Source organism: Perognathus longimembris, chromosome 6 (assembly GCF_023159225.1).
Source record: "Perognathus longimembris pacificus isolate PPM17 chromosome 6, ASM2315922v1, whole genome shotgun sequence".
NCBI lineage: Eukaryota > Metazoa > Chordata > Mammalia > Rodentia > Heteromyidae > Perognathus > Perognathus longimembris.
In genome coordinates this window covers 15,327,642-15,399,730 of record NC_063166.1, presented here as the reverse complement: position 1 = coordinate 15,399,730, position 72,089 = coordinate 15,327,642, and the positions used below count along the sequence as shown (strand labels likewise).

The 72,089-nt window shown below is 37.7% G+C and overlaps 3 protein-coding genes and 1 pseudogene across 3 annotated transcripts; all 4 read left to right on the top strand.

Annotated features, from left to right (window-relative positions):
- The first annotated feature begins 24,484 nt into the window (after positions 1–24,484).
- Positions 24,485–33,910, top strand: LOC125353564 (olfactory receptor 14J1-like). Its single transcript, XM_048349256.1, has 2 exons — positions 24,485–25,398; positions 33,781–33,910. Exons 1-2 carry the CDS (start codon positions 24,485–24,487, stop codon positions 33,908–33,910), a joined length of 1,044 nt encoding a protein of 347 aa, XP_048205213.1.
- A 14,233-nt stretch (positions 33,911–48,143) lies between these two features.
- Positions 48,144–49,100, top strand: LOC125353563 (annotated as a pseudogene).
- Positions 49,101–55,561: 6,461 nt separating this feature from the next.
- On the top strand, positions 55,562–56,521 carry LOC125353562 (olfactory receptor 14J1-like). The gene has a single exon (XM_048349255.1). The coding sequence runs from the start codon at positions 55,562–55,564 to the stop codon at positions 56,519–56,521; it is 960 nt and encodes a 319-aa protein (XP_048205212.1).
- Positions 56,522–64,427: 7,906 nt separating this feature from the next.
- LOC125353561 (olfactory receptor 14J1-like) lies at positions 64,428–65,363 on the top strand. The gene has a single exon (XM_048349254.1). It carries the CDS (start codon positions 64,428–64,430, stop codon positions 65,361–65,363), a length of 936 nt encoding a protein of 311 aa, XP_048205211.1.
- The last annotated feature ends 6,726 nt before the right edge of the window (positions 65,364–72,089 follow it).

The following is a 72,089-nucleotide window of genomic DNA, read 5'->3' as shown; positions in this document are numbered from 1 at the left end:
TAGTGACACCGCCTAGGCCTTCAGTTCATCCCCAGAAGGCACACACAAACCCAAAACTATAAAGTAATTATTGTACTAGTAGTAGTAGCACTAACATAATATATACTAAATTTCAAAAATGAGAGATTATCAGGAACTGTAGAACTAAACAGTGATTACCAAATAGGTGCTTACTTAAAATTCTTTGACTGGATTTCACATATGATTAAATATTCCAGTTGCTAAAACAATTTGTATGTTTGAAAGGGTTCTGACCAATGGAACCAAAGTAAGTGGATTCCTCCTCATGGGGTTTTCTGAGAATCCTGATCTGCAGCTCTTACAAGCTTTCTTGTTCTTGGAGATATATCTTTTGGCCTTGACAAGCAACTTCATCATTATCACCATCACAACACTAGATGAGCAGCTCCAGTCTCCCATGTATTACTTTCTGAAGCAACTTTTCCTTCTGGATGCCTCCTTCATCTCTGTCACTGTCCCCCAGTCCATTGACAATTCTCTCATGGGCAATGGCTATATTTAAAGCACAGTGCATGTTCCAGGTTTTCTTCTTCACGTCTTTGGCCTGGGCTTAGTTGGCCATTCTCACCAGATGTCTTATGACCAGATTTAGCCATTTGCTACCCACTGCACTATGAGTTCATTATGGACCCCAGAAAGTATAAGAGAGCTGTGACAGCTGTATGGGTAAGTGGAGGCATCACAAGAACTTTGTATATGGCTGTCACATTGTCTCTCACATTCTGTAAAGCCAAAGTAATTCACCAGTTCTTCTGTGATGTCCCTCAAATTGTGAAGCTCTCCTGCTCCAATGATTACCTTGCTGTTGAGAGAGTAGATATTGTCGTCATTGGGGCAGCCTTAGCTTGTTTCATCTCCATTGCCTTCTCCTACATCCACATATTCTCCACAGTTCTAAGAATCCCCTCTACTGAAGGCCGATCTAAATTCTTCTCCACCTGCTTGACTGTCGCATCCGCCTCGACCAGCAAGGAAGACACAACGCCGGATTCTTCTCTAAGCAGTTTATTCCAGAACCTTGAAGCAGTCTTCTCTCTCCCCGGGGGCTTCCCGCTTGGCCTTAAGTGCAAACTGGGTAGCCAATCACAGTAAGCTACGTGGGGATTACCGATAGGTCCAGGTACGCGGAAGCAAGCCAGAGTCCAAGCTTTAAGCATATTAGGAGTTGTTTATCACAGAGAGCACTCGCCGTCGGGAGGGCGGAGGGCGGAAGCCGGCGCCATTTCAGGGCGCAGCTGCTCGCAGCTCTCTACACTTGACACACCTTTTCGTTGTCTCATTTTTCCTCTCCATAGGCATTTGTGCATATGTCAAACCAACATCAGACTACTCAACTGCTTTAGATATTTTACTACCTATCTTTTTTTTTTTTTTTTTTTGGCCAGTCCTGGGCCTTGGACTCAGGGCCTGAGCACTGTCCCTGGCTTCTTCCTGCTCAAGGCTAGCACTCTGCCACTTGAGCCACAGCGCCGCTTCTGGACGTTTTCTGTATATGTGGTGCTGGGGAATCGAACCTAGGGCCTCGTGTATCTGAGGCAGGCACTCTTGCCACTAGGCTATATCCCCAGCCCCAATACTACCTATCTTTTACACAGTAATTTCTCCAACACTCAACCCTGTTATCTACAGTCTGAGGAATGAGACCATGAAGAGAGCTATACAGAAGTTAATGTTGGATCGAGAGTTCACTGAGAAAAACATGGTTTTTCAATGCCATTGATCAATCTCCAATATTACGTATCTGGAAATTTTTATTAGCAGAAATTCTTTGATAGGTTGTGTCAATAAAAAGTAACAAAAATGCATTGTGTTGGTAAACTCCTTTGTTGAATGGAAAATCCTATGTACAATTACTTAGAAATAATATAATTATATTTTACAAAAACAACATTTTTAGTATAATCTATCATGCCCTAATGCAGTTGTGTTCATCTCTTGTGTTAGAGGTAATTTTCTTTAGTAATGAATATGTTTTAAAATTTGTGGCAAGAAACATTGTCCAGCCTAATAAACCAGAAATAAGCACAAATGGCTATTTATCATATCTTTTATCCACTCAGTTATTTACTATTTAACCCATCTATAGTAACACACATATGTATGTTTCTTTTCCGAATAGTGTACCAGTGATAGCTTTCTATACAATTTGTTTTGTGCCAATTCTGGGGCTTGAACTCAAAGCCTGGACACTGTCCCTGAGCTCCTTCACTGAATGCTAGTGCTCTATCACTTTTGAGTCTCAGCACCACCTCTGGTTTTCTGGTGGTTAATTCGAAATAAGCGTTTCATGGACTTCTTTACCTTTGCTGCCTTTGAACTGCATTCCTTACATCTCAGGCTGCTGAGCAGCTAAGATCTCAGTATTAAGTCACTGGCACTAGCTCCACTCAATTTCTGAACTACTGATTTCATTGATCTATTGTTTCATTGAGCCAACCAAATTAGATAATAAATATATTAAGTCCAATGCAGGTTTATTTAGTTTTTAATGTGTGTTGTATATTTTGTGTATGGTGTGTGTGTGTGGTACTGAAGTTTAACCTCAGAGATCCACTCTTTCTAGAAATGCTCTCCAGCATGAACTGTGCCCCCAGATGGATTTTCTTTTGTTAAATTTACAATAGGGTCTTCCATTGTGAGTCAACCTCAGACTATGATCCCCCTACTGTACCTCATATATAATTAGGATGTCAATAGCACACTGTCACATCCATGTTGAAATGGAAATGTTGCCACTAGCTTTTACAAGGCTATCCTTAAACCATGATAAATTGTTCTTTACCTCCCAAGAAACTACAATTGCCAGGTTACACATCCATGACTAGATCTATTTGTAATTTTTCTTATTAAATAATCGTTGATGTTGATTCTCGCATGATTTAAGTAGAAGGCCAATCTCTGGTCCATAAAGTAATTTTATTGTCTTCTGATAATCTAAATGCAACTTGAATGTCCTCACTCATTTTAGTAAATATCAGATGATTCCTTGAGATCAATAATCACTCAAAATGTGTATGTAAGTGGAAAGCTCAAAGGGATTAGTTAAAGGAATTTCTGGATAAGAAAAGCAGCTGAAGAAACAGAAAGGACTAAGCACATACTAGGTGGGTGCCTCCTGAGAATGTGTAACCCATAATACAGAGCCAATGTGTATTCTATTTATATTAGAAACTTACTGGATTATATCAATTAGTATTTATAAACATTTGCCACCTGGCACTGGTGGCTCATGCCTATAGTCCTAGCTACTCAGGAGGCTGAAAAGGACGCATTAGCCAACAAGGGTAGTAGAATTGTTAGCGAGGCTCTTATTGCAAATTAATCAGGAGGTAACAAGTTGAACAAGAAATGTACTCACTGCCTTACATATGAAACTGTAACCCCTCTATACTTCACTTTGACAATGAAGGAAAAAATATGAGGAAAAAAAGCTGGAAGTGGAGGTATGACTAAAGTGGTATCAGGAAAATATTAAATCTGGCCATACTTTCACAGTTTATTTTGTTCACACTTAGCTGTGCTTTTGATTCACTTGCATTGAAAATGTTGTATATTTACACAATTATGCACTGACAGCGTTAATTCTTTCTTTTGCTTGAAATGATTTTTTATTTGGCAGTTGTAGGCCTTGAACTCTGGGGCCTGAGCATTATCCTTGGCTTCTTTTTGCTCAAGGCTAGCACTCTACCTCTTGAGTCACAGCACAACTCCGTCTTTTCTGTTTATGTAGTGCTGAAGAATCAAACCCAGGTCTTCAAGTATGCTAGCCAAGCACTCTCCTGCTAAGCCACATTCCCAGCCCACTGAAATGATATTTTTATAGTACAATGGACATTTAAAACTTTTATCCTGTGAGGAACATTTTAAATCCCCTCTATGGTTCTTATTTTTTGCTAACAATACCTTCTGCTCTTATCATATCTCAATACTTCATTCACATATTTAGAAGTTTTTTATTTTGTTTCCCTATTTTAAATTACCAATATGGCGTGTCACTACCTAAATCAAGTATTTCTTGTGCAATTATTTAACAGTATTTGTCATCATCAAAGTACCAAATAGGTCCGGCTCATACTTTGATTTTTAAAATATACACATTTGTGGTTAAATTCCCTATTTTCATGACAATCTCTATGCATTTAAAATATCCCCAGATTTAGTTACTATTCCTTACTTTAAGTTATTTCTAGTTTTTTTTAACATTTTATAAGGTGGTCTAATGAAATTCAATGAAACCTATTGAATAATAGTAGGGCAAGTAACAGGTAGTGGAAACTAGAGAGTAGTATTATTAAAGTACAAGGTGGGAGTATGTGAGATACTATGGTAACAGCACTCTGAAAACTTAACATGTAATAATAAAGAATATCTTACAAATGAATGATACAAACAGAAGACAGTTCTTTCTTAAGCTGAGAAATATTGGGAAGGAAATGTGATGGAGGTGGAATAAAGAAGGAAGGTGAATATGGTGCTAGTACTTTGTGTACATATCTAGAAGAGTGAAATCTGTTGTAACTGCTTTGTGAAGGAGGAAAAGGGGAGGAGAAAACTTATCAAGAACATAGTAAGCATGTATAGAAATGTCACAGTAAAAACCCTCTATACTAGTAATATGTGCTAATAAAATATTTAAGGAACCGTTTTAAAATGTTTAGTGAAAATCAATATTTACCTTAGAAAAAAATTTTCTTTGTTTGATATTGGGAGTACTGAGGTTTAAACTCTTAAATTTGTGCTTTTCAGGCAGACAATATACTCCTAGAGGGGCTGGGGATATAGCCTAGTGGCAAGAGTGCCTGCCTCGGATACACGAGGCCCTAGGTTCGATTCCCCAGCACCACATATACAGAAAATGGCCAGAAGCGGCGCTGTGGCTCAAGTGGCAGAGTGCTAGCCTTGAGCGGGAAGAAGCCAGGGACAGTGCTCAGGCCCTGAGTTCAAGGCCCAGGACTGGCCAAAAAAAAAATATATATATATATATATATATACTCCTAGAGACAGACCCTAACCATATTTTGCCTTTGTTATTTTTGAGATAGGTCTCAATGAGTTTTTTGTTCTTCAGTTTCTACTGCAGCTTAAACTTGGGGTCTCATGTTTGAGCTTGCTAAGCTTTATTTTTTTTACATTTTTATTTATTTTTTATTTGTTTATTCTCAAAGTGATATACAGGGCAGTTACAGTTTCATACATAAGGGAGTGGGTACATTTTTTATCAAAATTGTTACCTCCTCCTTTTTTTCCCCTCTATCCTGCCCATGAGTTGTATAGTTGGATTACAGAATACTGTTTTGTAAGTATCCCTGTTGCATTGGTTCACAGTTTACACTTTGTCTCTCTATTTTGATGTTCCTCTTACCTTCCCTAGTTCCAATTAACATATGTACAATACCCAGGATACCGAAATTAGTAAACAGCAACATCAGGGGTAAGACCCTGGGGAAAGAAACCACACAAGAAAGTGGCATAATTTCCGATGGCACACTGAAAATGACAAAGACAATGGAAAACCACTTATTTCTATAACTTGGAGTTCATTTCATTTAGAATCATCCTATGTGTTCATATGTACATAGTTATTAACTATTGTGATCTTCTGTTAAGACTATCATAGACATGTACTAACTATTACAAATTAGGAAAACCATAGAGTCTATGTTTCTTTGGGTCTGGCTCAGTTCACTTAGTATAATTTTATCTGCCAAGAAGGTTGAGATATGAGCTCACAGTTAGAAGCCAGCCTAGAGGGACAAATTGGTGATTCAAATCTCAGTTCACCTGAAGAAATCAGGCACTGAATCAGGGCATGCCAAGGCTGGCTTACAAATGTCATGTCATATCTCAACCTTCTGGGTAGATAAAATTATAGTCATGAGCGATCAGTGGCTAACTCAATGGATTTTTGCTCCCCAGATCAGTGGTTTTATAGTTCAAAAATATTAAAACTGGGCTGGGGATATAGCCTAGTGGCAAGAGTGCCTGCCTCGGATACACGAGGCCCTAGGTTCGATTCCCCAGCACCACATATACAGAAAACGGCCAGAAGCGGCGCTGTGGCTCAAGTGGCAGAGTGCTAGCCTTGAGCAAAAGGAAGCCAGGGACAGTGCTCAGGCCCTGAGTCCAAGGCCCAGGACTGGCCAAAAAAAAAAAAAAAAAAAAAATATTAAAACTGTATTCAAAGAATATATTCAAAATGTACTCAAAAGTATTTAAAATTCAACAAATATATTGAATCATAAAGATGTCAACTTTAATAAAAAATTTTTTTCATGGGGCTGGGGATATGGCCTAGTGGCAAGAGTGCTTGCCTTGTACACATGAGGCCCTGGGTTCGATTCCCCAGCACCACATATACAGAAAACGGCCAGAAGTGGCGCTGTGGCTCAAGTGGCAGAGTGCTAGCCTTGAGCAAGAAGAAGCCAGGGACAGTGCTCAGGCCCTGAGTCCAAGGCCCAGCACTGGCCAAAAACAAAAACAAAAACAAAAAAAAAAACTTTTCTTCATTGATCTTCACCTCTCTGTAATGTATTATTACATTAATAAACAAATCAGTCTTTCTTTATTCCATAGTAATGTACGTGTTCCCCTACATGTTTGCAGGAACGTTTATTATTGAGCATTTCACACTTACCTCTGAATACACCTGGAATCATTTGAATGAATAGAAGTGGGAAGAGTATAAGATCCATATCTAAGAACTCTTCAGTAGTTCCACAACATTTCACTGAAAGACCATGAGGAGAGCACCCCACCATTGCAGTGCCTCATTTATCCTAAATCACATGCCTATGCACACATGTATGTTAGTCTAGATAATCCATACTATGCCAATATCCTACTTAATATCATAGACATTGGTGATGAATATAGGCTCTAGCTTTCTTCTTCAGTTTGTGACTTGTGGTCATATATATTTTTGTATTATTATTCAACCATTTTATCAGTTCCGCAACACCAACACCTGCTTGAACTTTAATATTCATCAGACTCAGTTTACAGATGAATATGAGGAAAACTGGTGTCTCAAAAATATTGAAACTTCCATTCTATTCTATGGTTCATGCAGTGAATTCACAACTATGATCCTAGCCAATTGGGATGTGGAAAAGAAGAGAATGTAATTTTAATGACAGCCCAGGCAAAACATTCACAAATCTGAATTATTATCAATAAAAACCTGAACAAGGTGGAGTGTCCTTATCATTCAGTTTGGAAAAAATTAAATAGGAAGATTATGGTTAGGAGTGGCATAACCATAGACAATGTCTCAAAAAAAACCCATTAAAGTAAAAGTGTTGTAATTGTCTGGAAAGCATAATACCCTTAGTTCAAACCATAGCAGAACCAAAAGTACATGAGCAATTCCAACATACAAAAAGGTTATTTAAGTGTATTGTTCATTTTACCAGCAAATTATGTTGTAGATATCAACACAGAGATTCTGAAAATATATTATTACAGTTTCTGAGGTATTTGGGCTATTTACAGATGATAAAAGTGTTATGAGGTAATAAGTTTGAGAAGAAATGTACTCACTTGAGAAAATAGATTTAAAATACAACTCTTTAAAGGGAGAAATTTCCACGATCAGAGCTGATCTGACAACCATAAATCGCTCTCTGACATCCATAAACTACGCAACTGAAACCATAACACAAAGAGTTGACCATATGGAATCCAGAATCTCTCTCCTGGACGATGAAGCAGCCGATAACAACCAGAAAATGACCACACTCCAAGAAACGATGAAGCTTCAGGGCAGACTAATCCAGGAACTAATGGACAAAGACAAGAGAAATAATCTGTGCATAATTGGAATAGAAGAAGGAGCCAAATACCAGAGCAGAGGGCTTAAACATCTTCTCAATAAAGTTATTGCAGAAAACTTCCCCAATCTCACAGGGGACCCCATCCAGGTAACCGAAGCCTATAGGACACCTGGCAGGGCAGACCCCAGAAAAGCCACCCCAAGGCACATAATATTCAAGACTTCAGACCTCAAGATTAAAGAGCAAATTCTGAATTCAGCCAAAGCGAAGAAAGAAATTTTCTACAATGGGAAGAGAATTTGAATAACAGCTGAACTATCCACACAAACTTACCAAGCACGAAGTGAGTGGAAGAACACCATCCAAGTACTTCAGGCTAACAATATGCAACCTCGGATCAAATATCCAGTGAAATTGGAGTTCACATTCGAAGGGAGAACCAGATCTTTCCACACCAAAGAGGAGCTAAAGGAGTATGTGAATAAAAAACCAGCCCTACAGCGAATTCTAAGAGGGGAGCCCCACCCAACAGAGATCGTACAAGACACACAGACAGAATCAGAAAGAAACTACAATAGCCAAAGTCCAACAGAAAGAACAGCTCACTAAAGACAAGAAAAAAAAAAGGGGGAGAAAAACAGCCCAACAAGAAAATGGAAGGAGAAAAAACACCCTTATCCTTTATCTCTTTAAATATAAATGGTTTAAACTCTCCAATAAAGAGGAGCAGAGTGGCAGGATGGATCCGCAAACAAAAAGTTGACATCTGCTGTCTACAAGAGACTCACCTTACAGCAATAGACAAAAACAGGCTCCGAATGAAAGGATGGAGCAAGATCTACCAAGCAAATGCACCCACCAAAATGGCAGGTGTAGCCATTCTGATCTCAGACAAGCTGGACTTCTCTTTAAAGTCCACTCAAAAAGACAAAGAAGGACACTACATTTTAATACAAGGAAAAATCCAGAATCAAGACATCACGGTGATAAAAGCATACTCACCGAACAAAAGAGGCCCTACATATGTCAAGCACATTCTCACAGAATTACAGAACAAGATAGACGCAAACACAATCATAGTGGGTGACCTTAATACCCCACTCTCTCTAAGAGACAGATCCAACACCCAAAGGATTAGCAAGGGAGCTGAGGACCTAAGTAACACCATATCCCAAATGGATCTGACAGACCTATACAGAATCTTCCACCCTACAGAGACCCAATACACCTTCTTTTCAGCAGCCCATGGATCATATTCCAAAATAGACCACGTCATAGCCCACACAAAGAACATCAGCAAATACAAAAGTATTGACGTCATCCCAAGTATTATATCTGATCACAGTGGATTAAAGGTAACCCTCAACAACAAAGGATTCCACAGAGGCGATACACACTCTTGGAGGCTAAATCCCACAATGCTATCCAACACTTGGGCCACAGACCAAATTAAAGATGAAATCAAAGAATTCATAAGCCACAATGACAATGAAAACATATCACAAAGAAACCTATGGGACACAGCTAAGGCAGTACTGAGGGGCAAGATCATTGCCCTCAGCACTCACATTAAATAATGGAAGCAGAGCAGGTGAATAACTTCACGATGAAACTAAAACAGCTGGAGAAACAAGAAATGACAGAATCTAAAACGACTAGGAGGGGAGAGATCACAAAGATTAAAGAAGAGATAAATCTGATTGAAAATAGAAAGACCATTCAACACATAAATAAGACTAAAAGCTGGTTCTTTGAGAAAATAAATAAAATTGACAGACCCCTTGCAAGACTTACAAAAAAAAGAAGAGAAGACTCATATACGTAAAATGAAAGATTCCACCGGAAAAATTACAACAAGTACACACGATATCCAAACAATCATAAGGAGCTATTTCCAAAACCTCTACTCAGTCAAAAACAATAATTTTACAGGAATGGATCAATTCTTAGAGAAGTACAAACTGCCCAAACTGAACCAAGAAGAAATAAATCAACTAAATAAACCAATAACTTACAGTGAGATACGGGAGGTAATCAAGAAACTCCCAACATAGAAAAGCCCAGGCCCAGATGGATTCACCAACGAATTCTACAAAACCTTTAGTGAGGAGCTAATACCAATACTCCTCAAACTCTTCCGCGAAATAGAAACAGAGGGAGAAATCCCAAACTCATTCTACGAAGCTAATATCATACTCATTCCCAAACCAGGCAAAGACCCAACAAAAAAAGAGAACTACAGACCAATATCACTAATGAACACAGACACAAAGCTCCTCAATAAAATTTTAGCTAACAGGATCCAGAAACTGATCAAGAAAATCATACATCATGACCAAGGCTTCATCCCACAATCACAAGGATGGTTCAACATCCGTAAATCAATCAATGTAATTCACCACATAAACAGATCTAAAATTAAGAATTACATTGTTATATCAGTCGATGCCCAAAAAGCCTTTGACAAAATACAACATCCATACCTATTAAAAGCTTTGGAGAGAGCAGGAATAGATGGAACATTCCTCAAAACAATAAAAAGCCATATACAACAGACCAACTGCTAATATCATATTAAATGGAGAGAAACTTAAATCATTCCCCCTAAACTCAGGAACAAGGCAAGGATGCCCACTCTCCCCACTTCTTTTCAACATAGTGCTGGAATCCCTAGCCATAGCAATAAGGCAAGAGGAGGACATCAAAGGGATCCACATCGGCAAGGAAGTAAACAAGTTATCCCTATTCGCAGATGACATGATCTTATATCTGAAGGACCAAAAAACTCAGTACCCAAACTCCTACACCTAATAAATGAATTTGGCAAAATAGCAGGATACAAAATCAATCCACAAAAGTCAGCAGCTTTTCTGTACACCAGCAGTATACAAACAGAAAAGGAAATTATGGAAACAATTCCATTTACAGTAGTCAAAAAAAGAATAAAGTACCTAGGGATCAACTTAACCAAGGACATGATGGACCTATTTAATGAAAACTATAAAAATCTAATAAGGGAAATCAAAGAAGACACAAGGAGATGGAAAGACCTCCCATGCTCATGGGTAGGCAGAATCAATATAGTGAAAATGGCCATATTCCCAAATTGTTATACAAATTCAATGCAATACCTATCAAAATCCCAGCCACATTCTTCACTGAAATAGAGAAATCAATCCTTAAATTCATATGGAACAGCAAAAAACCGAGAATAGCCAAAGCAATTCTAGGCAAAGAAAGCAGTGCAGGAGGTATCAGAATACCAGACTTCAAGCTCTACTACAAGGCCATCATAACAAAAACAGCATGGTTTTGGTATAAAAACAGATGGGAAGACAAATGGGTTAGAATTGAAGACCCAGAAATAAAACCGCACTCTTACAGCCAACTGATATTCAACAAAGGAGCTAAAGACATACAATGGAATAAACATAGCCTCTTCAACTACTGGTGCTGGGAGAACTGGGCAGCCATATGCAGAAAACTCAAAGTAGACCCAAGCCTATCACCATGCACCAAGATCAACTCAAAATGGATCAAGGACCTCAATATCAGACCTGAATCCTTGAAACTACTGAAGGACAGAGTAGGAAAGACACTAGAACTTAAAGGCACAGGAAGGAACTTCCTGAATAGAGTCCCAGGGGCACAAAAAATAGGGGAAAGACTCTACAAATGAGACTACTACAAATTAAAAAGTTTCTGCACAGCTAAGGTCATAGCCACCAAAATAGAAAGACAGCCAACGATTTGGGAAAGGATATTTACCACCACAGCAACAGACAAAGGCCTGATATCTGTCATCTACAGAGAACTCAAAAAACTAAGCCCCTCCAAGCCCAATAAACCACTTAGGAAATGGGCAAAGGAGCTAAAGAGAGACTTCACAAGAGAAGATATAAAAATGGCAAAGAAACACATGAGGAAATGCTCAACATCCCTGCTAGTAAAGGAAATGCAAATAAAAACAACCCTGAGATACCACCTCACCCCAGTTAGAATGGCCTGTACTCTGAACTCAGGCAACAACAAATGCTGGAGGGGGTGCGGGGAAAGAGGAACCCTTCTCCATTGTTGGTGGGAGTGCAAATTAGTACAACCACTTTGGAGAACAGTATGGAGGTTTCTCAAAAAGCTCAATATAGACCTACCCTATGACCCAGCCATACCACTCCTAGGCATCTATCCTAAACAGCAAAACCCAAGATATCAAAAAGACATTTGTACCTCCATGTTTATCGCAACACAATTCACAATAGCCAAAATATGGAAACAACCCAGATGCCCCTCCACAGACAAATGCATCCAAAAAATATGGTACTTATACACAATGGAATACTACATAGCGATTAGGAATGGTGAAATATTGTTATTCGCAGGGAAATGGTCAGAACATGAACAAATAATGTTGAGCGAGACAAGCCTAGAACACAGAAAACAAAGGGGCATGATCTCCCTGATATATGACTGTTAACAAAGGGAAACAGAGAGACAGTAGAGACTAAGTCTGTGAAACCAAAAACTGCTTGTCAAATAGTATTCCCCACAGGATTGGGGCAGTGACCCAACACTATGTAACTAAAACCAAACAATTACTCAATGTATAAAGGTCAAAAATTGACCACTCAGGGGAATACAATAGCTCAAAAGCTATGTATGTACGTTCATATAAGACTACTGTCGACATATGGTCTAATATCGACATTACATTTAAAGCCCTAGGCGAACTTTCTTGGGCGTGGCCAAGTGGCTACTGTATATGTTCTTGATACATTGTATATTGTATATATGTCTACCTGACCTAGAGAAGAGATAGAAAAACTGGGCATAAGATATCACAAGAAATGTATACACTGCCCTACTATGTAACTGTACCCTTTTTGCACACCTTGTCAAAAAATTGTGTTCAAGTAATAAATAAATTAAATAAAAAAAGAAATGTACTCACTGCTTAATGTATGAAACTGTAACCTCTCTGTACATATTTTCACAATAAATAAATAATTTTTTAAAATCTAGATAGAAAAAAGTATTATGAATTTATAATTTTCCTATGTAATTTGCTTTAGGTATTAGACAACTCATACTGAACTAGTGTTTCCTTATTATACTTTTTACTCCAAAACTAGTTATGACTTGCGTTGTCTTTTGCATTTGCTAGAAAATGTTGTGTGCTATTATTTTAAATGAAACATTAATGCTCACAACTTATCACTAAGTATCCACATTTTTCAGTTTTCTGTAAATCTACTTACCAGAAATACTCAATTTTTCAGATATATCAAAGATACATAAGGATGATATAAGTGTTAAAATCTCTTTGAAATTGGAATACACATTGCTCACCCATGTAATCCTAGCTACTCAGGAGGCTGAGATCTGAGGATCACAGTTCAAAGCCAGCTCAACCAGGAAAGTCAGTGAAACGCTTATCACCAATTAACCACTAAAAAGCTAAGAGTGTGGCAATGTCTGGCCTTCAGCATAAAAGCACAAAGACAGTAGTTCAGAGACAGAAACTAGGCGCTGAGTCCAAGCCCAACGGATGGTACTCTCTGTCTCTCTGTCTCTCTCTGTCTCTGTCTCTCTGTCTCTGTCTGTCTCTCTGCCTGTCTCTGTCTCTGTCTCTGTCTGTCTCTCTGTCTGTCTCTGTCTCTCTTTTGCTCTCTCTCTGTCTCTCTATCTAACTCTATCTTTATCTCTATCTCTCTCCCAAAAAGAGCAAAGAAAAACATGGCATTGGTGGTGCATACTTCTCAGTCAAAGTACTGGGGAGGTTGAGGCAGGAAGCTTGAGAGTTCAGTCCAGTCCACAAAAAGATTTGCAAGTCTGTAAATGAACAATTAAAATATCAATAGACAGGAAATGATAGACAGGGACAAGGAGGTGGGAGAAAAATGAGGGAGGGGGTAACAATTTTGACATGAAATCTAATCACTACCTTATGTATGTAACTATAACCCTGACAAAATTAAATAATGAAAGATAAAAGGAAAAAGAAATGATATGGTTCAGGCACAGCTTTGTTGAGGCTACTGAAATGTCTAACATATTTTTTACAAGATAACTTTTAACTACGGCTATGCCTCAAATATTTTGTAGTCAAGGAAAAAACATTTTGCCAAAGAATTAAGATAAAGTGCAGAGCCAGAATTCAAACTTAGGCCACCTGATTTTCATGCCTACAGGATTACCACAAAAGTCCATGTGCTTTCCGTAATAGAGCACAAAATGATAGTTAGAAATTCCTTCTGTATAACACTTTAACAAATAATATTAAGACCAATAAAAATTACACAATAATTTCAAAAACATATGTGTGAATACTAGAAATAAATGATATTTTTCCCTACAAAGCCTATCTCCCCTGATTGGAGTTTAAGGAAAAACATGAAGTATAGAAAATACAAAATTCATAAGTGTGGTTACACAAATATACTTATATGTTTAATAACCAGGATCACCTTGTGAGTTTTTCAAGGAGTACAATTAGATGATTTCTGGGAACTCTCAGAAAACATTTATTACCTTCACTGTCATAATGAAAGACTGAAATAGCTGAAATCTGAGATTCGGTACCCAGGCCTCAAGGTTAAACATAAAGATGATCACAGACATCTAAGTTTCTAGGAGGCTCCACCTAGACACACAGTTAATTGAAACTCATTCAAGTTTTCCTGTTAGACTTTCCAAAGTGCACGACTCAGCTGGCAAGGTGCTGCTTCTCATGTGGAGCTCAGACCCGCAGCCCAGGCTGCACCTGAGAGCCTGGCAGGCGCTCGGCTTCCTCCCCAGCTCCACCCCCTGAGACCTTCTGCATGGGAACTTGTGAGTGTGTGCATGCGCCCTGAATCTTCACAATTCTCTAGACAGTTCATAGGTCCTTTAAATTTTCACAACCTTGAGCTACAGGCAACAGAATCGCATGTTTACCAATCCACTCTGTCTTCATATGGAAATTTCAATGATTGCAATTTCAGCTGCTACAGGGAGAGAAAAAATGATTTCTTTTTCCCTTTCAGCATGTATGTGTTTTGAAAGACATCACTCTTTACCTCTCCCAAAAAGCCTCAAATGACTATGTTCTCGGGAAAAACAAGGTTTTTAAGATCTTTGTGATTCTACAAGAGATGTCAGATGTTGTTACTACCTTCCATACCTAAATGTACACGGAGAAGAAAAGCAGTGAGTTTTCAAATTTTGAATGAGGAATAGGGAAAGAGCGTGAGAATTATGACATTAACAATCTGAGGGTTGGTTTGGTGATTCAATATTGTTAATTTTAATATGAAAAGAAACATAGATCACTAAAAATGTGCACATCTTAAAACTCATTATTTAATTTATATACGTTTATTACATTGATGGCCAAAGAATTGAAAGCCTTTAAATTAAGATATATTGTTACTGATGAGTTAATCTACTGAAGAATCATCCAAGATCTTCAAAGATTCTCTGACACATGTAGGTAACAGAGAAAAGTCTCTTCTGAACAATATTGAATTTAGTTATATTTTTGTCAAAAGTCCCTTTGTGTCTTTGTAAATACATATTCAAGCCAGGAAGCTGTTGCTCAACACTGGAATCCTAGCTACTCAGGAGCCCGAGAGATGAGGATCATGATTCTAATCAAGCTCAGGCAGAAAAATCCATGAGACTCATCTCCAATGAACCACCATAAACTTGGAACTAGGACTGTGGCTCAAGTGGTAAAACACTAGTCTTGACCACATGAGTTTAGTCAGAGTGCCCAGGCATTGAGTTCTAGTCCAGAATGGCTCCCACAAATAATAAATTAATAATAAAAGTACAAGTATTAGTAGTGTGTTTTAGTTTTTTTTAATTGACAGGCTAACTATTAGGAACTGCAGCAATAAACAGTCATTAACAAATGGATAGCTTATTTAAGCTTCTTTGACTGGATTGCACATATGATTAAATTTTCCAGGTGCTAATACAATTTGTTTGTTTCAAATGGTCTGACAAATGGAACCAGAATAAGTGGATTCCTCCTCATGGGGTTTTCTGAGAATCCTCATCTGCAGCTCTTACAAGCTTTCCTGTTCTTGGTCATGTACCTTTTCACCTTGACAAGCAACTTCATCATCATCACCATCACAACACTGGATGAGCAGCTCCAGTCTCTCATGTATTACTTCCTGAAGCAACTTTCCCTTCTGGATGCCTCCTTCATCTCTGTCACCGTCCCCTAGTCCATTGACAATTCCCTCACGGGCAACGGCTATATTTCCTATGCTCAATGCATGCTCCAGGTTTTCCTCTTCACCTCTTTGGCTTGGCTGAGCTGGCCATTCTCACGGTGATGTCTTATGACCACTAGGTAGCCATTTGCTTCCCACTGCACTATGAGCTCCTCATGGATCCCAGAAAGTGTAAGAGAGCTGTGACAGCTGTATGGGTAAGTGGAGGCATCACAGGAACTTGGTATATGGCTGTCACATTGTCTCTCACATTCTGTAAAGCCAAAGTAATTCACCAATTCTTCTGTGATGTCCCTCAAATTGTGAAGCTCTCCTGCTCCAATGATTACCTTGCTGTCGATAGAGTAGATATTGTCGTCATTGGGGCAGCCTTAGCCTGTTTCATCTCCATTGCCTTCTCCTACACCCACATATTCTCCAGAGTTCTAAGAATCCCCTCTGCTGAAGGCCCATCTAAGGTCTTCTCCACCTGCCTGCCACACCTCTTTGTTGTCTCATTTTTCCTCTCCTCAGGCATGTGTGCAAATCTCAAACCAACTTCAGACTCCTCAACTACCTTGGATCTTTTTCTCTCTATCTTTTACACAGTAATTTCTCCTACACTCAACCCTGTTATCTACAGTCTAAGGAATGAGACCATGAAGAGAGCTATCCAGAAGTTAATATTGGATAGAGAAATTCACTGAGAGAAAAATGGTTTTTCAATGCCATTGAGAGATCTGCAATATTATGTATCTGGAAATTTTTATTAGCAGAAATCCTTTGATACCTTGTTTCAATACAACGCAACCAAGATGCATGGTGTTGGTAAACTCATTTGTTGAATGACAGCTCCTTTGCACAATTACTTTGAGATCATAAAATTATGGTTTTGAAAACCATTATTATTGTAGATGATACAATCTCTTCATGTGTATGTGTTCATCTATTGTGTTAGAGGTATCTTTACTTAATTAAGAATGAATATGAGTCATAGCAGTTGTGACAAGAAACATTAACCAGGTTAATACATCATACGTAGGCACAAATGACCATCATATCTTTATCCTCTAGCTACTAACTATTTAAGCCATCTACAGTAACCTATAAATATATGATTCATATTTGAATTGTGTGACAATGATAGCTTTCTACACAATATTTGTTGTACTAGTGTGGGACTTGAACTCAGAGCCAGGGCACTGTTCTTGAGCTTCTTTGCTCAAGACTAGTGCTCTACCACTTTGAGCGACAGCACTATTTCCATTTTTCTGGTGGTTCACTGGAGATAAGAGTCTCATCGACTTCTTGACCTTCATTGTGTTTGATCAGCAGCCCTCAGATCTCAGGCTGCTGAGCAGCTAAGATCTCAGAATAAGGTATTGACACCCAGCTCTACCTAATTTTTGAAATATTGCATTCATTGATCTGTATTTTTCATTGAGCCTAGTGAATTAGATAACAAGAATATCAATTCCTATTTTTATTTAGGTGTTAATGTTTTTGTGGTAGTGAGGTTTTAATTCATGGATTCACACTGGTTAAAAAAGAGAAAAGAAACTCTCTACAACATGAACAGTACCCTCAGTGGTCTTCCTTTAGTTAAATTTACAATAGGGTTGCCACTGTAAATGAGTCAACCTCAGACTGCCATCCTACTACCAATACCTCCTATAAAATGAGGATTATAGTAGCATGCTGTCACATCCACGTTGAAATGGGGAATGTCTCACTTGCTTTTACCAGGCTGTCTTTGAACCATTATAACCATGTTCTTCACTTCCCAGGTAACGAGTATCACCAGATTACACCTCCACAATTATTAGATCCATTTGGGTACTTGTTTTCTAATTAAATAATATGATGTTGATTCTTGTATGACTTAAGCAGAAGGCTAGTCTTTGGTCTGTAAAGTCATTTTCTTATCTTCTATCTTTCAATTGCATAGATGTAATGGAAAAGTACTCACTCATTTTAGTAGATAGCAAATCATTCCTTGACATTAATAATCACGCCAAATATTCGTGTAAGTGAAAAGCTCAAAGAGATTAGCAGAAGCAGAAGAAGCAGAAAGGACTAAGTCCATACATATGTGAGAGCCTCCTGAGAATGTGTAACCCATAATACATCGCCACTTGTTCTCTATCTGTTCTGGAAACTTACTGGGTTTTATCAATTAAGTTTTTTCAACATTCTGGCATTGGGCACATATGGCTCATGTCTATAGTCCTAGCTACTCAGGAGACTAGGAGGAGATCATCCAGGCTAGAGTCAACAAAGGTAGAAAAGTAAGTTAGTGAGGTTCGTATTGCTATCAGCTGAAAAGCTGGAAATGGAGATGTGGCTGAAATGGTACCACAAAAAAAGAAATAAAGCTGGCCAAACTTTCACAGTTTATTTTGTTCAAGCTTACTGTACCTTTAGTCTGTTCACATTCAAATGTTATGGATTTACACAATTATGCATTGGCAGCTTTAATTCTCTCTTTTGCTTGAAATGATTACTCTATACTATAATTAGCATTTAAATTTTTATCCTATGAGGAACATTATAAATTCCTTCAATTCTTAATTTTCACGTTCAATAACTTCTTCCCTTATCAAATCTCAAAATTTTTTCATTTATTTAGAAATTTCCTGTTTTATTTCTGAATTTTAAGTTACTGGTATAGCTGAGTTCCTTAAATTTTGTGTTTCTTATGCAATTATTTAACATCATTAGATTACCAAATAGATCCTGCTCATACTTTTAAGCATGCACTTGTGATTAAATTGCCTATATTTCATGTCAATCTCTATGCATTTAAAATATCCCCACAACTGGTAAATATTTCTTAGTTGAAGTCACTCCTAGTTTTATGAGTTGTCCTAATGAAACTCATTGAAATCTATTGAATAATAGTAGGGTAAGTATGGAGTAGTAGAAACTAGCAAGTAATAACCTTGGTTAATCTTCTTAAAGCACAAGAGGTCAGTATGTGCAATACTCTGACAAAAGCCCTTTGAGAACTTAACATGAAATAATGAATACCTAATAAATTAATTATTTGAATGGAAGATAAGTCTTCCTTAGGGTGAGAGATATTGGGAAGGAAAAGTAATGGAGGTAGTAAAGAGAGACAAAGTGAATATGGCACTATAGGTTATATACATGTACAGAAGAGTGAAATCTGCTGCAATTGCTTTGTGAAAAGGAAATAGGGATGAAAAACAGTGATGGAGAGAAGTCTGATCAAGCATATTGTAAGCATGTATGGAAATGTCACAATGAAAACACTCTCTACTAGTAACATGACCTAACAAAATATTTTAAGGAAACTTTTTTAAATATTTAATGAAAATCAATATTTACTTTAGAAAAGTTTTTCTTTGTTTTTGGCAGACTGAGGTTTAAACTCATGACTTTGTGCTTTTTTTATACTACTGGTGGCAGACCCTCAGCATATCTTTATCTGGTTATTTTTGAGATAGGTTTAAATGAGTTGTTTGTTTTTGGGTTTCTACTATGGCTTGAACTCAGGACCTCATGCTCTTGCTCAGCTTTTTTAAGAGCTGGCTGTCAACCACTTGAGCCCTCATTCAGTGCCTGCTTTCTTCAGGTTGACTGAAGATTTGAGTAACAGATTTGTCTGTCTAAGCTGGCTTCTAACTGTAATCTTATACCTCAGCTTTCTGGGTAGATAAAATTATAGTCATGAGCAATCAATGGCTAATTAATTGTTTCCCCCCCCAGACTCGCATGTCAGTAGTTTTATAATTCAAAAGTATTCAAACTATACTCAAAGAATATACTCTAAATGTATTCAAAGGTATTTCATATTCAACAAATATTTTGAATCATAAAGAGGTCAACTTTAATAAAAAAATTGTTCATTGATCTTCGCCTCTCTGTAACATATTATTTCGCTAAACAAACCGATCTTCGTTTATTCCATAGTAATGTACATGTTCTCCTACATGTTTGATGAAACGTTTATTATTGAGCATTTCACACTTAGCTCTGAATACACCTGGAATCATTTGAATGAATAGTAGGAGAGAGAGTACAAGATCCATACCGAAGAACTCTTCAGTAGTTCCAAACTTTTCACTGAAAAACCATGAGGAGAGCACCCCACCATTGCAGTGCCTCATTTATCCTAAATCACATGCCTATGCACACATGTATCTTAGTCTAGCTAATCCGTACTATGCCAATATCCTACTTAATATCATAGACAATGGTGATGAATATATGCTCTAGCTTTCTTCTTCAGGTTGTGACTTGTGGTCATATATATTTTTGTATTATTATTCAATCATTTTATCAGTTCCACAACACCAACACCTGCTTGAACTTTAATAGATATCAGACTCAGTTTTCAGATCATTGTAAAGAAAATTGGTGTCTTAAAAATATTGTAATTTCCATTCCATTCTATGGCTCATGCAGTGAGTTCACATCTGTGATACTAACCCATTGGGATGTGGAAAATAAAAGAATGTAAGGTCAATGCCAGCCCAGGAAAAATTCACAAATCTGCATTTCCATCAATAAAAGCCTGAACAGAGGAGCAGGGAAAATGGTCTAGTGCTAGAATGCTTGCCTTGTATACATGAAGCCCTGGGTTCAATTCCTCAGCCTCACATATATAAAAATGCTAGAAATGGAGCTGTGAATCAAGTGGTAGAGTGCTAGCCTTGAGCAAAGAACCCAGATACAGTGCTTGGGCCTTGAGTCCAAGCCCCAGGACTGGCCAAAATAAAAAAATTTTTTAAAGGCACTCTTTTATTTCTGTTTTAATAACAAGAGACTTACCTGTAGAATAAAATAGAACGGGATTTCATTCCCATTTTCATCTGAAAATTTTACTGTCTCCTCTTCTCCTCTCTTGTCCTTCTCTCCTCTCCTTTTCTCTCCTCTCCCCTCCCCTCCTATTCTCCTTCCCTTCTCTTTTTCATCTCTTCTCTTTTCTCCGGATAATTTATGCTTTCAGTACATGTTAGTATTCATGATTCCAAACCCGTGTGGTTTAGAATGTGTGTAAGGCCACTCTGATGGCCTTCCATAGTTTGGGGGGTTGCTTGATCAGAGTCCTTGCCCTAACATGCTTGATTGTGTGCTCCCACTGCGCCTAACTTTGGGTGACTATGGAGACTTGAATAAATGGTCAGCTGTGCTTTCAAAAAATTAAAAGCCAGAACTGTAGCTGTGGATCAAGTGGTAGAGTGCTAGCCTTGAGCAAAGAGAAGCCAGGGACAGTGCTCAGGCCCTGAGTTCAAGGCCCAGGACTGGCAAAAATAATAATAAGAAGAAGATGAAAAACCTGAACAGAGTGGAGTGTACTTATAATTCACCTTTGGAAAAATATACACAGGAAGATCATGGTACAGATTAGACCCACCATGAACATAAATAATACCTGAAAACATGAAGTAAAAGGGTTATGGATAAGTAACTATCTGGAAAGTGTAAGACCCTGATTTCAAACTGCAGTAAAACCAAAAATAAATTAACACTTCCAATTTATGAAAATGATAATATTCCCAAGTTATTTAAGTTCATTTTACCAGAAAATTATGTTGTCGATGTCAACACAGAGATACTGAAAATATTTTATTACAGGGTCAAAGTATCATGAGATTTTTTCAGATGATAAAAATGTTATAAATTCATACTTTTCCTATTTAATTTGCCTTAGGCAGTGGGCAATTCAAGTTGTGCAACTGTTCCCTTAAGATACTTTTCGGTACAAAACAAGTTACGAAATACATTGTCTTTTACATTGAATAGAAAAGGTTGTATGCTAGTATTTTAAATGAAACATCAATGATCACAACTTATTACTAAATATCTACATTTTTCAGTTTTTCTATAACTCCATGTACCTGAAATATTCGCTTTTTCAGATAAATAAAAGATACTTAAGAATGATATGTGTTAAAAATCTTATTGAAATCGGAATACATATTGCTCACCCCTCTAATCCTAGCTAATTAGGAGGCTGAGATCTGAGGATCACAGTTCAAAGCCAGCTCAACCAGGAAAGTCAGTGAAAGTCTTATCTCCAATTACGCACTAAAAAGCTAGGAGTGGGGCTGTGTCTGGCTTTCATTACAAAAAATCAAAGACAGAAGCTCAGAGACAGATTCCAGGCCCTGACTTCAAGCCCCAGGACTGGCCAGCGTGCAAACACACACACACACACACACACACACACACACACACACACACACACACACACACACTGTCTCTTCCAAAAAGAAGAAAGAAAAATATGGCATTGGTGGCGCATAGCTCTCAGTCAAAGTACTTGGGAGGTTGAGGAAGAGGATAGAGTGTTCAGTCCAGTCCAGAAAAAGATTTGCAAGTCTGTAAAGGAATCTTTAAAAAAAAAAATAGAAAGGGTTGGTTGAGGGGCAGAGGGAAGGCAGGAGAAAATGAGGAAGAGGTAACAATTTTGACAAGAAATGTACTCACTACCTTACATACGTAACTCTAACCCCTCTGTACATCACCTTGAAAATAAAATTAAATAATAAAATAAAAAAGAAAGAGTATAATTAAAGCACAGCTTTGTTGATCTATTAAAATATCTAAAATAGTTTTTAAAGATGACTTTGTTGAGCTATGCCTCAAACATTTTCTAGGCAGGAAAAACTATTTTGCCAAAAAATTAAAAATGAATTGTAGAAGTAGAATTCAAACTTAGGCCACCTGAGTTTAATGCCTACAGGATTACCAGAAAAGTCCATGTGCTTTCCCTAATAAAGTACAAGATGATAGTAAGTTACAAAATTCTTACCTGTATAACACTTTAACAAATAACATTAAGACCAATAAAAATTTCACAATAATTTTTAAAAGATATGTGTGAATACTAGAAATCAATAACATTTTCCACTACTAAACCTATCTCTCCTGGATGGAATTTAAGGAAAAATGTCAAAACTAGAAAATGCAAAATTTATGAGCATGGTTAGAGAAATATCATTATATGTTTTAATCTCCAGGATCACCTTGTGAGTTTTTCAAGGAGTACAATTAGATGATTTCTGGGAACTCTCAGAAAACATATTTATTACCTTCACTATCATAATGAAAGACTGAAATAGCTGAAATCTGAGATTCAATACCCTAGCCTCAAGGTTAAACATAAAGATGACCACAGACATCTAAGTTTCTAGGAGGTTCCACCTAGACACAGTTACTTGAAACTCATTCAAGTTTTCCTGTTGGACTTTCCAAAGTGCACCACTCAGCTGGCAAAGTGCTGCTTCTCATGTGGAGCTCAGACCCGCAGCCCAGGCTGCACCTGAGAGGCTGGCAGGCGCTCAGCTTCCTCTCCAGCTCCACCTGAGACCTTCTGCATGGGAACTTGTGAGTGTGCGCATGCGCCCTGAATCTTCACAATTCTCTAGACAGTTCATAGGTCCTTTAAGTTTCACAACCTTGAGCTACAGGCAACAGAATCGCATGTTTGCCAATCCACTCTGTCTTCATAAGGAAATTTCAATGATCACAATTTCACCTGCCACAGAGAGAGAGAAAATGATTTCTTTCTCTCATTTGGCATGTATGTGTTTGGAAAAATGTCACCCTTTACCTCCCCCTAAAAGCCTCACTGACCCTGTTCTCCAAGAAAATAAGGAGTTTAAGGTTTGTGTGATTCTAGAAGAAATGTCAGAGGATGTTATGACCTTCCATACCTAACTGTACACCTAGAAGACAAGCGGTGAGTTTTCAAATCTTGAACAAGGAAAAATGAAAGACTGTGAGTATTATGACAAGATTAACAGTCTTTAAAATAGTTTGGGGATTCAATATTGTTAATTTTAACATGAGAAGAAGCATAGATCACTGAAAATGAGCACATTCTACAACTCACTATTTAATTTATATGTTTTACTATACTAGTGAGGAATGAGTTAGAAATCCTTAAACTAAAAAATACTGGTATTTATGAGTTTATTTAAGTAAATAATTGTCAAAGCTCTTCAAACAATCTTTGACACATGTAGGTAATAGAGAAAAAACTTTACTGAATATTACTTAAATTATTTATGGTAAAAAACAAGTCTTAAAAAAAAAATATTCAAAGGCAGGAACTGATCCTAGCTACTCTGGAGCCTGACATCTGAGGATCATGATTCCAACCAAGCTCAGACAGAAAAGTCCTTGAGACTCTTATCTCCATTTAAATATCACAAAGTTGGAAGCAGAACAGTAGCTCAAGTGGTAAAACACTACTATTGAATACAATAGTTTAGTGACAGCACTCAGGCCTTCAGTTCACCCCCAGAAGGGACACACAAACCCAAAACTATAAATTAATTATAGTACTACTAGTAGTAGCAGCAACATAATAAATACTACATTTCAAAAAGGAGAGATTACTTATCAGGAACTATAGAACTAAACAGTGATTACAAAATAGGTGCTTATTTAAGCTTCTTTGAATTTCACAGATGATTAAATTTTCCAGGCCCTAATACAATTTGTATTTTCCAAATGGTTCTGACAAACAGAACCAAAGTAAGTGGATTTCTCCTCATGGGGTTTTCTGAGAATCCTGATCTGCAGCTCTTACAAGCTTTCCTGTTCTTGGTGATGTACCTTTTGGCCTTAACAAGCAACTTCATCATTATCACCATCACAACACTAGATGAACAGCTCCAGTCTCCCATGTATTACTTCTTGAAACAACTTTCACTTCTGGATGCCTGCTTCATCTCTGTCACCGTCCCCCAGTCCATTAACAATCCCCTCACGGGCAATGGCTGTATTTCCTATGCTCAGTGCATGCTCCAGGTTTTCTTCTTCACGTCTTTGGCCTGGGGTGAGGTGGCCATTCTCACGGTGATGTCTTATGACCGCTATGTAGCCATTTGCTACCCACTGCACTATGAGCTCATTATGGACCTCAGAAAGTGTAAGAGAGCTGTGACAGCTGTGTGGGTAAGTGGAGGCATCACAGGAATCATGTACACAACTGCCACATTTTCTATTACATTTTGTAATGCCAAAGTAATCCACCAGTTCTTCTGTGATGTCCCTCAAATCATGAAGCTCTCTTGCTCCAATGATTACCTAGCAGTCATTGGAGCAAATATTCTAATGACTGTGGCAGCCTTAGCCTGTTTTATCTCCATCGCCTTCTCCTACATCCACATATTCTCCACAGTTCTAAGAATCCCCTCTGCAGAAGGCCGATCTAAGGTCTTCTCCACCTGCCTGCCACACCTCTTCGTTGTCTCATTTTTCCTCTCCACAGGCATCTGTGCATATCTCAAACCAACTTCAGACTACTCAACTGCTTTAGATCTTTTACTATCTATCTTTTACACAGTAATTCCTCCAACACTCAACCCTGTTATCTACAGTCTGAGGAATGAGATCATGAAAAGAGCTATACAGAAGCTAATGTTGAATAGAAAAACCACTGACAAATAAATGTACTTTTCATGCAATTAATAGATATCTATTATTACACTTTAGAAAATTTTATTAGTGGAATTTCTTCAACATGTGGTATCAATATAAAGCAACCAAGATGCATTGCATTCATAAGCTCCTTTGTTGAATGGGAAAAATGTGTACAATTACTTAGAGATTATAAAAAGATATTTTTAAAATGATACTTTAGTAGTATATACTATCTCTTCCTAATGTTCATCTTTTGTATTAGAACATTTTCTTTAAGTATGAGTATGACCTTTAACAATCATGGCAATAAATGGTATATTATACTAAATGTAAGTACAAATAATTGTATATCATACCTTTTATTCACTCAGTTATTAACTTTTTTTACTTTTTTAAAATTTACTTATTTTTTTATTTTTATTATTTATTGTCAAAGTGATGTACAGAGAGGTTACAGTTTCATAAGTTAGGCCTTGGGTACAATTGTTGTACTGTTTGTTACCTCTTCCCTCACTTCCCCATCTTCTGTCTCTCCCTCCTTCCCCATGAGTTGTTCAGTTGGTTTACATCAAATGGTTTTGCAAGTATTGCTTTTGGCGTTGTTTGTCATTTTATCCTTTGTCTCTCAATTTTGATACGCCCTTTCACTTCCCTAGTTCTAATACCAGTATATACAGTTTCCAGTGTACTCAGATAAGATACAGTGATACTGCGGGTACAACCAGAAGAAGGGGATACAAGAGCATCATCAACAATAGAGGCTACGGTTCTATTATTAACTTTTTAATCAATGTACAATAACATTTAAATATGTCTCCTTTTGGATTTGTATACTAATTATAGCTTTCTATACAATATTTATTGCCCCAGTCCTGGGGCTTGAACTTACTGCCTGGGTGCTGTCCCTGAGCTTTTTCAACCAAGGCTATCACACTGTGACTTTGAGTCACAGCACCACTTCCATTTTTCTGGTGGTTAATTGGAGATAAGAGCCTCAGGGACTTTCTTGCCTGGGCTGGCTCTGAAACATAATCCCCAAATCTCAGCCTCCTGAGCAGCTAAGACTAAGATCAGGATTATGCAACTGGCACCCAGCTCTACACAATTTTTGAAATATTGCCTTCATTGACCTGTTGTGCTTTTAGCCTACTGAATTAGATCACAAGTATATTAACACCTACACCTGGTCTTATTTTGAATACTTTTATTGAGGTATTAATTTTTTGGTGTTACTGAGGTTTTAACTAAGGGATTTAGATTTGCTAGAAAAGCTCTCTACAACTTGAATGGTGCCCCATTGGTTTTGATTTAGTTAAATTTACAACAGGGTCTGGCATTTTAAGTGTGTCAACCTCAGACTGTGATCCTCCTACCTAAGCCTCCTAAATAATTAGGATTAACAGTAGCATGCTGTCACATCCATGTTGAAATGGGGAATGTCTCACTAGCTCTTACCAGGATGTCCTTGAACCATGATAAACATGGTTTTTTCCCACCTGCCAAGTAACTAGCATTGCCAGGTTACATCTCCATGATTAGGTCTATTTGGATTTTCTCTCTTTAAATAATATGATGTTGTTGATTCTTGCATGGTTTAAGTAGGCAGCCAATCTTTGGTCCATAAAGTAAATTTCTTATCTTGTGTTACTCTCAAGGATTCCATTTGAAAGCCCTCATTCATTTTAGCAAATATCAGATCTTTCCTTGAGATCATTAATCATTCAAAATGTGTAAGTAAGTGGGAAGCTCAGAAGGATTAGCTAAGGGGTTTTCTGAGTGAGAAAAGGAGCTGAGAAAGCAGAAAGGATTGTGTCCGTACACCGGTGGGAGCCTCCTAAGAATGTATAACCCATAATACAGAGCCAGTGCTTTCTCTATCTCTGAAAACTTAGCCATGTTTCAATGCCTGCTTTCTTCTGGTCACAGATTTCTCCCTCTAGGCTAGCTTCAAACTTTGATCTTCAGATCTCAACTTTCTCTGTAGAAAAAAATTGTAGTCATGAGCCATCAGTGCCCGTTCAATAGTTTTCCCCCAGCTCATTAGTTTTAGAATACAAAAGACATTCAAAGCACACTCAAAAAATTCAAAAATATCTCAAATTCAACAAGTATTTTGAATTATAATGATGTCAACTTTAATAAAACATTACACAGTGATCTTCACCTTTTTGGTAATGTATTTTTGTGCTAAATAAATCAGTGCTTGTTATTCCATTGTGATGTATGTGTTTTCCAATAAATTTTCAGGAAGTTTTATTGAGCATCTCACACTTCACTCTAAGTACACTTGGAATCATTTTCATGAGTAGCAGGAGAGAACAAGATCCAAACCAAGGAACTATTTAATGGTCCAGAACATTTCATTGAAAGACTGTGGAGAGAGGGCCACATCCCCATAGTGGCTCAGTTATCCTAAATCCTATAGCAGTGTGCATATATGTCCTGGTCTAGGTAATTTATTCTATGCTAATATACTAATTAATCATCCTAGCTATTGGTGATGGGTACATTCTCTAGCTTTAGTCTTTAGGTTGTGACTTATGGTTATATGTGCTTTTTATTATTATACAATCATTTTTATCAACTCTGCAACACCAAGACCTGTTGAACTTTAATAGCCATCAGACTGAATTTACAGACCAATTTGAGGAGAATTGATACCTTTAAAACTTTGACCTTCCTGGCACTGTGACTCAAGTGGTAGAGCACTAGTCTTGAGCTGAATAGGTCAAGGACAATGTCCAAACCCAGATTTCAAGCCCCATGACTGATTAAAAAAAAAAAAAAACAGAAGGCATTGGTCCTTTAGTTTGATCATTAGCTCCATTCTCCTCCAGCAAAACCTTAAGGGATCCTTAATAAAATACCTTTATAAATTAAAAAATACTTTAAATTTCCATTCTATGGCTTATGCCTCCATGATCTAAGCCAATTGAGAAGTGCAGAAGAGGAAAATGGAAGTTCAAGGCCAGTCTATGCAAAACGTCCTCAAAACCACATCTCCATCAATAAAAACCTGAACATAATAGGGTATACTTATCACTCAGCTCTGGGAAAATATAAACAGGAGGATCATGGTACAGGTGAAGCCAGGCATAAACATAGACAATATCTCAAAAGAAACAAAAGGGTTGTGGCTAAGTACCTGTCTAGAAAATACAAGACCATGAGTTCAAACCTCAGTTCAACCAAAAATACACTAACTCTTCCCATTTATGCAAATATGAAAACTCCCAAATTGTTTAAATATGCTTTAGTTTTACCAGAAAAATATATTATGGATGTCAACACAGACATATAGAAAATATCTTATTATGTTGACTGAAGTTCTGGTAGCTTTTCTCAGATACTAAAAATGTTATCAATTCATACTGTTCCTATTTAATTTGCTTTAGGTAGTAGGCAATTCAAACTGTGCAACTCGTTCCTTACTATATCTTTAAGTGCATATGTTGTTGCAAATTAATTTGTCTTTTTCATTTGCAAGAAAACTTTGTGTGGTAGTATTTTAAATAAAACATCAAAGATCATAACTTATTAATAAGGTCCTAAGTTTTTAGTTATCCTGTAAAGCCATTTACATTAATATTTTAATTTTTCAAACGAATCTGAGATACATAAAGGTGAGGTAACATATGTATTCCTAGCTCCTTAGGAGGCTGAGACTTGACGATATAGTTCAAAGCCAACTCAAATAGAAAAATCAGTGAGATTCTTATCTCCAATTCACCACCAAAGAGCCACAGGTGGGCTGTGGTTCAAGTGGTAGAGCACTAGCCTCGAGCAAAAAAATCTCAAGGACAGAAGCTCAGAGAAAGAAAGCAGGCCCTGAGTTAAAGCCACAGGACTGGCACACACACGTAAAATGTCTCATCCAAAAAGACTAAAGAAAAGCATGGCATTGCTAGTGCATACTTCCAACCCAAGCTACTTGTGAGGTTGAAGCAGTTCAATCCAGTCCAGAAAAAGGTTTTGCAAGTTTCTATCTCAAAATTGAAAAAAAAAAATAAAAACACAACACGAAAGAGCTAGTTGAGGCACAGCATTGTTGTGGCTATTGATGTAAGATCTTAAAACCTTTTTAAATACCTTTTATGAACTATGCCTCAACCATTTTCTAGGCAAGCATCAAAGTTTTGGCCAAAAAGTTAAAAGTAAATTTAGAACCAGGATTCAAACATGGTCAACCTGAGTTTAATGCCTTCATAATTAACACAGAAGTCCATGTACCTCCTGTAATTTGGTACGTAATGATGACAAGTGATACATTTATATACGCATAAACAAATAATGAATAATATTAAGAAGAATAAAGAACTCATGTAAGTTTTCCTTTCAGAAGTGCACGACTCAGCTGGCAAGGTGCTGCTTCTCATGTGGAGCTCAGACCCGCAGCCCAGGCTGCACCTGAGACCCTGGCAGGCGCTCGGCTTCCTCCCCAGCTCCACCTGAGACCTTCTGCATGGGAACTTGTGAGTGTGCGCATGCGCCCTGAATCTTCAAAATTCTCTAGACAGTTCATAGGTCCTTTAAATTTTCACAACCTTGAGCGGACAGGCAACAGAATCGCATGTTTACCAATCCACTCTGTCTTCATATGGAAATTTCAACGATCCCAGTTTCAGCTGTCAGATGAAATGAGAAAATGATTTCTTTTTTTTCATTTAGCCTGTATGTGTTTGGAAAGACGCCACCTTATACCTTCCCTGAATAGCCTTACGTGGCCCTGTTCTCTGGGAAAACAATGTTGTTAAAGTCTGTGTGATTCTAGAAGAGATGTCAGATGTTATGACAACCTTCCATAGTTACTTACACACCTAGAAGACAAGCGGTGAGTTTTCAAATCTTGAATGAGGAAGGAGGAAAGACTATGGGAATTACGACAAGACTTACAGTCTTCAAATTGCATTAGAGAACCAAGACTTCTAATTTTAACATGAGAAGGAGTATAAATCACTGAAAATGAGCAAGTTTTACAAACCCTATTATTTGATTTATGTACATTTATTACACACATGGGACATGAATTGAAAACCTATTAATTAAGAAATGTGGGTATTTGTATATTTATGTAATTAAAGAACCTTCCAAGCTCTTGAAAAAATAACTGACATCTTTAGGTATGTGTTTATTGGTCAGGCAGTGATGAAAATCTGCTCTGCTGAGAGTCGCTGGAAGGCCTTTAATACCTGGGCTTCACATTTACTTGTGTTCTTCCTTTTCTACTTTACAGCCATTAGTATGTATGTCCAACCTCCCTCTAGTCATTCTCATGACAGTGTTGGGATCTGGACGATCCCTTTCTCCCCCCACGGGGAGAATGGTAACCACAAACTCTATGAAAGAGCACTCAGCCTGGCCCTCCGCCAGCGGAAGGCCAAAGGCGTGCTCACATGGGCAAGCGCTAAGTTGAGGAAGGTTTGCTGATGCTTCCCATCCCCCCAGTCCCCCCACATGTTACCAAGGGCGGAGGCGAAAAGGAAGGCATCAGGGACACGCTGCGGTGGTGGGAAGCGTCTCAAAGACTTTAATATGGAAGGGCACTTATATAGAAGTAATGGCGGGAAAGAAAGGGGGCTGGCCAAAGGGTCAGTCATAGGCTAGGGACCACGTTCATCAAGTGACATCACAAAACTTCCCTTTGTGGGTGGGACAACCCCATCATGGTGGCACGCACGTGTTCACCTCCCAAGGGGTGGAGGCCAGAAGGTGGGAGGGACTTCCATTGTCCCAAGGCTGGTGGAAGGGCAGCCTTTCCCAGGCCATAATAATCCCCAACATGACAGGGGTAAGATCATGGCTCTCTTCTATGGCATTGTCACACCTACCCTCAACCCATTTATCTATACGTTGAGAAACAAGGATGTGAAGGCTGCCCTGAGAAGAGCACTGACTAAGGCGTTTTGGGTGAAGACACGATGATATCTGTAAAGATGGATGAATGCATTTACCCTTCAAAGAAAAATGTTGGATATGGAATTGTTGAGGAAACCAAGCTTCCATTGGCACGAAGTCCACGAGTGGACCAACAAAAAGCAAGCAACACTTGGCAACATCTAGACAACACTTTTCCACTTAAGAGCATGCCATATCCCTTCCCCCTCAGTGGAAAGTTTTATAGCCCTTTGCCATAAACCAGTGGAAATAATATCCATATTAGCCTAATGTTGCCAGACGAGAGAAAATCAGCTTAGAAAAAGTCAGTATCATCATCTGAAATGAAATGTCAACATCATACTCATCATAAATGCCCCATCTACATAGTCCAGACTGGTGTACGAGTTGTGTGTCTTCATGGAACAAAAGTTTGTTTCCTTTGATTATAGTTGTCTTGTTGCCAAATGTACATATTGACATTTGCCTTAACTAAAAGTTTTATGTGTATGTATGTGTATGTGTGTCTGTGTGTGTGTGAATGTGGGAAGACAAACTAGATTATATTTGAATTTGCTTTTGATTATTTCTCTGTTATAGTGAATCAAAGTGCCATATGTAACTGTAGCCTCTATTATTGATGATATTCCTGTATCACCTTCCTGTGGTTGTAACTACACTACCTCTGTATCTTATCTGAGTATATTGGAAATAGTGTGTACTGGTATTAGAACCAGGAAATTGGAAGGGAATACCAAAATCGAGAGACACAGGGTAAAAAAAAGACAAACAACTACAAAAGCAATACTTACAAACTGTTTGAGGAAAATGAACTGAAAAACTGAACAACTCATGGGGGGGAGGGGGAAGGGAAAGAAGGAGGGGAGAAGGGGAAATGAGAGATGAGGTAACAGTACAAGAAATGTATCAAATGCCTAATGTATGAAAGTGTAAATTCTCTGTAATTCAGTTTGATAATAAAAATATATATAAAAACCTGTACCTGTGTCCCAAAAGGAAAATATCAATAATAATATATCATTCTTAATAAGTTTCTCTTTGGTGGTTTATAAAACCACAAATAAGCACTAGCTACGAATTATTATCACACTTTTAATACGCGTCCCTAAAATTTCTTTTAGAAATATTACTTCCCAGAGTTAAAATGGTCTGTAAGTGTATCTAATCACTTATTTATTTTAGTTCTCTGTAGTTATTCCAAAGTAATGGATTGCAGTTTCTTCATAATGTATGCCTGGAAGTTTTGAAAAATATGAAAAATTTTAATACCCTCAAGGGTGTTTTATTAGAATTTTTAATTTGGGGAAATAAATAAATATGTTAATGGTATGAATTCTGAGATTATATTCTAATGAGTATGTGAATGAAATACTAATTATTTACCTGAGTTCAAAACTGCCAAAAATTATGAAATATTGGGATTTCAAATATTGAAAATATAATCTAGTACAAAGCATGTTTAAAATATCTCCCCCAATGAAGTGCTCTATCAAGTTGCAATTATGACACACAAAATATTTCAAATGAACTTCTCCATTTCTCCCCAGACATAAATGTAACTTGGGCTTTTCCTCAGATTATTCAACTATTTCTGAAACTTTACTTCTTCTTCTGACACGAATTAATCCCAGCCACATGAGCTTTCATTTCCTCAAATGGATCCTATTTTGAATGTCTCACCAGAATAGCACATCCTTCAACACAAGTCCTTCTCAAACCATATAATATCTGTGTCTGTATGCTCTCCTTAGTACCACATTATGGACATACTAAGTGTTTGATAAATAGGCCCAACTGGACTTGGAGCAGCCAACGCTTTTCCTAAAGATTCTTGTAACCATTTCCTGTCCTGCATCCAATCATTGCAAAGGTTATTTTCCATCAGTGAAGCCCATGGAGCATTAATTCTTCTTTGTGGCTCCAAATGGTAAGAGAGATGAAGCTGAAGTATCAAGAAAAGACCTCTGGAAATATTTTTGCAAATCCTAGTTTATACAAAGGAAAAAGTTTCCATTTCCTCAATTTTAGTATAATCTGAAAAAGTACTCTAAGCATTGTGGTTTTTGTTATCACGGTGTGTCTGCTAATACATGACTCATTCCCTCTTGGGACTCATATCAATAGGATATAAAATATATCCTAATATGAATTAATAAAACATATTTCTGTACTGATTTATTCTATTCAAGCAGTGCAGTTTTCAGTCACAGTGTGTTTTAAAACACAAAACAAGGGCTGGGAATATGGCCTAGTGGCAAGAGCACTTGCCTCCTACACATGAAGCTCTCAGTTCCATTCCCCAGCACCACATATATGGAAAAATGGCCAGAAGGGGTGCTGTGGCTCAGGTGGCAGAGTGCTAGCCTTGAGTGGGAAGAAGCCAAGGACAGTGCTCAGGCCCTGAGTCCAAGGCCCAGGACTGGCCAAAAAAAAAAAAAAAACACAAAACAAAATGCTGCACATTCTTGTATTAACCTTAACCTTAGAAGCCCAGACCAAATTCAAAGGAAACGAATATTGAAACTATTATTTTATATTAGAATAAACATGGAAAAACATGAACAACATTTCACCATCCTCTCAATCGGCAAGTCTCTGATTGATTTGTTATCTTGAACATTTTTGGTTGTACTTGTTGCTTTGCTCATTTCAAGCTACTCCACCTTTTCTGTTATTAAAGTCTTTTCGCTTGGATTAGGGATGTGGCCAAGTGGTAGAATGCTTTCCTAGCATACATGAAGCCCTGGGTTCGATTGCTCAGTATTTACCACATAAGCAGAAAAGGCCAGAATTGGCACTGTGGCTCAAATGGTAGAGTAATAGCTTTGAGCAAAAGAAGCTCAGGCCCTGAGTTCAAGCCTCAGGACTGACAAAAAGAAAAAAAAATCTTTTCACTTCAGTATACAGTTAACATATTAACCCTATCTCCAGTGAAAAGTTATCAAATAGGTCTGTGGAAGGTCTGCCACCACAAGGGCTCCATGCGATGCCCCCACCCATTTTCAGTCTCTGCCCAGTAACTGCAAGTTACCTAGGTAACTGCCACATCTGAAAGCAGTTACTTCCCCTTCTCTGAGTGTTGGGGACTGTTTTGGCCTTGGTGGAGGAAGGTCGCCAAGAGCGAGACACTGCCCTTCCCCCAGCTCTGGGACAGTGTGGGAGGGAGTCCCTCCCACCGTCCAGCCTCAACCAGAAAAGAAGCCTCCCGCCCCTCAGGAGGCGAACACGTGCATGCCACCATGATAGGGTTGTCCAGCCCACAAAGGAAGTCCCATGACATCACTTGAGGGGCAGCCCAGTCAGCCAATAAGTCAGTCACAACAAGTCCTTCCCCTTCCGCTTTTGTCATTGTAATAAATTTCTCTGGCCCGCCCTCTGGGGGCTGAGATGCATTCCACCATCGTGGTGTTTCCCTGAAGTCTTCTTCCTTAGTCACTAGGGGCTGGTGATGAAGGGGACTTCAGCATCCCACTCCAGCTTAGAGCAGTCTGGTAATGGCTCAGGCATGTCCCCGGGAGATGAAGGGGAAAGGGTGCTCAGAGGCCCGACACATTCTCCCCCGGAAGATTGGGGGAGAAGGGGGTCAGGAACCACCCCCCCCCCACATAGGGATCCATCAGATCCCTACATCTGAGGTCACATCTGAATCCACCTAGCCACACCTCCCCGGCCCTGCCCTAGATAAGGAATGGGCAGGCTGTGCTTCAGCCTTCCTCCCGCCATGCATCATCTCTGCCACAGGCCAGTATTTAGGGAATAAACTATTCTCTTACAGTCTCACTTTGTAGTTTGTCTCCTAATTTTGCTGAATGCTTTCTTTGCTGTGCAGAAGTGTTATAGTTTTATGTCTGAAAGAACTTACTTTACATAATATCATTTGCATATTTTTGCTTTCTTTATCTGTATGTCTTCTAATCTTATCAAAAAATTCCATGCCCAGGTCAATATAAGGAAACGTTTCTACTATGAAAATAAAAGAAAGCAAAAATTCAGCATTCAATTAGATAGAAGGAAGTCAAATTATACATGCTTGCAGATGAAATTGTCATATTTATTGAAAATCATATAGAATCCTCCAAAAATTGTTAGAACTAATGAAGAATTCAATGAATCTGCAAAGATAACATAAAATAATCAATAGCTTTCCTATGCATCAACATACAGCTGTTTTGAATAGATAAATGGTAACCAATTCTTAATAGCACAGTGTATATAATACTTACATAATATATAATACATTTATAATGAAATAAAATTAAAAATTACATATAATATATAAATATATCTCAGAATACATTTAACAAAAGGGATGTAAGAATTCCACAATAAATACTGTAGAATATTGGTCAAAGAAAATAAATATTGCTAAGTTCCCATACTACACAAAACAACAATTCTTGTCAAAATATCAGTCACATTCTTCACAGTAAGAGAAAAAAATCCTAAAATTCACAATGAACCTGAATAGCCAGAGCAATCCTCAACAAAAAGAATAAAGCTGAAGGCATTGCATGCCCCGCCTTTCAAATCTAATACAAAACAGGAGTCACTAAAACTGTGACACTGGCATTTTAAAAAAAATGCCCCAAAATGAAACAGAATTAAGAATCCAGAAAGTCATTCATGCCTTTATAATCCCGTCTTTCTGTCTCTTTGTCTCTCTGTCTCTCTCTGTGTCTGTCTTTCTGTCTGACTGTTTCCCTAGTGAAACTGATCAAACACAGGGCTCTTATTGCAGGAATACTTTACCATTGAGCCCAATTTTTAAAACCATTTTTAAATTTAAATGTTGACTAATGCATAAAAACAAAAGGTTAGGTAATGTTTGATGCTTGTACAGATTCTGATGTTTAAATAAATGCCTCCTCAAATACTTACCATTTCTTTTGGTGGCAAGACTTAAGCTTAGGATCTCAGGCTTATTAAGTAAGTAATCTACCACTTAAGACCCCTTTCACATGCCTTTTTTTGTGGGAGGAAAAAAGTTGTCACATGTTTTTCTGTGGCTAGTGTCAGACTGAAATCCTCCTACCCGTGCTTACTACCTATGTAAGATTATAGGCATATACCACCATGCCCAGCTTTGGGGATGGGAAGAATGTGATCTCATTAACCTTTTCTCTAATTTGGCTTCAAATAATCATCTCCTCTTTCTCTTTTTTCCTGGGATTACAAATATTATAACTCCTAAGATATACAGCAGGTGATTTCTATTTATAGTCACCCTATTATGTAATAAATTCTTACTTCTAACTATAACTTAGTACCCATTCGTAATCTTTTTTCATCTACACTTCACACCCTCTAGCAATCAAAATTCTACTCCTCACATCATAAGATTTTTGAAATTCCACTAGTGTGAGGCCATATGTGCCTTTCTGTATCTGGCTTACCACACTTACCTCTATGATCTGCAAATCTAGACTTGTCTCCCATTGCTTATCACATAAACTCAAAATGGACTAAAACAAATGTAAAGGATGAAAGTGTAGGTCTATATTCAATTTTTGGTAATCAAGTGTCTAGATGACTTTTAAAAATTTAATTGTTTTCATTGCTAAGACTTGATCTCCTATTGAGGGTTCTTATCATAATACAATAATGTCTTTTCCATAACCATAGACTATGCTTTGAATCCATTTGTCTTTTAATACAAGTTATGCATAAAGGCAATTTTTTCCACTTTATTTTTTTAGAAATACAGTGTTTATATATAGCTTAGATCTCTGCATGTTTAATTCTAAGATTCTTTGATTCTATGATTGTATGAGTTCTTGTAAACAAATAATTTTACCAAATATCATCTCTTGTTATATAGGCCTATAAAAGCATGCATTATTTCAATTGATGGCCAATTAAACTGAAATTATTAAGTAAAATAACACAGGCAGGATTGTGACTCTGATGGACACTATTATGAAGGTCACAAATCCCTGGGTTCTCTCAAAACATTTTCCTCCAAAGCAAATTTTTAAAAATACTCCTTGTGGGGGGAGATGGAAACTGGGGATGAAGGAGGGGGGGAAATGAGGTAGGAGGTAACACGTTGGATAAGAAATGTACTTGCCTTACATATGAAACTGTAACCCCTGTGTACTTTAACAATAAAGAAGAAAAAATGCTACTCATTACAGAAATCTGTGAATTTCCTTCATTTTCCCTACATGAAACACATAACTGTAAGGATTTATAAAACCACATTATTAATTAGTGACTTTCCACTGAGGCCATTCCTTGAGGGAGAGCCCAATAAAATCACATGCTTGGAACTCAAAATATTTACCTAAAGCACCAGCTTTGTTTAATAAGTTGTTCCCTAGTGCCTGGGCAGCTCTGGCTTCATTGTAGGTATCATGGGCCTAGTTAAACTGTCCCTGATCTATGCTCCCTATGAAAACACCTTGGTCCTATCCTTACATAAAAATTTCACTGCTAGATTCTAGAAAACATACTCAATCTCAAGCACTGAGATCTGTTTCTTCTAAGATCAATATTGGTGAGTTAAATATCTTTACATTTTTTGAACTTCATCTAATAGTTAAATAATGCCTGTTTAATGTCAGTGACTATGCCAATCAGCTATAAAATTCTAAGTGAGATATGGAATTCCTCTTTATAAAATTAACAATAGTTTAAGTAGGCTGGAAAATATACACAAAAAGGGAGAATAATAAAGTTAAATAAATTATAAAAAATCTTAATGGATACAATCTGATTTCCAGTACAATCTGAGTTCAGTTCTTTTTGGGCTCGCAATTTATGTTAGGAAATTTTAAGTGAGAAGAAATAATATTACTTTTGAAAGACAATGAAATATTTGGCAAGAAAATGAGTAGGGCATCTAACAGGAGAAATTCTAAGCAAAAGAAATAGTATCATTGTTTAAAACCAATAGCAGCCTTATAATATTATTTATTCATTTAGATTATTCTCATTAATTCCTCATTATTAAACATGGCATATTACATGGAATAGAAGAAGTCACAATGAGAGATAGTCCTGGAGAGGTAGTATTATAACACCTTGTGCAAGATTCTGTTTAGTATCCTAGGATTTATTTTTGGACATCATTTTATAATAAAGTCAACCAGAAGATTAAGAAATAAAATGAATGATTTTGTAAGATGTGACTTGTATCATTCATCATTCTAGCATTAGCATGGAAGTTGGATTGGAGTTACATATAGCTGAAGAATGAAATGTTTCCAGAGATGAAAGTTTGAGCTAATCTACAAATGACAAGAGTTAATAAGTGTAAAACATAATTAACAGACAAAAGATTGACATTTAATTGGGTATACAGAAGACAGAGGTAGCGTGCCTTCTTAGGAACAGGTAGCAGTGACAAAGAGATAGTTGGGAGAAAAGATGAGTCATGATCAAAATATAAACAGTGGTAGTGCTTTAACTACCATACATTTAGTGAACTAAGAAAACATGAAGAAAGCTGGATTAGCTACCTCCGTTAATTGGACTCATTTCAGAAAAAAAAATTGACAAAATAAAGGTTGGGGGGGTGGTTTGGAGACGATTTTCAGCAGATGATCAGAAAAGGACCTGGATACAGAGACTAAGAAAGGACAATTACAAAGAAAAGAAAACATACAATAGCAAGGGGTGTAGAGACAAAAGAACAGAGGTGTTCTAAAAGAAAAAATGTCAGAATAATGTTATATATTTGAGAAAAGGAAGGGGTTGCAGAGAATCATAGATGTGTGGAACTACAGCAATAAAAAGAATGGAGATTAAATATGTACTAAGTGTGAAACAAGGGGTTCTCTATGTCTTTTAAGTGAATGAGAAGTATATTCTATATACTAAATAATATATTTATATATTATGCACTTTAACACCATTAAAATAATCTCAGTATTTCCAGTAATTCCAGGGAACATTCCTGAATATAATCATCAAGGCAGTTTATGACAAGCCAACAGCAAGCATAACTCTAAGTGGTGAAAAACTATAGCCATTCCCTTTAAAATCAGGAACGAGGCAGGGATGTCCACTCTCTCCCCTGCTTTTCAGCATAGTACTAGAATTCCTAGCCAGAGCAATTAGGCAAGAAGAAAATATAAAGGGGATACAAATAGGAAAAGATGAAGTTAAACTTTCTCTCTTCGCAGATGACATGATCCTATACCTAAAGAATCCCATAGACTCTACCCACAAGCTACTAGTACTGATCCAAAAGCTCACAAATCCCTGGGTTCTCTCAAAACATTTTCCTCCAAAGCAAATTTTTAAAAATACTCCTTGTGAGGGGAGGTGGGAACTGGGGAGGGGGGGAAATGAGGTAGGAGGTAATCAGTTGGATAAGAAATGTACTTGCTTTACATATGAAACTGTAACCCCTCTGTACTTTGACAATAAAGAAGAAAAAAATACTACTTACTGCAGAAATCTGTGAATTTAATCACAAGAAAACAAGTTATGGACAATACTCATTTTCCCTACATGAAACACATAATTGTAAGGATTTATAAAACCACATTATTAATTAGTGACTTTCCACTGAGGCCATTCCTTGAGGGAGAGCCCAATAAAATCACATGCTTGGAACTCAAAATGTTTACCTAAAGTACCAGCTTTGTTTAATAAGAAAAGGACCTGGATACAGAGACTAAGAAAGGACAATCACAAAGAAAAGAAAACATACAGAGAACTTCCGGGAAGACAGTGGAGGAGCTGCAGAGCACTAGCTGAGCTCCCTCCGACATCGCAGTTTTCTCACTCCATAGAAAATTTACTCCTAGAAAGACAGCCAGAGTAAGTTCTAACAGTACAGGGATTCTGGCCAGGAAGGAAAAATCGACTTTGCTCATCTGAAAACACAGATGTGAGCTCCGGGCAGCGACCCGCCGTCACACCAGTGCCGGCGCCGGCACAGCACCCGGCACAGCAACCCGCAAGCCGCGCAGCTAAAACACACAGCATAGACCAGGGAGAAATACTCCAGACGGCGGCTGAGCACGGACGACCTGAAATCACAGAGAAAGCGTGAGTACCCCACGAAACATATTCTCACTCGCGCCCACAGAGCAGCTACTGGAAGGCAGCCCTTCCCCCACCACCAGAGCAAAGCGCCATCTTCGCCACTGGCATAGGGTCAGACCAGATTGGAACTAAATCAGGCCTGGGGAAAGCGAGGTCAAAGGAGCCATCTTTGAAAAGGACAAGAGGGACCAAACAGTGACCGCGAGCTCTGCCCAGGAGAACGACCCCTGCCCAGGCGGGAGGCGTGTCCTGGGCTGCAGCTTAGCCAGAGGTACCTCGCCCTGCCCACTGGAATTTATAAATTTAAAGCAAAAGCGGCGAGCAGCTCCTGGTCGGACGGAAACACCACAGGGGGGAACAAACAGTTCCTGAGAAAGTTAAAAGGTCCCGACACAGAGGAAGCCCAATTCCCAGCCCGAAATGGAGCTGCATTCCATAGCCTCCTCCACCAAGGAGGCCACCCCGCCCAGTAGGGAGGAGCCTTCCCCATGCAAGCAACTCTCAGCCGGGTAAAACGGGCCAGAGGCGCCCCGCCCTGGTGAGTCCACAGCCTATTCAAAGCCAGGCATCAAAGGCAGCGGCCCCACAGCAGACAGAGGAGCCACAGTTCCTGAGACTGCTCAAGTCCCCATCTACAGAGGACGCCCAAGGCCTGCCTGCACGCTGTGCGAACCATAGAGACCCAGGATTGCACCAACAGGGGTGAAGGGTCAGAACAGAACCACCCCCTGCAAACTGAAATCAAGTCAAACCCAGCCAATCAGGAAAATAGACTGCAGACCATCGCAAGGAAACCAGAGACTGGGGAAAGACCTCCCAAACAAGGAGGACTCCATTTTTCTTTCTTCTTTTCAAACATGTTTTTTCACTTCTGAAATGGTTTTTTATAGTTTTGTTTGTTTTCCATTTTTACCTGTTTGTTTTATCAAGTTTTTTTCTTTTCTGTTTGTCTGGGTTGTTCCTTTTCTGGTTTTTTTCCTTTTTATTATTTTTTTATTTTTTAAATAACTTTTCTCTTTTTTGTGCACCTGTCCTCCACTATTTTTACTTTATTTCTCTCTTTGCGTTCTCTTTCTTTAAAAATTACTTTCCTATGTAAGCACCTTAATTTCCTTGAGAGAGAACAACAAGCCAAACTCCAAGTCAATAGATGGAAGCAAATAATTAAAATCAAATCAGATTAAATCAATTAGAGATGAAAAAACCATCGAAAGAATCAACAAAACAAAGAGTTGGTTCTTTGAAAACATCAACAAGATAGACAGACCCCTGGCAAACCTGACCAAGAAACGAAGGCAGCACACTCAAATAAACAAGATGACAGATGAAACAAGTAACAGCACCACAGAAATAACCGAAATTCAGAAAATAATAAGGGACTATTTTGCAAAAATTTATACCAAAAAATACGAGAACTTGGAAGAAATGGATGATTTCCTAGAAAAAATTCATATCCCCAAACTTAAACATGAAGATTTAAACCTTCTAAACAGACCCATATCCAGTATTGAAATAGAAATGGCAATAAATGATCTCCCATCCAAGAAGAGCCCAGATCCAGACGGATTCACTACAGAATTCTACAAGGCCTTCAAGACAGAACTCATACCAATATTTCTCAAACTCTTCAATGAAACTGAAAGAGAAGGTTCACTACCAGACTCATTCTATGAAGCCAGTATAACCCTCATCCCAATACCAGGCAGCGACTCATCACGGAAAGAGGACTACAGACCGATTTCCCTGATGAACATAGACGCAAAAATTCTCAACAAAATTCTGACTAATCGACTTCAACAGGTTATCAAAAAAAATCATACACCACAATCAAACTGGATTCATTCCAGGGATGCAAAGTTGGTTTAATATATGCAAGTCAATTAATGCAATCCACCACATCAACCAGAGCAAGGTAAAGAACCACATGGTTTTATCTCTGGATGCGGAAAAAGCGTTCGATTAAATCCAGCACCCATTTATGCTAAAAGCCCTGGAAAAACTGGGATTGCAGGGAACATTCCTGAATATAATCAAGGCAGTTTATGACAAACCAACAGCAAGCATAACTGTAAATGGGGAAAAATTAAAGCCATTCCCTTTAAAATCAGGAACAAGGCAGGGATGTCCACTCTCTCTCCTGCTCTTCAACATAGTACTAGAATTCCTAGCCAGAGCAATTAGGCAAGAAGAAAATATAAAGGGGATCCAAGTAGGAAAAGATGAAGTTCAACTTTCTCTCTTCGCAGATGACATGATCCTATACCTAAAGAATCCCATAGACTCTACCCCCAAGCTACTAGAGCTGATCCAAAACTTTGGCAAAGTTGCAGGATATAAAATAAACCTTCAAAAATCAACGGCCTTTCTCTATGCTAACGAGCCGAACACCGAGGCTGAAATCAGGAAAGCAACTCCATTTGCAATATCCCCCAAAAACCTAAAATACCTAAGAATAACCTTAACCAAAGAAATGAAAGACCTCTTTGGGGAGAACTTTAAAACCTTGAAAAACGAAATTAAGTCAGAACGAAGGAAATGGAAAAACCTCCCATGCTCCTGGATTGGAAGGATTAATATAATCAAAATGGCAATATTGCCAAAGGCTATCTACAAATTCAATGCAATACCCATAAATATCCTAACACCATTTTTTGGTGAAATAGAGGAAGCAATCCAGAAATTCATATGGAACAATAGAAGATCTAGAATAGCAAAAACAATCCTAAGCAGAAAGAACAGTGCTGGAGGAATTACAATACCCAACTTCAAGCTGTATTATAAAGCTATAGTAATAAAATCAGCTTGGTATTGGCACCGGAACAGGCCTGAAGACCAATGGAACAGAATTGAAGACCCAGAAATGAACCCACAAAACTACGCCTACTTAATCTTTGATAAAGGAGCTAAAACAATAGTATGGTAGAAAGATAGCCTCCTTAACAAATGGTGCTGGCAAAACGGGCTCAACACATGCAACAAACTAAAACTAGATCCTTATATATCACCCTGCACCAAAATCAATTCCAAATGGATTAAAGACCTAGAAATCAAAATAGACACCATGAAAACACTAAAGGAAGTAGTAGGAGAAACACTTGGGCTCCTTGGCACAGGATGGAACTTCCTTAACAAAGACCCAGAAAGGCTACAAATCAAAGAAAGTTTGGACAAATGGGACTGCATCAAACTGCAGAGCTTCTGCATGGCAAAGGACATAGCATGCAGATAAACAGAAAGCCCACAGACTGGGAGAAGATCTTTACTGGCCATTCAACGGAAAAAGGCCTCATATCTAAAATATATGTAGAACTAAAAAATTACCCTCTTCCAAAACAAAATCGCAAAGAACTAATAGCCCCTCATCAAGTGGGCTAACGACTTACAAAGAGACTTCTCTGATGAGGAAATGAGAATGGCCAAGAGACATATGAAAAAGTGCTCTACATCACTGGCCATAAAAGAAATGCAAATCAAAACAATATTGAGATTCCATCTCACCCCAGTAAGAATGTCATATATCAAGAAAACTAACAATAACAATTGTTGGAGGGGATGTGGCCAAAAGGGAACCCTACTTCATTGTTGGTGGGAATGTAAACTGGTTCAGACACTCTGGCAAGCAGTATGGAGATTCCTCAGAAGGCTAAATATAGAACTCCCCTATGACCCAGCAGCCCCACTTTTGGGTAGTTACCCAAAAGACCACAAACAAGAACACACTAAAGCCACCAGCACAACAATGTTCATCGCAGCACAATTTGTCATAGCGAGAATCTGGAACCAACCCAGATGCCCCTCAGTAGACGAATGGATCAGGAAAATGTGGTACATATACACAATGGAATTTTATGCCTCTATCAGAAAGAATGACATTGTCCCATTTGTAAGGAAATGGAAGGACTTGGAAAAAATTATACTAAGTGAAGTGAGCCAGACCCAAAGAAACATGGACTCTATGGTCTCCCTTATTGGGAATAATTAGTACAGATTTAGGCAAGTCATAGCAGAGCATCACAAGGACCAATAGCTATACCCTTATGAACACCTAAGATGATGCTAAGTGAAATGAACTCCATGTTATGGCAACAATTGTTATATCACTGTTGTAACTACTTTCAATGTCACATGTGTATCTGTAGCTTCTATTATTGATGATGTTCTTGTATAACCTTCCTGTGGTTGTACCTACACTATCTCTGTAATCTTATCTGAGTATATTTGAAACTGTGTATACTGGTATTGGAACTAGGAAATTGAAAGGGAATACCAAAATTGAGAGACACAGGGTAAAAAAGGAAAAACAACTACAAAAGCAATAGTTGCAAAACTGTTTGGTCTAAGTGAACTGAACACCACAGGGAGGGAAAGGGTAAGGGGGAGGGGGTAGGGGGGTATGAGGGACAAGGTAACAAACAGTACAAGAAATGTATCCAATGCCTACCTGATGAAACTGTAACCTCTCTATACATCAGTTTGATAATAAAAATTGGAGAAAAAAAAGAAAACATACAATAGCAAGGGGTGTAGAGCCAATAGAACAGAGGTGGTTGAAAAGAAAAATGTCAGAATAATGTTATATATTTGAGAAAAGGAAGGGGTTACAAAGATTCATACATGTGTGGAACTACAGCATAAAAATAATGGAGACTAAATATGTACTAAGTGTGAAACAAGGGGTTCTCTATGTCTTTTAAGTGAATGAGAAGTATATTCTATATACTGAATAATATATACTTATATATTATGCATATTAACACCATTAAAAAATCTCAGTCAATGAATATGATTAATAATGTAGTTTGACATGGCATTTTTTATACACACATGTATACACACATACACATAAAGACAAAGAGCAAGTGCGAGAGAGAGAGAGAGAGAGGTAGTAGTAGTAGTAATTTCTTTTGTCTCTAAGTAGGAAATTGAGGGACTGATCTATGTTTGCTCATTGAAGTGAATGGCAAAGCCTCCTCCCAAGAAACAAGGAGAAAACTGTTGAGAGAAGATTTCAGTAACAATTTTAATTTCTTCAGAGAAGTTTATAAAGCATATTAGAAGAGCTGGATTACTGAAAGTACATGTGTTTTCAAGAAAATAGTTTTGACATATGAGAGTTCAAAAATAGGAGGACGAAGTTCAGAAAAAAAGTTTTATAGACACTTGCATATCACCCAACATGTTTACTTATAGGTACATTCTATTTACCACAAATGAGGGAAAACGTGCAACTTTTGTTTCTCTGGGTCTGGCTTACTTCACATAATATAACTCAAGTATTTTTATTACCTTACAAATGGTAAATATCATTCTTTCCAATGAATGAGTAAAATTTCATTGTGTATATATACTACTTCTCTTCATGCATTCATCCATTGTGGGACATCTGGGCTGATTCCATATCTTGGCTATGGTGATGCTGCAATGAAAATGGTTGTGCTGGTGGCTTTCTGTAACCTTGTTTATGTTTTATGGGCTAAATGCCCAAGAGTGGAATTGCTGAATCACAGGGTACTTCTATATTTAGTTTTTTGAGGAATCTCCATACTGTTTTCCAGAGTTTTCTAGCCCACCAACAGTGCATTAGAGTTCCCTTTTGGCTGCATGCTTACCAGCATTTGTTTCTGTTTTCTTGATTGTGGCTATTCTAACTGGGATGAGGTAGAATCTCCGTGTTGTTTTGATTTGTATTTCCTTTATGGTGAGAGATATTGAACATTTCTTCATGTGTCTATTGTCCATTTTCACTTCTTCTGATAAGTCTTTAAGTCAGTAGCCCATTTATCAGTTGGGTTGTTGTTTCTTTATGGATTTAATTTTGAGGGTTTAATTTTTTGAGCTATAAGTATAACTGAAGTATAATAGATTCGATGCAGATCTCAGATAGTATAAATGTTTTGCAAGATTAGGTCAAAGACCAGCAGAATCAGCACTGGGAAATGGGTACATCCAAGGGGGATTCAAGGGGAGAGGCGTAGATGAATGAAGGGGGGGATAAGGAGTAGAATGCAATCAAGCATTCATTGTACATGCCACAAAATTAAGAAAAGTGAGAGAAAAAAAAGCCCTCTCTCTCTCCCAACCCTGTTGCCATACTGAGTTAATTGGAGACAGGGGCTAGAGTTTATGAACTTAGGCCTCATCTAGCCCTAAGACTATTCTTTGTAGAAAAATATATCTCCTTAAGTTCGTTTCAATGATTTCCTCAAAATAAATTATAGGAAAAATGATAAGATACCTGTTAAAGTGGTTTGTTTTTAACCTTTCTTCCCAAGGCTTAAGGATTAGTAAACAGAACAGACTACAATATCTGATGGAGTAACTCATGTAGCTTGATAGCTTTATGTTTGGTTCATATAGATTTGTAACCACACTTGTTTACTCCATTCAGTAACTATTATTTCATTCCTGTATATTAGATTCCTTGTCAAGGTTGCAGGAAACATGATGTTTCAGACATGAAAAATATAGTTTCACTAAGTTTGAGAAAATTAATGGCAGTAATACTAATTTACCTTTCAAAGTGTCCATTTTTTTAAATATGCTGAGGACATGATTCAAGTAGTAGAAAATATGAGGTCCTGAGCTCAAATCTCAGTATCATCAACAAATAAACAAACAAATAAGTAAGCAAAAACCACTTAAAATAATTCTGACAACAGTCACACTAAAATTCTACGATAATAGTGCATTTCAAAAATAACTCCTTCAGCAATTAAGTTATATCCAGCATGTAGGATTGTTTTTAATCTATTAGATGGTTATATTTAAGAAATGAATTTAATGAAAATATAGCTCTACGTCCTTCTCAATATTTGAAAATTAAGTGGTATTCTGTGGAGACAATGTATTCTTATTCACCAGATCTCTGAAAGATCATAGGTCAGGATTAAATGCTTGGTGTCCTGTTACTATTAAAAAAAATTATTCTTATTTGATTTGTAATGGACACCTAATAATTACACATATTTGTGGAGTACAGTGTGATCTTAAAATTTTAAGATACGTTTTGCTCTTCAAGGTTGCTCTTGAGAGTTCATTCCAACCAACCAAACATAATCTTTAAAAAAAATAATTGCCAAAGTGATGTACAGAGCGGTTACAGTTATATAATCAAGCAATGAGAACATTTTCTTTTGAACAGTGTCACCCCCTCCCACCTTTTCTCTCAGTTCTTTCCTTCCCAACTTTCCTCCTTTCAAATTACATAGTTCATTTCCAACAGAGTGTCTAGTGGGTTTCACTGTTGAATTGGTTCACCCTTTGTCCCACCATTTTTGTGCTTCCCCTTCCTCTCTCCAAATCTGATTAACTTATGTATAAGACAAAGAGTATGGAAAAAATGAGAAATATATGACAGTGCTTTAATATGACACCTCTCCTATATTTGCCTGTAGGTTTTTCCTATATCCATTTCTGAGATCCTATGAGTAACTTCTTTTGAGACACTTAATGCATGAAGCTTGGCACATCATTCCAATACCAAAATACCATATATATGATGATGATTATGTATCAGTATCATTTTCAAAGATTTATTGAAAGAAAAAAATCACTTCCATCTTTTCAATCAAGTTTTCCAGCACTGACAACTGAAACTATGCTTCAAAATAAAATGCTAAAGACTTGTTGACCACACTTCAAATTTTGAGTTCTGAATTGCTAATTCTTTTTGCTAATATGTTTTCCCACCACTCAAGATTAACCACAATGTTGATGATTTTATCCTAATATCAGTAACTCTAGGCTAAGGAAACCATGATAATTGACAAATAGTTATCGTAAACACCACATATTATTTTCTTGTTCTTCTTTGGCTTCTTACACGGAAGTAAGCTTTGAATCATCAGTAACTATGATCAACTTGACCTCAGAGACAGGATTCCTCCTCATGGGGTTTTCTGATGATTGAAGGCTTCAGATTTTATATGCACTGCTCTTTATGGTAATATACCTGCTGGCTTGAACAGGCAACCTTCTCATCATCACCATAATTACCTTGGATCCTCGTTTGCATTCTCCCATGTATTACTTCTTGAAGCATCTTTCTCTCTTGGACCTCTGCTGCATCTCTGTCACAGTCCCCCAGTCCATTGCAAACTCACTGATGGGCAACGGTTACATTTCTCTTGGTCAGTGTGTTCTGTAGGTGTTCTTCTTCATTGCCCTGGCGTCGTCAGAAGTGGCCATCCTCACTGTGATGTCTTACGACCGGTATGCAGCCATCTGTCAACCACTGCACTATGAGACCATTATGAACCCAAAGGCCTGCAGCCGGGCGGTGATGGCTGCGTGGAGTGCTGGAGGTCTCTCCGGGCTAGCACACACGGCTGTGAACTTTTCTATTCTTCTTTGTGGGGAGCGTGTGATTCACCAGTTCTTCTGTGACGTTCCTCAGATGCTGAAGCTAGCCTGTTCCTATGAATTCGTCCATGAACTTGCCATGGCTGCCTTCACAACCTCCATGGCGTTTCTCTGTCTCCTCTCCATCATGCTCTCCTATGTTCGCATCTTCTCAGCCGTGATGAAAATCCCATCCGCCGAGGGCCATACCAAGGTCTTTGCCACTTGCCTCCCACACTTATTCGTGGTCACCTTCTTCCTCTCAACCGCAGGCTTTGAGTTTCTGAGGCCTCCTTCTGACTCCCCATCCGCTATGGACCTCATGTTCGCCGTATTCTACACTGTGATCCCTCCCACACTCAATCCAGTCGTCTACAGCTTGCGAAACGAAGCCAGGAAGGCAGCGCTGAGAAAGGTGCTGTCTAAAGAAGAATTTTCTCAGAGAAAAGTATTTAAAATCCCTATTTAAACTCTAATAAAATGGCCCTGTTTACTATGTTTCAGATTGGGCAAAGGTTGAGTCTTATTTCTTTCCAGAACTCCATTCCAACTCTTCTATGTGGTAGACAGGGAGGGAGGGGGTTGGTTGTGGGACTTGAACACAGTGCCTGGGTCCTGTCTCTCAACTTTTGTGCTCAAAGCTGGTACACTATCACTTGAGCCACAGCTCCAATTCGGTTTTTCTGGTGGCTAATTGGAGATAAGAGTTTTGTGGACTTCCCTACCCTGGCTGGCTTGGAACTGTGATCCTCAAATCTCAGTCTCCAGAGTAGCTAGGATTAGAGATGTGAGCCACCAGTGCCCAGCAAACTTTTCTAATTTTTATGTTAGTCTCAAGATATAATTTTTCAAAAAAAAAACTTGCTTCTAAGGATAATGGCTTTTTTCCATTCCTTCAAGCCAAGTATTATTTTAGTACATCTTTTTTTTAAATATCTGTGAAATAAAGGAAAAGTAATTGGCTTGTGGCATGACCAATGTATTTATAGTTGGATTTAACAAATGCATCCCAAACTGACATCAGTTAAGTCAACTATATTTATGCGATAGCAAAGCAGTACTGTATATATGTAATTTCCAGTGGACTTCAAAGATTCTTATATATGATACATATACTTATTTTATATATGATACTTATATACATATCTCCCATATTAAATATTAGAATAGTGAGTTGCACAATGTATTCTGCCTATAATAAATGGACAAGTGCTTTATATTCATTATTTTCTAAATCCCAGCAAATAACTTTTCTGCTATATTGTTCCCTTTCTACTAATGATGACACTAAATTTGGAGGAAATTAATTTTCATGAAGTTTACAAATATAAAGTAGTAAAGGTGCAATTCAAACTAGCAGTTTTCTTCCTCCATCTCCTTTTTATTTCCTTTGTCAGTGGTGGAGCTTGAACTCTTGGCCTGGGTGATGTCCCTGAGCTCTTCAACTCAAGGCTAGAGCTCTACCACCTGAACCACATCACCACTTTCTAGTAGTTAATTGGAAATAAGAGTCTTATGGCCTTTCCTGTCTGGGCTATCTTTGAATCGCTTGGTGGCTCATACCTGTAATCCCAGGTACTCAGAAGGCTGAGATCTGAGGATTGCGACCCGGATTTGAGCCATTGAACCGCAATCCTCAAATCTTAGCCTCCTGAGTAGCTAGGATTACAGGCATGAGCCATTGATATCTGGCATTTTCTTAGGTGTAGTCTGTGATCTTTTTTAAGGAAATCCAGCAACTGTTATACAGATGACAACAATAGCTACCTTTGAATGTTACATTGTGTTAATTTACTAATTATAGACCTTTGAGGCAAGTATTCTTTAGAAAACTGAGACTAAATGATTAAAATTTTGCTCCACATTTAGTAAACTAATACATAAGAAATCACACCTATTTTAATTATATTTTTATTATCTTAATTGGTACCATTGAGCTATTTAACAAGTCAGTTTATAAATACAATAAACCTTGATTGATATCAACCCTTTCATCATTCTCCCATTCCTCCTGACCCAGTCCCTCTCCCTCAATTTTCCCAGTTTTATAGGATATGCATTGAATGTTATGACTGCATTCTCCCACTCTCCTTTCTCTCTTCATTTGCCTGACCCTTTCCCTGACTCACCCCCATCCCTTTCAAGGACTAATTTCCTGGTATTTTGGTGAACCATCAATTCATTGTTTAATTTTCCTTTGCAAATATTATACTTTGACTATTATGTTTGTGTACACATGGATACTATCCTGTATGTGTTTGCTTGGATATTTATTAACTAGATCTAGCTTCTAGGTATGAGAGAAAACATGCATCCTTTGTCTCTCTGGGCCTGACTTACTTTATTTAGCATTATTTCAATCACTGAAGGCAAACAATTGCTAATGCAGAATATTGTATCCATCCTCGTTTTCATTCACAACCTAAGAGCAAATAGATATTCCATGCAAAATAACTAAAACTACAGAAGATACTTAAAGACATCTTTCATATAGAACATCAACATTAACATGAATAGGTAGAGAAAACAGACTCTACCAGATGAGCAGATGAACATGGAGGAAGAAACAAATCATCTAGGGGGAAAACATGATACCACACCTAATATTAATTAACTTGATTCTCTCATCAAAAGATATAGATTGGATAGTTGGATCAAAAGACAACACCCAACCGTCTGCTGAATACATCAAACCAGTGTTTCTTTGTTGTTGTTTTTTCTGCATTCCATCTCCTTTATATATCTCTCTTTGAAAATGCTTTGCCTCCAAAATGTGGGGTTTTGTGTATGCATATCAACTATAAAATAAAAATACTTCACTACTGACTGAGATAACCATCCAGCATCTTCTTTTCCCTTACTGAAAACTTTATATTAGGTAGTTCCACCCATTGATGCATAAAGGCTTCTAGAAAGAAAGTGTGTTTAGTGGACATATCACTTCACTGTGTGTGATTCTTTTTTTAAAATGTTTAGTCGTTCATGTATTTTTACTCGTAGCAGTATATTCAAAGATTTTGTTCTTTTTTTCTGTAGGTCCTGGGTTTGAACTCAAGCCCTGAATGCTGTCCAGAATGCTTTTTTGCTCAAGGCTTGTCTTCTACCACTGTGAGGCACAGCTTCTCTTCCAGGTCTGGGTGTGTTTGGGGGGATAGGGAAGGGATGTTGAATTGGAGACAAGAGTCTCATGGATTTTCTTACTCAGGCTGGATTTGTACCAAGGTACTCGGATCTTAACCTCCTGAGCAACTAGGATTACAGGTGTAAACCACCAGCACCAGGGGATTTTGCTCATTTTTAAATGAGGTTTTTCAAAAAAAATGTTACACGTACATAAATGAATATCTCTGTGTCTGCAAGTATATATAGGAAGATTGATTCATTTGTCTGATATTTTCTATCAAAATGCCTTTCATTGTGATGCACTCCAGATTATTGATTTTTTTCCTTTATGATTGTTTTAGTGTCCACACTCAAACACCCCAAAGTTACAAAGCTATTTTTATGCTTGCCTTAAAAAATTATAATTCCAGCTCTACATCTAACCCTGATTGAGTTAAATTCTCCCTATGCTACAATGTCTGCAATGTGTTCACTTGTAATTGTTGAAAAAGTGTGCATCCACCGTGTTTTGTCTATTTGTTATTTTGTGTTATGTCCGTTTGTTTCTGAGGTTTCTGACTGAAGAGTGACTATAAACTCAAGCCCTACCCCATCAAAACTGTGTCTGAGGTGATCATAATGTTTGAGTGATTTGTTTTGTCTTGTTGTGAAATCTTATGAACACACACACACCACACACACCACACACACACCCGTATATAAATATAAATATATAATATAAATATATTAATATAAATATATATAATATCATATTATATATAATAAAAAATATATAATATAAAATATTATATATTATAAAATAATATATATATAAATATATATATATATATGTCCCAGCTTTTACTGTCAGCCTCTTTCACTGGAAACTTATCTATATTTGCAGACATTCTTATGGATCAAGTTTCAATGTTTATACTTTGTTCCTGTCAAGTTATCTTCTTTTTAGGAAAGCCTTAATAAGAAAGAAAATCAAGCTGGCCAACGTCAGCCAAATAAGACAGAAGAGGTAACATAATAAAAATACATGAGACCTTCTGAAACCAAATTTCAGAATATGCAGATCCCTGTTTTTAATAAGCTCTCCCTGCAATTCATATGTCTTCTAAAGTTTGATAGCCATAGATTTATAGACAGAAAAACCTCTACCTACACAGCCTTCTAAGCCAGGCCCAATTAGTGTGGAAATTTTAATGGTTCCAACTCCATAGAGAGGCAGAATACTTTCATCATTCAATTTAAAATTTTGTATCAAAGCCTCCTCCCTTAAAAAAACAAACTCTTTCTCAAGGGAAATAATATGGGTTTAAAAAATCCCTGTGAGAATATATATCTGAATTGGTATTAGTTTCTCTCATGATTTACCCATTCATCAAGAATACTGTGGTACATTTTCCAAACTGGGATAAAGGAAGAGGTAAAGGATTATGGCAATGCTGACTAAGTATTCAATTCTTCAAGTTGAATTAACCAAAGCAGCACTATTCATTTTAACAAGGAAGGGAGCTGGCCTTATAGAAAATGTGGCCATTTAAAAAGTCGATATGGTTAGTTCATACAAACAGATTACGATTAGGGACCATTGGAGGAAAACCAGGAAAATGGAAAAGGCTAATATATCATGTTGTTCTACAAATAAAGAGTAACACTCCTCCAAACAATCACTAATATCAGTAAAAGAAACAAATCTCTAGAGAGATGTTTGCTAATGGCATTGTAGCATTCCCCCAAAGTTCCACAGTAGCTTTTTTATGTTAATAGGTCTTAGGTAGGAGAAAGTGATATGAATTACTGAAGCTAAGTGTTTGAATGTATATCTTGATTTTGTTATATAAATTTTCTGCAATTCATATTTCCCATGAAAGGGAGACTAAAAAGACTAAAAGAAGATTACACTAGTTTTGTGAATTTAAATCTATATTTTGATGAAATCTATCACACTGTCTTTTAAAAGTGCTCAAAATATCAATATTTTATTTACTGTTTCTTGATGGCCATTTTTATCAATTGGCAAATTAAAATATTAAGTGAATAAAAATTGATAATGATGCTTTGTACAATTTAAAGATTTCAAGGAAAAATGTCACAAAAATGAAGCACATGGAAAGTTGTGATATGTGGCCTGAGGAAATATCAAGTCTCATGATATTCGAGTTAGATTCAACTTGTGATTCATATTTGTGGAATAACTATCAAGAGGCTTTTAGGTGTGGCAGTTAAAGCAAAATTTAGAAAATTTGAAGTTAATTTAGTTGCCACATGTGTTGCAATATGAAGCCACTGACGTCTGACAGGCAAAGAGAAGGAAGGTTTATACAAGCCACAGAGTACCAAAATAAAAACAACTGACAACAGAGGATAAACCAAAGAGGGGCGGGGATGAAATAAAAAGGAGAACGTTGCACGTGGAACATTCAAAAGAAAAGGAATGTTTATATTGTAACGTTATTCTTCACAAAAGAGAAGATGGGAGAGAGGCAAGGAAAGAGATTGGAAGTAGAGGGCAAAAGTAGTTCATATACTGGTAAGTAATGGAGAAGCACATTGACTTCAAAGTTTACAATTCTCCTAAGTATCATTTCTCAGAATAAGACTCTCTCTCTGCCTCTCTTTCTCTCTCTCTCTCTCTCTCTCTCTCTCTCTCTCACACACACACACACACACACACACACAAAATCTCACAACATTTCACATCGTTTGGAATGTTGGAAAATTTCAAACTACTATCACAGCAGGCTTTTTTTTCAGCTGTTGACTTAATTCTTCAATGGAAGTAAAAATATGCAAATGTGTGGGAGTTGTTATTAATGACTCCCCACACACAATATACCTATCTACAGTGCAGTGAGGGGTGAATTTTTGCTAATTTCTATGGCACAATAGTTAAAATTCTGGATCATAAAGGAAAAAATGTTTTCTCTCTTCTCTGAAATATAAATCAAGTATACTCGTAGTCTCTTTCTCAAGTTGTATACTGTGTATTTGATTTTCTCACACTTGAGCACCATTTAAATTAGCTATATTTTCACTACAAGTATCTTTACTGTAATAAATGGTAAAAAAAATTGATTATGTCATCAGATAAAACTTATATTAAGAACAGGGAAATAAAGTGATCAAGTAGAAGTTACTTGATACCAAAATATGTAACATAATAAAATGAGACAATGAATGTTTGCAATTTTTAGCACTTTTCAGATGTGGGTGTGTGTGGGTGTGTGTGCATACACAGCTACTTCTGAGACTTAAACTTAGAGCCTAGGTTCTGTCCCTGAACCCTGAGATATATTTCAAGGCTAGCACTCTATCACTTGAGCCATAGCTACACTTCTAGCTTTTATGGTGGTTAATTAGAGTTAAGAATCTCTCAGACTTTTCTGCCCAGGCTGGCTTCAAACCACGGTCCTCAGATCTTGCCTGCTGAGTAGCTAAACTTACAATGTGTAAGACACAACCAGCACTCAGATTTCAACATATTTTTAATGTTGATTGCAATAGGACATCAATTAAATAAAACAGTAATGGGAACAGCATTGACTCTACACATTTGTCCCCTACATCCAAAATAAGCCTTTCAAAATGATGACCATATTGATGGCTAGGTAGGATTCAGGAATAAACAAGGTTCAAATTACTCATGCTTTAATACTAAATACTACAGTAATTCCAAAATCTAGCAGAGAAATAACAATTCCTTAACGATCACTTATTAAAATAAATGATGATATAAAAATAAACAATAGCTTTCAGTATTTTTAAATTTACCATAACCTTTCATTTTCTAGGTGCTGCACACTTTTTATTTTCAGTATGATTACAAATAAAACTGAAAAGAATGGATTCCTCCTCACGGGGTTTTCTGAGAATCCTCATCTGCAGCTCTTACAAGCTTTCCTGTTCTTGGTCATGTACCTTTTGGCCTTGACAAGCAACTTCACCATTATTACCATCACAACACTGGACGAGCATCTCCAATCTCCAATGTATTTCTTCCTGAAGCAACTTTCCCTTCTGGATGCCTCCTTCATCTCTGTTACCGTCCCCCAGTCCATTGACAATTCCCTCACGGGAAATGGTTATATTTCCTATGCTCAGTGCGTGCTCCAGGTTTTCTTCTTCACGTCTTTGGGCTCGGCTGAGTTGGCCATTCTCACGGTGATGTCTTATGACCGCTATGTAGCCATTTGCTACCCACTGCACTATGAGCTCATCATGGATCCCAGAAAGTGTAAGAGAGCTGTGACAGCTGTATGGGTAAGTGGAGGCATCTCAGGAATTATGTACACAACTGCCACATTTTCTATCACATTCTGTGGGGCCAAAATCATCCACCAGTTTTTCTGTGACATTCCCCAATTACTTAAGTCCTCCTGCTCCAATGATTACCTTGCATTCTTTGGAGTGGCTGCATTTGTGTCTCTGGTGGCCTTAGGCTGTTTCATCTCCATTGCCTTCTCCTACATCCACCTATTCTCCACAGTCCTAAGAATCCCCTCTGCTGAAGGCCGATCTAAGGTCTTCTCCACCTGCCTACCCCACCTTTTTGTCGTCTCATTTTTCCTCTCCACAGCCATCTGTGCCTACTTCAAACCAACTTCAGATTCTCCAACTGCTTTGGACCTTATGTTATCCATTTTTTATGCAGTAATTCCTCCAACACTCAATCCAATTATCTACAGCCTGAAAAATGAGGCACTAAAGGAAGCTTTAGCGAAGTTACTGTTGGGTAGCTATTTCACTGGGAACAAAGCTTATCTCTTGTGTTGTTAGTGTGTTTACATAGTATACGCATGTAGTCCTTTAGCAATTGCAATTTCTTCATCATTTAATGATCATAGAAAGCAGTAACTTTTTTCAATAGATCAATGATATGTACATTTTTATCATATGAACACTTCATTACATTTCTTTTTTTTCTTTATTGTCAAAGTGTGATACAGAGGGGTTACAGATTCAAATGAAAGGCATTGAGTACATTTCTTGTTCTACTTGTTACTTCCTCCCTCATTCCCCCCTCCTCCCCTTTCTCCTCCCCCCGAAGAATTGTACAATTGGTTTACACCAAATGGCATTTCTTTACTTAAGACAGTGAAACCATCTTGTTGTGTTATAGTAAGAAAAGTTAACAATTGTGACTCTTTCACATGGATCCTATACTTTCTAATCTTCCAAATACATGTACATGCAACCAAGTGTCCACACATGGACATATGAACAACCACAATACAATCTGAAAACCCATGAATGTGCAATATTACAAGAAAAACAAGAAAATAAAGTCAAAATATTTACCAACAACTCAACCCATAAAGAACTCAAAATTTTTACAAAAGTCTTCTAATTTCAAATGTCCACTTAAAATGTTTTGTCTTTTAAATATCAATTTTACCTATTAGTACAAATTTATATGTCATTACTAAGTTCATCAACACAATTGAACTATTATATTTCTCTTGAAGCCATAAGACTCAATAAAATTTATAAGAAAATAAGCCCTTAACAATGCAACATGGAGTGGTTATTTTCAGTGTGTTATGCTTATAATTCATGGTAAAACTTAGAGCTCACCCCTTCTGAATTCCAGCAAATGTATGAGGCTAGTTTCTCAAATTGTACCAACTGTTTCAACTGTCTCTTCAACTTGGCCATATTGTTTCCCAAAATATGAAACTATTCATGTATATGTCAGCTAGGTGTGGCCATGTCACTTTGCGGATCACAGGATTTTTATTATTTTGGTTTTCAAATATTCCAAAAGAAACTATTGAGTGGTTGATGTCCTACTAGGTGCCAGAAACACAAACACTAGCTAAATACATACATTAGTAAGTGTTGAGGTTTTCAATACTTTACTATTCCTAATATTTTCAAATGTGTAATGATTAAACACACATATATATTTTCTATATTACTTATCCTAATTTAAACATTCAAAGGTTTTATTGTACTGAAGTCTTTATGAGAATTAGAGTGCCAAGTTTTGAAAAACCAAACAATTTTTCCATATCTCTTACTGTCCATTATCTTCATATCTTTTATTTTTATGCCAGCTCTATAAGGTAAGTTAACCTGACATGGACCATGATCCTGCTGTTTGCACATTCTCATAGATGTGAACAACTATTAACTCAGCTTCTTATAGGTCAAAGTAAGGCCTTGAGAACTTTGTGTCTGAGCTAGCAAAATAAGCCAAGTTCAGCAAAACAAAAGTAGATTATTTCCCTCCTATTTGGATACTAAAGCTAAAATGAAAACATATGAACATATAGGATACAATTTATTCCAAAGACAAAAAGAGAGGAGGGATGTTGGAATTAAAAAAGAAGTGGGGCTGGGAATAGGGCTTAGTGGCAAGAGTGCTTGCCTCAAATACATGAAGCCCTGGGTTTGATTCCTCAGCACTCCATATATAGAAAACAGCCAGAAGTGGCACTGTGGCTCAAGTGGCAGAATGCTAGCCTTGAGCAAAAAGAAGCCAGGGGCAGTGCTCAGACCCTGAGTGCAAAGCCAAGGATTGGCCAAAAACAAAAAAAAAAGAAAAGAAAAGAAAAGAAAAGAAGTGACAGGACATCCATAAAGCCAAGAGAAACAGACACAATGAAAAGGAGGCTGAAAAATAATTCTTAATCCTTGATCAAGAGGGTTATGCAAATCCAAAAAAAGAAAGGATGGTAGTAGCAGCCCTGGAATTGCTAGTGAAGAAACTAGCAATCTTTCTACAAAATAAACCCATATAATCCACGTGCCTTATACTCATATTGGGGGTTAGGTGTGACAGTGACTTGTCCCGCAAGACAAGCAGGAAAAAGACAATTGATGACTTCTAATATCTCAAACAGGTATAGAGTGAGGCCTTGTCATGAACGATAGCATGTTTTTCCATATTGAATCACAGTGGAGAATTACACTGAATTGTAATGAGGACAAAACAGTAAGTCAGAGAGCATATGAACACATATAGTGCCAGGGTTGGAGATGACCACAAGAGAAGAGGGACAGAGGCTGGGAATGTGGCCTAAAGGTAGAGTTCCTACCTAGCATACATGAAGCCCAGGGTTTGATTCTTCAGCACCACATATACTGAAAAAGCCAGAAGTGGCACTGTGGCTCAAGTGGTACAGTGCTAGACTTGAGAAAAGAATCTCAGGGATGGTTCTCAGGTTCTCAGGCCCAGAGTTCAAGCCCCAGGACAGAGAGAGAGAGAGAGAGAGAGAGAGAGAGAGAGAGAGAGAGAGAGGAGGAGGAGGAGGGAAGGAGAGGAGAGGAGATAGGAGAGAGAAGACAGAAAAGAGAAAAGAGAAGAGAAAGAAATCTGATACATACCTTCTAAGAACTTTAAGCACTGGAGAACTTGTGCAATGGTCCACCCTCCATGGTAGGGAATCAGTCCTATTCCTTAGAAGTCGCTGTGGAAATGGAACACAGAGCACATGACCTCAAGAAGGTGAACACTGCATGTATTTCTGCCAAGTAGGACTTACAGTTCAAAGTCTAGGTCTTCCTTCCTGATCTCTTCCTTCTGACAGCATCTTAAAGGATGAAGGGGTATATTAGGAATGTCTTAAGAGAAGCTTTGGGCTGGGGATATAGCCTAGTGGCAAGAGTGCCTGCCTCGGATAAAAGAGGCCCTAGGTTCGATTCCCCAGCACCACATATAGAGAAAACGGCCAGAAGTGGCACTGTGGCTCAAGTGGCAGAGTGCTAGCCTTGAGCGGGAAGAAGCCAGGGACAGTGCTCAGGCCATGAGTCCAAGGCCAAGGACTGGCCAAAAAAAAAAAAAAAAAGAGAAGCTTTGCCCTAGATGCTTTTTTTTTTTCAATTTTTTATTATCTAACTGATGTACAGAGAGGTTACAGTTTCATACATTAGGCTTTGGATACATTTCTTGTACTGTTTGTTACCTTGTCCCTCATAACTCCCTCCCTTCACCCCCTTTCCCTTTTCCCCCCTGAGGTGTTCAGTTCACTTTCACCAAACAGTTTTACAAGTATTGCTTTTGTGGTTGTTTGTCTTTTTTTACCCTGTGTCTCTCAATTTCTAGGTAGGACTCAAAACTCCATACCTTAAGCTGAAGGACATCCATGTAAATTCTAATTTTTTTTCAAAATGCACTGTGTGCCTGTATGGAAATACCATAGATAACCATATTATCAAAATAAGCTAATTCAAAAATAGAATAATAAAATACCATACACACATATTGTTTCTTTCATTCCATGTATGTAAGCAGAGTTCAGCATATGCCAATTCAAAAATGTAACATAGCACATAAATAGGAAAAAAAATCATATGATCATCTCAATAAATGCTAACAAAGCCTTTGACAAAATTCAATATCACTTCACAATAAAATCCGTTTAGAACCTAAAAATAGAAAGAGTGTGCCTTTAAATAAAAAGGTGCTCAACCTAACATAGTGCTAAATGGGGGAGAAAATGAAGTCATTTCCTTTGAGGTGAGAAAGGAAACAAATACACCCACTTCTGCATTCTTATTGAACACAGTGTTTGAATTCTGAACTCAATCAATAAGGCAAGAGAAAGAAATGGGATACAATCAGGAAAGAAAGAAATCACATTAGTCCTATTTTCAGATGATAAGATTCAGTACGGAAATAAACAATGCCTGTGAAAGTAGGAAGAGGACTCAGAAATTACCAAGAGAATAGATTTATTTCCAGTAACTTAGAAAGTTGTTGCAAATATTTTTTTTCAAATTTTTATTATCAAACTGATGTACAGAGAGCTTACACTTTCATACGTTAGGCGTTGGACACATTTCTTGTACTGTTTGTTACCTTGTCCCTCGTGCCCCCCTCCATCCCCCCCCTTTCCATTCCTCCCCCTCTTTCAGTGTTTGGGGTCACCCTGTGATTTTTTCAGGTGCTGATACTGAACACTTGCTCCTTTAACAGTATTTCATTATGTTTTAATCACTATATCACATATCATTTTCATTCATTATATCACAGATCATGTACTATCACATTTTTCACTATCCTATGCCATCATAATGATGACCAACCTAACTTCTCCAATCTGAGATCCAACATATAAATCCAGTGTCATGGAAAAACAGCATTAATTTCCAGTTTTATAACAGGCCTGAAATTATAGATTCATTTATTTAGGGAGAAATAAGTGTATTTGTCTTTCAGAAATGCATGAATTAACAGTGTTTTCCACTTGTTCTCAGACCATTTCCAGCAGCATCTAGGTTTTTGGCAGGCATTCGACTTTCTGGTTGTCTCCTGAGAGCTTTTGCATCAGAAATGTGGCACACTGATACCTGACCTTTAACAAGCTCTCCAGGCAATTTACATATGATGTGCACTCTGAGAGCCACTACAGGCTACCAAACTATTTCTCATTTGTGTGGAGATCTTAATTTTCTCTCCATTCCCAGGTGGTAGAGTTGCAGAATATTTTTGTCATTTAGTTCAAAGATCCATTTCCAAAAATATTCTTGTCCTCAAAAAATAAAAAATCTGAATAAACTTTTTCTCTAGGGAAAAATATAACATGTTTGTTTAAATATGTGAGCTTAGAGAGGAGAAACGTCAGAAGCAAGCTCATGATCATCTTGGATGTCTGCTAACAGACTAAAGAAACTTGTGGTGAGTTTTCCAATTTGGAAGCAAGGATACAGGGAAAGGTTTTATGAAAAACTAACATACTTCATGTTGAATTTGGAAAAGGAAAACCACAAATTTACAAGAAATGTATCCAATGCCTAACGTATGAAACTGTAACGTCTCTGTACATCACTTTGACAATAAATAAGAAAAAAATATTTAAAAAATAAAAAATAAGGAAAAAAGTAAATAAACAATGAAATAACCTTTCCTCGTATAGTGAGCATATTAATGAAGTCTACATATTTTGTTCATATAAATGTATTGAAAGTAACAGGCTGTATGTGGAAAACCTGTAAGTTGAAAAAAGGCATATAATTATGTGATTATATATGTGAAACATTTATAAAAAACTTGTTTAACATCTCTGATGTTAGTTGGGGGACAAAACTTTAGCTTGACATACATGGAATGTAATTATGGCTCCCCTCCTATGTTCTTTGATGCTTTTTATTAGTATTGATGAATTTTGGATATAAATAAGCAGCAAATGAGCAAACGCAAAGGCCTAGCGTTCATACCTCAGTCCTTTTAAATAAGAATTCTGATACATATTTTTAAGCTATTAAAATACAGATTCGAATATTAAATTTGGGGGGGTGGGATCTGTCAAGAGGCTTGAACTCAGCATCTGGGCACTGTCCCTGAGCTTTTAAGTTTTTGTGATCAATACTAGCACTCTACCACTTGATCAATTCCTCCACTTTCAGCTCATAGAATTTCTTGCCCAGGCTGTCTTTGAACCATGATCCTCAGATTTTAGCTTCCTCAGTATCTAGGATTACTGGTGTGAGCCACCATCACCCAGATACTCAAATATTGAAGTTACCTGTTAGGAACTAGATAAAAATGCATTGTGGAGTGAATTATATTGAATTATATTGTGGAGTGAATCTATATTGTCATAGATTCAGTCTGGCATGAGACCCGCCCTATACAAACAAACACTCAAAATTTCTGTTTAATTACTTGTCTATTGATACTGCATGTATAAATTTGGCAGCATAAAATAAAAATAAAACATGGAAAATAATTCTGTTTATCATCTTACAAAGTTGAAGAAAAGATGATAGGCAAAAAGTAGAACTTGGAGCAATGTGTAACGGTCATTTTCTGTTTAACTACTTAGTTCTGTGACAGAAATAAAAAGACTACCAGTTCTAGTCCATCCTGGACAAGGTGAGAAAGATCCTATTGCAAAACCAAAATGGAAAGGCAAGTGCTCAGAGCTTATCTCAATAATAAGGCCCTTGATTAGAAGTTACATGAATCCAGATTCAAGGCCCATTGTTATAAAATAAAGTAAAATAAAATAAAATGTAGACCCTAGAAACAAAAATTATATTAGAATGCTAACCTGAACTCTAACGCTCCATATTTTCTCATTCTGGTTTAATATTTGAATGCAAATCAGTAAATTTGAGAACACGCTACATAGAATAAATCTGTGATTCATATTCATAGAATGAGTCAAGATGTCTCTAAGTGTACCAACTAAGACAATAATTCAAAACTTTTAGTAAACTTAACAACCATTTGTATTGCAATCTGAAGGTAGTCGAATCTCCCAGTTACTATGATCTAGAAAAGTGGTACTCAGATGCTAAGTTATTTCTCCAAAAGAGCAAAGATGAGGGAGAAGCAGAATGATTCTCCACTGTCAATAGGAGAGGCAGGAATAAGATGACCAACCCCCCCCCCAAAAAAACCCATGATCTCTCAGTTATGTCAGTAATCAAAGTAGAATCCCCATATCGTTTAACACTCCCATAGATATCACTTTTTGTTGTTGTTGTTGTTGTTGCTGTTGTAGTTTTTAATTGAATAAGGTACTTATACCCTGCCATTTAAGAAATACTTGATGGCTTCTATTTGGTAGATATCACTTTTTAAGGATGATTCGTTGAGCCACAAAAAGCTATCAGGTGAGATTTCATATGGTTTAGAACAAACATTATAAAGATTGATATAGCAAATTTTACACATTACCTAGCAAGGAAGACTATATGATAACATGAGATTAATTTCTAATTAATTCTTAAGTGCTAATATAGCAGCTAGTGACAGAAGATCAAATGGGTATTTCCATTTTATAAAGATCAAAGTCCTGCATAAGGAATTAAAAGGCTTCCCTTCTCTGAAATGTCAGTTGCTTTGTATCTCCAGTCTCTTCCTAAAAAGGTTTAGTGGGAATTTGAATATTTTCTGTTGACTTTTAAAACTATCACAGAGCAACTGAAATAAAAGACATAAAGATAAAAAGAAATTTAAAGAAATAGCTGCTTTTTAAGATCCTTTATACTGCACAACGAATGCCAATTTGATTGTTTCATCTGAAGTGAAAATAAAGAGCATTTAAAATTAACATTGAAAAAGATATGTAATACAATCAACTGGGAAACAAAATTGAAAGTAGAATGTAGCGTGTTTGCAATTTGGCTCTGGATTTTAGTGAAATATCAAGCTACTAACACTATAATTAAAAGGGTAATTATATAGTCGATTTTAAACCATGGTTCCAAAATAATGAAACGTCTCAAGAAAATTATCATATTGTTTGCTAGGAAGTAAAGAAGCATTAGTTATCGGTAGCTAATTCTTAAATACTAAAAAAGCACATATGCTACTCACAAACACATAACCCATCCAATGCTCAGAAATCTGTCACCAAACACTCACTGAAGTATTTCTGTTGATACTTTCAATCAAGTCAATGGATTTCCTCTGTAAGTGGAGTAGTGTTTCTCAAGGAGCAAACACACATTTTCCCTTAAAGGCAAAAGTGGAATGACCACATTTATACTCAAAAGTTACTCTTAGTTTATACTATAAATTGAATACTCCATATATACTAAAAATATGCATTTGTCACCATTGGATTATCCACATCAAATAAATAACAAGGTAGTAAATAACAATTGCTTACAACATTAACAATTGGAATAAACAATGATGAAAACATGTAATTTATTTTATTATAATTCTACTGCATTTCCCTTATCTTTTAAGATTCCAGCTGCTGTTACAATTTATATTTTCAAAATGATGAAGACAAATAGAACCACAGTGACTGGATTCCTCCTCATGGGGTTTTCTGACCATCGTGAACTGCAGATCTTACATGCTTTCTTCTTCATGGTGATATACCTAATGGCGTTAGTAGGTAACTTCACCATTATCACCATCACAACACTGGATGAGCAGCTCCAGTCTCCCATGTATTACTTCCTGAAGCAACTTTCCATTCTGGATGCCTCCTTCATCTCTGTTACTGTCCCCCAGTCCATTGACAATTCCCTCACGGGCAATGGCTACATTTCCTATGCTCAGTGTGTGCTCCAGGTTTTCTTCTTCACGTCTTTGGCCTGGGCTGAGTTGTCCAATCTCACAGTGATGTCTTATGACCGCTATGTAGCCATCTGCTTCCCCTTGCATTATGACTTCATCATGGATCCCAGAAACTGTAAGAGAGCTGTGATAGCTGTATGGGTAACTGGAGGCATCACAGGAACTTTGTACACAGTTGCCACATTTTCTATCACATTCTGTAGAGCCAAAGTAATTCACCAGTTCTTCTGTGATATCCCCCAATTGATCAAGCTCTCCTGCTCCAATGATTACCTTGCAGTCATTGGAGTGATTGTGTTCATAGTTGTAGCAGCCTTAGCCTGTTTCATCTCCATTGCCTTCTCCTACATCCACATATTCTGCACAGTTCTAAGAATCCCCTCTGCTGAAGGCCGATCTAAGGTCTTCTCCACCTGCCTGCCACATCTTTTTGTTGTTTCATTTTTTCTCTCCACAGGCATCTGTGCATACCTCAAACCAACTTCAGACTCTTCAACTGCCTTAGATCTTTTGCTATCTGTCTTTTACACAGTAATTCCCCCAACACTCAACCCTGTTATCTATAGTCTGAGAAATGAGACCATGAAGAGAGCTATACAGAGGTTAAAACTGGATGAAAAAATTCACTGAGAAATAAATGTTTTGTGGTGCCATTAATGACTCCCCAATATTATGTACAAGGAAGTTTTATCAGAATTCCTTCAACATGTAGTGTTACTGAAAAGCTATTGAAATTCATTGTAGTCATACACTCCTTTGTTGAATGGCAACTCCTTTGTATAATTGCTTAAAGATAATAAAAATATTTTAATAAAGCAATATTTTGTAGTATATACTATTTCTTCCATATATATGGAATATATATATACATATATATATATATATATAGTTCCTCTCGTGTTAAAGATAGTTGTACATAAAAATGAATATGAGGCTTAAAAACTGTGGCAAGAAACATTCACATGCTTAATATAAGAGACATAAGTACAAATGACTATATATCCTATCTTTTATCCACTTAGTTGTTAACTAATCCATCTACAATAACATACAAATATATCCATTTCCTTTATGAATTGTATCAATGATATCTTTTTATACTATTTTTATTGTGCCAGTTCTAGGGCTTGAACTGTGACAAAGCCTAGGAGTTCTCTTTGAGAAATTTTTATCGACGCTATCACTGTGATCCACAGCACCCTTCCAATTTTCTAGTGGTTATTTGGAGATAAGAGACTCATGGGAAGACGGCGGAGGAGCAGTAGAGCCATAGCTGAGCTCCCTCCAACATCGCAATTTTGCCATCCCAGAGAAACTTTTACTCCTAGAAAAACAGCCCAAGTAAGCTATAACAGTATAGGGATTCTGGCCAGGAAGGAAAAATAGACATTTCTGGCCTGAAAACACAGATTTGAGCTCCAGGCAGCAATCCGCCACCACTCCAGTGCTGGCACCAGCACAGCGTCCCGCACTCCGCACACCTAAACCACACCAGCGACGAGCAGGGAGAAATCCTCCAGATGGCGGCAAACATATGCGGATCGCAGGCTGAGCATAGACAGGCCAAAATCCAAGAGGAAGTGAGAGTACCCCATGAAAGACATTCTCACTCCCGCCTGTAGGGTAGTTTTTTTAAGGTAACCCTTCTCCTACCGCCAGAGCAAAGCACCAGCTATGACACTGGCATAGGGCCCGACCAGACTGGAACTAAAGCGTGCCCGGGGAAAGTGAGGACAAAGCGGCCATCTTTGAAAAGTGCAAGAGGGACCAATCAGTGAGAGGCAACTCCGTGCAGGAGAACACCCCCTGCCCTGTTCGAGGCTCATCCTGGGGTGTGGCACACACTCCTGTGAACTCAGCTTAGAGGTCCCCCACTCTGCCCACCAGAATTTCTAAATTAAAACTGAAAGCGACACGCAGCTACTGGCAGAACAGAGCAGCCAGAAGGGAGAACAAAAAGTTCCCAAGACAGATAAATGGTCCCGTCACATAGGAAGCCCAATTACCAGCTCCAAATGGAGCTGAATTCCATAGCCAGCTCCGCCCAGGATCTGCCATGCCCAGGAGGGAGGAACCTCCCCCAGGCAAGTGTCTCAGCCTGGTAAACCAGGCCAGAGGCACCACTCCCTGCTGAGTCCACAGCCTATTCAAAGCCAGGCGTTAAAGGCAGCGGCCCCACATCAGACAGGAGGAGCCACGGTTCCCAAGAATGTTCACATACCCCATCTACAGTGGACATCCAAGGCCTACCTGCTAGCTGTGTGAACCATAGAGCCCCAGGATTTCACTAACAGGGGAGGAAGGTCAGAACAGATCCACCCCCTGCAAACTGAAAGCAAGTCAAACCAGCCAAGCAGCAAAATAGACTGCAGACCATCGCAAGGAAACCAGAGACTGTAAAATGCCCACCAAAACAAGGAGGGGTCCATTTTTTTTCTCTTTTCAAAACATTTTTTAAGTTTTTTGGTTTTTTGTTCTTTTTGGTGTTTTTTTTTTCATTTCTGAAACATCATTGGTTTTTTGGTTCTCCATTTTTACCTGTTTGTTTTATCAAGTTTTTTGGGGGGGGGTTCATTTTACTGTTTTTTTTTCTTTGTTTTAAATAAATTTTCTCTGTTTTGTGAATTTGTCTTCCAGTATTTTTTCTTTATATCTCTCTTCACATTCTTTTTCTTTAAAAATTTACCTTCCTAAGAATAACACTTCTGCTATTTTCTGCTAACTCTCCATTGACTATCATTTTAACCTTGTTCATTCTACTGATTCTACTCTTCTCCACATTTCCACATCACTGAAACTAAACCAAATCATCACCACCCCCCCCCCATACACTTTATTCTCTTTACTATCTCTAACTTACCCTCCTGACTTACTTCCGGGACCTCCAATTCCATTGACCCCTGGTTATTGGATAGAGGGTATCTCTGCTCAAACAGAGTGAATCAAAGGGGGTCAAAGATAAAGCTACACAGTCCAAAAAGAACTTAATATAAGAACAAAAATTGCTCAAAGGGTTGTAATAGTAAATAAGTAACTACTGAATACAGGGCTCAAGGGTGGTTGTTAAATCAAAATTGTATTCTTTAGGAACACCAAATCTAATTTTATATACAAGTATACAAGGTATCTGTATATAATTGTGAACTTCTAAGGTTTACACAAAAGTACTTGGTAAGGTCTGCTTTGGGTCTTAAATGGTGCTCACAGGTGCTTATATATTGGCATTTCCAATCCAAATGGGCAGAAGAAACACAAGAAAGATGGCAAACAATGGAGTCTCATCTCCCACTCAAAACTAGCAGGAAGCAGAGCAGTCAATCAAAGACATAAAAGAGAACCCTCAAAATGCTCTACAAAGTATAATGATAAAAATGATAAATGAAAAGTTTGTATCTTTTCAGTCAACTATTATAGAGCGTGAGGAGGCAAAGCAGAAACTAATGAAGAATTTCATGGCATCCACAAATGGAAAGATAACTGAACTTCAAGAGTCAAATGAAAAGATAGTTACCCAGATAAAAGATTTGAGAGACAGCACTCAAAATCAAATCAATGAAGTAAATGAAGTAAAGAAGTCCATGCAGGACCTAACAGATAAGTATAGCAAGGACATGGAGATCATCAGGAAAGTCCAGTCAGAAGGAAAAGAGATTTGGAATCAAGTAGCTAGCCTATAGTCCCAACTAACTGAAGCGGAGGATCGAATCTCAGGAGCTGAAGATTCCCTAGAATCTATGGAGAAAGATCAAAAATCAATACAAAACCAATTGAACTGACTAAACAGATCCAGGAGCTTCAAGACACAATCAGGAAGCCCAATTTAACGAAATTAGGTATTGAGGGAAAACTGGAGAAGGGGGCTGGGAATATGGCCTAGTGGCAAGAACGCTTGCCTCCTACACATCAAGCTCTGAGTTCGATTCCCCAGCACCACATATATGGAAAACGGCCAGAAGGGGTGCTGTGGCTCAGGTGGCAGAGTGCTAGCCTTGAGGGGGAAGAAGCCAGGGACGGTGCTCAGGCCCTGAGTCCAAGGACTAGGACTGGCCATAAAAGAAAAAAAAAAAAAAAACCTGGAGAAGATAACAATTGTTGGAGGGATGTGGCCAAAAGAGAACCCTACTTCATTGTTGGTGGGAATGTAAACTGGTTCAGACACTCTGGCAAGCAGTATGGAGATTCCTCAGAAGGCTAAATATAGAACTCCCCTATGACCCAGCAGCCCCACTTTTGGGTATCTATCCAAAAGACCACAAACAAAATCACAGTAATGCCACCAGCACAACAAAGTTCATCGCAGCACAATTTGTCATAGCGAGAATCTGGAACCAACCCAGATGCCCCTCATTAGACTAATGGATCAGGAAAATGTGGTACATATACACAATGGAATTTTATGCCTCTATCAGAAAGAATGGCATTGTCCCATTTGTAAGAAAATGGAAGGACTTGGAAAAAATTATACTAAGTGAAGTGAGCCAGACCCAAAGAAACATGGAATCTATGGAATCCCTTATTGGGAATAATTAGTACACATTTAGGCAAGTCATAGCAGAACATCATAAGGCCCAATAGCTACACCCTTATGAACACATAAGATGATGCTAAGTGAAATGAACTCCATGTTATGGAAACAATTGTTATATCACAGTTGTAACTACTTTCAACGTCCCATGTGTATCTGTAGCTTCTATTATTGATGATGTTCTTGTATCACCTTCCTGTGGTTGTACCTACATCTGTAATCTTATCTGAGTATATTGGAAATCGTGTATACTGGTATTAGAAGTAGGAAAATAAAAGGGAATACCAAACTTGAGAGACACAGGATAAAAAAAGATAAACAACTACAAAAGCAATACTTGCAAAACTGTTTGGTGTAAGTGAATTGAACGCCTCCGGGGGGGGGGGAGGGAAAAGGGGAGGAGGGAGGGTGGTATGAGGGACAAGATAACAAACAGTACAAGAAATGTATCCAATGCCTAACGTATGAAACTGTAACCTCTCTGTACACCAGCTTGATAATAAAAATTAAAAAAAAAAAAAACCTGGAGAAGGAAGTTAATGGGATAGGCAACCTTATTAACAGATTATTAGCTGAGAACTTCCCAAATATCCAGAAGGATAGGCAATCCTAGTATCAGACAAAATTGACTTCAAATTAAAAAGGTAAGAAGAGACAAAGAAGGTTACTACATACTTATAAAGGGATCTCTCCTACAGGAAGATATAACCATCCTAAATATCTACACACCAAATACCAGAGCACCCAACTACATTAAAGAAACACTAGTGACTCTAAAAACACTCATAGACCCAAACACATTGATAGTTGGGGACTTTAAAACTCCACTATCACCTCTGGACAGATCAACATGCCAAAAACTGAACAAAGAAACCACAGAACTAAATAATTGCATAGACCAACTAGACTTAATCGATATCTACAGAATATTCCACCCAGCAACAACAGAATACACATTCTTCTCAGCAGCACATGGAACATTCTCCAAAATAGATCACATCTTAGGGCACAAAGAAAATCTGTACAAATTTAGAAATATCAAGACCATTCCCTGCATTCTCTCAAACCACAATGGAATAAAATTAGAGCTCAACTCAGACAGCGACCACAGAAAATCCTACAATTCATGAAGACTAAACAACACACTGCTGAACCATCAGTGGGTCATTGAAGAAATTAAAATGGATATTCAAATGTTCATGGAATTCAACCAAGATGAGGACACAAAGTACCAGCTCCTTTGGGACACAGCAAAGGCAGTACTCAGAGGAAAATTTATATCTCTGAGTGCGTACACCAACAAACTGGAGAAAGAGCAACTCAATAACTTAAGGAAGCACCTGAATTTCCTCGAAAGACAAGAACAACTCAATAGACAGAAGCAAATAATTAAAATCAAATCAGAATTAAATCAATTAGAGACAAAAAGAAAAACCATCGAAAGAATCGACAAAACAAAGATTTGGTTCTTTGAAAAAAACAAAAAGATAGACCCCTAGCAAACCTGACCAAAAATCGAAGGCAGCACACTCAAATAAACAAGATCAGAGATGAAACAGGTAACATCACCACAGAAACAACCAAAATTCAGAACAAAATAAGGGAATATGTTGCAAAGCTTTATGCCAACAAATTCGAGAACTTGGAAGAAATGGATGATTTCCTAGGAAAAATTCCTATCCCCAAACTCAACCATAAAGATTTAAACCTTCTAAACAGGCCCATATCCAGTATTGGAATAGAAACAGCAATGAGTGATCTCCCATCCAAGAAAAGCCCACGTCCAGACAGATTCACAGCAGAATTATACAAGGCCTTCAAAACAGAACTCACAAAAATATTTCTCAAACTCTTCAATAAAATTGAAAGAGAATGTTCACTACCAGACACGTTCTATGAAGCCAGTATAACCCTCACCACACAACCAGGCAGGGACTCAGCACGGAAAGAGAACTATAGACCGATTTCCCTGACGAACATAGACACAAACATTCTCAACAAAATTCTGGCCAATAAACTTCAACAGGTCATCAAAAAAATCATACACCACGATCAAACTGGATTCATCCCAGGGATGCAAAGTTGGTTCAATATACGCAAGTCAATTAATGTAAGCCACCACATCAATCGGAGCCAGGTAACAAACCACATGGTTATATCACTCGATGCGGAAAAATCAAGCACCCATTTATGCTAAAAGCCCTGGATAAACTGGGATTCCAGGGAACATTCCTGAGTATAATCAAGGCACTTTATCACAACCCAACAGCAAACATAACTCTAAATGGTGAAAAATTAAAGCCATTCCCTTTAAAATCAGGAACAAGGCAGGGATGTCCACTCTCTCCCCTGCTCTTCAACATAGTACTAGAATTCCTAGCCAGAGCAATTAGGCAAGAAGAAAATATAAAGAGGATCCAAATAGGAAAAGATGAAGTTAAACTTTCTCTCTTCGCAGATGACATGATCCTATACCTAAAGAATCCCATAGATTCTACCCCCAAGCTACTAGAGTTGATCCAAAACTTTGGCAAAGTTGCAGGATATAAAATAAACCTTCAAAAATCAACGGCCTTTCTCTATGCTAACGACCCGAACACCGAGGCTGAAATCAGGAAAGCAACTCCTTTTGCAATATCTCCCCAAAACCTAAAATACCTAGGAATAACCTTAACCAAAGAAACGAAGGACCTCTTTGAGGAGAAATTTAAAACCTTGAAAAACGAAATTAAGTCAGAACTAAGGAAATGGAAAAACCTCCCATGCTTCTGGATTGGAAGGATTAATATAATCAAAATGGCAATATTGCCAAAGGCTATCTACAAGTTCAA

Bases quoted from the DNA above. Each gene is read 5' to 3' on its own strand.
- LOC125353564 (XM_048349256.1), top strand. From the start codon at position 24,485: ATGGTTCTGACAAACAGAACCAAAGTAAGTGGATTTCTCCTCATGGGG. The intron at 25,399-33,780 runs GTTGAATAGAAA...CCTTAACCTTAG, and splicing joins AGAGCTATACAGAAGCTAAT to AAGCCCAGACCAAATTCAAA.
- LOC125353562 (XM_048349255.1), top strand. From the start codon at position 55,562: ATGATTACAAATAAAACTGAAAAGAATGGATTCCTCCTCACGGGGTTT.
- LOC125353561 (XM_048349254.1), top strand. From the start codon at position 64,428: ATGATGAAGACAAATAGAACCACAGTGACTGGATTCCTCCTCATGGGG.